This window comes from Pseudorca crassidens, chromosome 10 (genome assembly GCF_039906515.1).
Source record: "Pseudorca crassidens isolate mPseCra1 chromosome 10, mPseCra1.hap1, whole genome shotgun sequence".
In the NCBI taxonomy this organism is placed as follows: Eukaryota; Metazoa; Chordata; class Mammalia; order Artiodactyla; family Delphinidae; genus Pseudorca; species Pseudorca crassidens.
Genome location: NC_090305.1, coordinates 22,417,358 through 22,477,613, shown reverse-complemented (window position 1 = coordinate 22,477,613; position 60,256 = coordinate 22,417,358). Strand labels below are relative to the sequence as shown.

The following is a 60,256-nucleotide window of genomic DNA, read 5'->3' as shown; positions in this document are numbered from 1 at the left end:
TCTTAGGCTGTCTTCATTTCTTTTCATTCTTTTTTCTTTACTCTGTTTTGCAGCAGTGAATTCCACCATTCTGTCTTCCAGGTCACTTACCTGTTCTTCTGTCTCAGTTATTCTGCTATTGATTCCTTCTAGTGTAGTTTTCATTTCAGTTATTGTATTTTTCATCTCTGTTTGTTGTTCTTTAATTCTTCTATGTCTTTGTTAAACATTTCTTGCATCTTCTCGATCTTTGCCTCCATTCTTTTTCCGAGGTCCTGGATCATCTTCACTATCATTATTCTGAATTCTTTTTCTGGAAGGTTGCCTATCTCCACTTCATTTAGTTGTTTTTCTGGGGTTTTATCTTGTTCCTTCATCTGGTACATAGCCCTCTGCCTTTTCATCTTGTCTATCTTTCTGTGAATGTGGTTTTTGTTCCACAGGCTTCAGGATTGTAGTTCTTCTTGTTTCTGCTGTCTGCCCTCTGGTGGATGAATCTGTCTAAGAGGCTTGTGCAGGTTTCCTGATGGGAGGGAGTGGTGGTGGGTAGAGCTGGGTGTTGCTCTGGTGGGCAGAGCTCAGTAAATCTTTAGTCCCCTTGACTGCTGATGGATGGGGCTGGGTTCCCTCCCTGTTGGTTGTTGGGCCTGAGGCAACCCAACACTGGAGCCTACCTGGGCTCTTTGGTAGGGCTAATGGCAGACTCTGGGAGGGCTCATGCCAAGGAATACTTGCCAGAACTTCTGCTGCCAGTGTTCTTGTCCCCACAGTGAGCCACAGCCATCCCCCGCCTCTGCAGGAGACCCTCCAACACTAGCAGGTAGGTCGGGTTCAGTCTCTTATGGGGTCATTGCTCCTTCCCCCAGGTCCTGATGCACACATCACTTTGTGTGTGCCCTGCAGGAGTGGAGTCTCTGTTTCCCCCAGTCCTGTCAAAGTCCTGCAATCAAATCCTGCTAGCCTTCAAAGTCTGTTTCTCTAGGAATTCCTCCTCCCGTTGCCAGAACCCCAGGTTGGGAAGCCTGATGTGGGGCTCAGAATCTTCACTCCAGTGAGTGGACTTCTGTGGTATAAGTGTTCTCCAGTCTGTGAGTCACCCACCCAGCGGTTATGGGATTTGATTTTGCTGTGATTGTGCCCCTCCTACCATCTTATTGTGGCTTCTCCTTTGTCTTTGGATGTGGGATATCTGTTTTGGTGAGTTCCAGTGTCTTCCTGTTAGTGATTGTCCAGCAGCTAGTTGTGATTCTGGTATTCTCAAAGAGGGAGTGAGAGCACGTCCTTCTACTCCTCCATCTTGGTTCAGGCTCTGTATGACTTCTAATCTTCCAAATTTGTTAAGTGGGGACTTCCGTGGTGGAGCAGTGGTTAAGAATCCACCTGCCAATGCAGGGGACACGGGTTTGATCCCTGGTCTCAAAAGATCCCTTATGCCGAGAAGCTTGTAAGCCCGTGCGCCACAACTACTGAGCCTGCGCTCTAGAGCACGTGAGCCACAACTATTGAAGCTCGTATGCCTGGAGCCCATGCTCTGCAACAAGAGAAGCCACCACAATGAGAAGCCCGTGCACCACGATGAAGTGTACCCTCCGCTTGCTGCAACTAGAGGAAGCCCATGCACAGCAAGGAAAACCCAACGCAGCCAGAAGTAAAATAAATAAATTTATTAAAAAAAAATTTGTTAACATGTGTTTTATGGCCCAGAATGTGGTCTATCTTTGTGAATGTTTAATGTGAGCTTGAGAAGACTGTGTATTCTTCTGTTGTTGGCTGAAGTAGTCTATAGATATTGATTATATCCAGTTGATTGATAGTGTTTTGAGTTCAATTGTGTCCTTACTGATTTTATGCCTGCTTGCTCTGTCCAATTCTGAGAGAGGGATGTTGCAGTCTCCAACTAAAATAGTGGATTCATCTATTTCTCTTATCAATTCTATCAGTTTTTGCCTCACATCGTTTGACCCTCTGTTGTTAGGTGCATTCACATTAATGATTGTTATGTCTTTTTGGAGAATTCACTCTTTTATCAGTATGTGACGCCTTTCTTGCTATTTCTGATAACCTTCCATGTGTTGAAGTCTGCTGTGTCTGAAATTAATATAGCTACTCTTGCTTTCATTAGACTAGTGTTAGCATGGTATATTTTTCTCTATCTAGAAGCTCTGTGCCATGAGTTGGGTTCTCCCCGTCATGCTGCCAGACCAGTGTTATTCCACAAGGTAGAAGCCCAGGGCCCAGGTTCTTAGGGTGACTTCACGGTCAGAGATAGAGTGGTGGGTTGCATGTGTCTTTTGGGGAATCTGAGGGGATGAATCAGAAAATTCAGACATCTTACAACCCTCATGGGACACTCCAGCAGCACACATGTGACCATCCTGGGAACAGGCAGGACAGTTGAGTTGGGGGGGAGAAAGACACCAGCCTGGACGTGGGGTCTGGGATAATCTCCTGTTCCTTGGATAGCTGTAAGTTCAGGTTGAGACAACTCAGGGTAAGAGGCTCCAGGTTTCTGGGTTGGAGAACACCACTTCTGGTCCTGACCTGTGTGGGGGCAGAGTAACTCAGAAAAGCTGGAGTCAGACCTCCAGACAGATTGAGGGTGAGGCAGAGAGCAAGGCCTGAGAGAGAGAAAGTCGCCCAGAATATAGTGCCCATTGCTGCCGCCGGGGTCAAAGGGAACTGCTAATCAGTTACTTCGGGGATTGTCTTCCCCTCCATACCTGGAGAGACTGGATGCCTTAGTTGTCCTGAGAGAAGGGCGGGCCCTCAGAGTCACTCTCTTGGCACAGAATCTGGAATCCCCAGAGGACTCTTCCTGTGGTTCTACTATCAGACATAATTTCTTTTCTTGGCTTCTTTTTTCTGACTTTTTTTCTATTTATCTGTCTATTAAGTATCTTATTAACATTAATCTTTGACTTAAGAAACATTCTAAGGAGGAACAGTTTCAACATTGTCTTGCTAAATTCTGACCCTGTTTTTTAGTAATTACTCACATTTCATCTCATAATTACTTCTAACCAAAAGCACTGCAACATCCTCTATCTACATCCTTAACCTATAAAATCTGTTCCCTTCAGTCCTGTAAGTGAAACATGGACTGCACCGTCATTGAATATAATAGTTAAAACCTTTGGCCACTCACCATATAGAAAAAATCTGTTTGCACGTTGTTTGTCCCTTCTATAATGAGGATCTGAATATACAACGTCAGCACTCGACTTGTACTTGCTTTCATTGATAGATACAGCTATAGGGTATAGGAATCTTCTGTTGTTTGGTCATATTTTTTTGACAAAACATTCTTATACAACTGAGCTATCAGAGCAAGTATACCCACATCTCTTGAACCCAGCAATTTAAATAAGGGACGTTCTTCTTAGGCAACTATCATCTGCTCCCATGTCTTGAGCATGCTAAACGACATGAGTCTTGATGAGACCACCTCTCGTTACAGAAGCCAAAAGCACGCTTTCCTAACCTTTAATGTTGCTGAGGCAAAGGCAGGCATCCTATTCTCTGGCAATGTGGTGCACTTATGCCAAATTTTTCTTTAGGAGTTACTTACATGAAGAACTACGGCCTGTTCTATCCACTAATTTCCTGAGACCATTCCCTCCTCAACTCTTCATTCTCATCTCTATGTCCAGGAGAACTATACCCATCAGCTGGGTCTATGAATCCACCAAGATAGCTGCTGCCAAACCCAGCTCTGGCTCGACCCCTGTGTGTGTTCATTACTTCTTCCTCCTCTGCTCCCCACCAGATCACACCCGCTCTCCACTAGCTTGTCCTCATGCGTGGTATGTTCTGTTTAGGTGCTGCCAACTCCAACCATCGTCTCAACCCCTGCGACCCCCCCAGCTGCTCCTCCCTCTCACTGCAGCGCCGACACTGACTCCCATCTCTCTTGGGGCAGAATTTGAAAGCAGGTAGGCACACATACCCCTCCCTCTTTACACTCTACAGCCCCAGTAACATTTAATAAATTTCCTTTTTCTAAAATTAGCCAAGTTTGTTTTCTTCTGCCTATACTTAAGACTACTAATTTAATATTAAGCTAAGTATCTATTTCTACCACCTCAAAACACAGCTGACATAAGACTGAACTCAGGTCCAAGTGACCTCCAAAACTCATATACACCTGAACTTCACATGGCTTCCACTCTCCCCTTCTTTTTGAAAAAATTATCAGAGCATAGCAGAAAGAAATAAACCAATTCCCACTCCAGATAGCTCAAGTCTCATAATGTATCAATGGTAAGCAGGTATGAGTTGCAAAACATTTACTGTTTCCTCAGCTGCTTAGAAGGATGACAGGAGAAATTATGTGACAGAAAAGGTGCTCTAGAAATGGATATGGATGTTGTAATCAATTCCTATTCGTGGCAGGGGCTGCAGTCCTATGATATCGTCACTCGTTCTCATACCTTTATCTCAGTGGCAGGTGAAGAACCTAATCAAAGGGCGTGAAGCCCTTACTGCCCAGCACACCAGGCTCCGGATCAAATCGCTGACCATGCTGCTATGTGTTCATCCACAAGCCAGTGAATATCATGCTCTTCCCATTTGGAAACACTGAGAGGAAGCCATTGGCTGTCTGGGAATTCAGGATGATCCTCACTGTGGGGACAAGGAGACGAATGTGTGGCATCACAAGAGACAGCAATTGAGATTTATCCCATAGGTTCTGGGGCCTTTATGACAATGGGGGTGGACTCCTCAGGGGAGCAGGTCAGAAACTGCTTGTGACCTTGTGCTCATACTATTAGCAACCATATCTGGAAAATGAAGAGAACACAGAAAATTCAAGGGCACAGGCAGTGTGATGAGACTTGAGAGGGCAAAACGGTAAGGACTGAGATCACTGCAGCTGCACAAATCTGGGGAAAGGTTTGTGGGTTTGAAATCTGAATTCTCATGATAAAGAATTTGGATACATTAGTCACATGAAGACCTTCCTCTTTAAAACGAAAGAGCTGACCCATAAGTAGTGGAGCTTCATAGGAAAGCTGCAATTAGCAAACTTCAGCCACTATCCCCTCCAGATGCTCACTTGTTTTATATTCCAGATCCCTCATCATTTTTCCTAGAATAAAAGTACCAAAGGACAGTAAGCAATTCTGACACCACATCTTCTAGGTTAAATTCTCTTACTGTTGGCTAATATAACTTTAAAAGATGACAGGGCACCATGAAAGCTCAAGCGAAACAGAGAAATCAATTCAGGAGACACCCATGTAAATATGCATGCCTACATCCGCTGAACCCACCTGCTGCTTCATTAAAGAGTACCTTTGGGCATGTTCCCTGTTTTTAAAGTAAGCCCTAAACTTCTAGTCCTGAACCACACTATTTTTCTCTACTCTCAAAGATACTCTTTTAGATTAATTCTCCCAGTATTCTTTAAATTTTTAATTGTGGTAAAAACACATAATGTTTACCATCTTTACCATTTTTAAGTGTACAGTTCATTAATATTAAGTATATTTAAATTGCTGTACAACCATTTTCCAGAACTTTTCCATTCGGTTTTTTTGGTATTTTAATTAATTAATTAATTAATTAATTATTACATCTTTATTGGAGTATAGTTGCTTTACAATGGTGTGTTAGTTTCTGCTTTATAACAGAGTGAATCAGCTATACATATTCATATATCCCCATATCTCCTCCCTCTTCCGTCTCCCTCCCACCCTCCCTATCCCACCCCTCTAGGCGGTCACAAAGCACCAAGCTGATCTCCCTGTGCTATGCGACTGCTTCCCACTAGTTATTTTACATTTGGCAGTGTATATAGGTCCATGCCACTCTCTCACTTTAAATAAATAAATTTATTTATTTATTTTTGGCTGCGTTGGGTCTTCACTGCTGAGTGCGGGCTTTCTCTAGTTGTGGCAAACGGAGGCTACTCTTCGTTGCGGTGCACAGGCTTCTCACTGCAGTGGCTTCTCTTGTTGCGGAGCATGGACTCTAGGAGCATGGACTTCAGTAGTTGTGGCTCACAGGCTCTAGAGCGCAGGCCCAGTAGTTGTGGCGCATGGGCTTAGTTGCTCCGCGGCATGTGGGATCCTCCCGGCCCCGGGCTGGAACCCGTGTCCCCTGCATTGGCAGGGAGATTCTTAACCACTGTGCCACCAGGGAAGCCCCAGAACTTTTCCATTCTTAAAAACTCCAACTCTATACCCATTAAACGACAGCTCCTCATTTCCCCGTCCTTCCAACCACTAATCTACTTTTTGTTCCTATGGATTTGACTACTTTAAAGACCTCAAAAAGGAATCATACAGTACTTATCCCTTTGTGACTGGCTCACTTCACTTAATATAATGTCCTCAAGATTCATCCATCTTGTAGCATGTGTCAGAATTTCCTTCCTTTCTTAAGCTGAATAATGTTCCATTGTCTACACATTCCATATGCCACATTTTGTTCATCCATTCATGCACTGATGGACATTTGGGTTGCTTCTACCACCTGGCTATAGTGAATAATGCTGCTATGAACGTGAGTGTGCAAATACCTCTTCGAGATCCTGCTTTTAATTCTTTGGAAAGTGGAAATGCTGGATCATATGGTAATTATATTTTTAATTGTTTGAGGAAATGTCACACTGTTTTCCATAGCCTTCCAATTTTCTTTTACCTCACTGTTAAAGGTGAAATATCTTTTTACCAACTCTGAGACCTATTGACTATGATTCTACTTTAGTCTAGGTAACATTGTTAGACTCTCATGTGGAATCCTCTCTGGTTTGGACTTGCTTAGATTCCCTCCCCGATGTCCCTGCATGGTGTAAGTGAGGTGCACAAGAGCAAGGAACTCTGAGAAGCCACCGCCACAATCAAAATCTAAGGAAACATTATAGAGAAAGTAAGAAGTTTTTCTAGGCTCAAACCCCTTCCTTTACCATGGAATCCTTTGAGTCCTTTCTCTAAAGAAAGAAGTTTATCTGAAAATTCTTCTGTCTGCTTTTTGATTGGAGGACTGGTAGACTTTTCAATCCAGAACTTCTTCCGGGGATATCTAGAGAAAATGAAGTCACAGTTAGAACTCCTGAGAGAGAGGCATGATTTCCCATCGTCAGCACGTGCATGTGCACAAACACCAACAATAGACCAAAGGGGCGGAGAGTAAAAGCTTCATTTCCAAGTGCTCAGTTTCAACATCAGACTCAAAGAGTAGATATATAGAGTTCTGAAGAATGGGCCATGATCCAAGGATTCTCTACCCACCAATATGTCATTTATAGACAATGTTAAAAAAAGAAAGAAAGCCATTTTCTGCCTTTGAAAGTCTTTGAAACAGGCTACTAATACTACAACCTCTAAAGAAATTACCTGAGGTTATAAACTAGATAAATAAAATTAAAATGAAGCCTTTTTTGTTTGTTTTTTTTAGCCGCACTGTGCAGCATGTGTGATCTCAGTTCCCTCACCTGGGATCAAACCCGGGCCCCCTGCTATGGAAGTGTGGAGTCTTAACCACTGGACCACCAGGGAAGCCCCAAAATTAAGCTTTAAATATATATTTTTAAAAAGCTTTAAATTTAAAATTAAGGTATAGCTGGGCAGACATATATAAGCTAAATACAATATGAAAGAAATATGAGGTCTTGATATTATCAAACAGGATTAAATTCAAGGCAAAAAAATATTAAATAAGACAGCAGAGGATATTTTATGTTACTAAGAAGATTACAATTCACAATTAAGCTATAACTCTCTTTAAATGAAAAGAAAGCATCAAAATATAAAAAGCAAAAACTATAAGAATACAAGAAAAATCGGCAAAAATTCATTGCTAATAGGAATCTTTGAGTGATTTCTTTTAGTCCATGACATGTCAAGAAGTAAAAAAGTAAGTATCAATACAAAATACCTAAATAACAAAATTACTAAGGAAAACCTCATGGAGCTATATCAAATCCTATTCTAAGAACCCAGAGAATGTACTTTCTTTTTAAGTGTTTAGAACTGTACAAAAATCTACAACATACAATACAGAAAGCCTCAATAAAATCCAAAATGGTAGAAATGGCAACCAACTTGTGTGATCACAAGATTTAAAAACTATGAAGGCTGAAACTGCTAGAAAAAGAACCCAGCGCCACTGACAGATATCCTCTTTCTTAAATCTTATGTTAAATAGCAAATCAAATTTAAAATTTCAAAATAGCTAGAAAACAATAAAAATACAAAATACTAGAAATTTTGGCCTATGACAAAAGCAGGGCTCATAGATATACACACACAAAAATAAAAAAATATTAAAAATGGAAAAAAGGGAGAGGCAAGTAGAGGAGTCAAAAGTAGAAATACACAAAACAAACAAATACATTGACATAAAAAAATTAAATTTAAGGACATTATTTGGCAAATTATGTAACTATTTTTGAAAATATAAATGAAAATTGTGATATTCCAGGAGCTATAAATACTAAATATTCCAATTAAAAAGTGTCAGAATGAAGTTATTTAAAAAGAAAAAAAAAATTATGTTCTTATAAGAGGTACAAAAAAATAACAACCGAGAAAGGTTGAGAGTTAAAGGATAAAAAGTTAAATAGCATGCAAACACTAATCAAAAAAAAACTAGAATACCTCTACTAATATCAGACAAAATGCTTTCAGGCAAGAAGTCTTACCCATTCTGTATCACTCTCATTTCTTATATAATTACTCATCTCTAATTGTCTCTGTCTAGTCTCCCCAGCCAGAATCTGGTAACCTATCTCATTACACCCCTTTCTACCCAGTAACTGGTCCACAGTAAATGTTCAGTATATGCCAATAGTCCTGGATGTCTCTGGGATGAACAGTGTATTATCAAATACCTCCCTTTTATCTCTGTTCAAAGCTTCTGAGTATCGTGTGGGTATAATTTTTGAAAACTGTCAATGTTAAATGCCTAACACACATTCCCTCAGACCCACTGTTCAAGAACCCATTATCTCTATGACTCATATAAATGTCCCTCTTCTTATGGTCAGGCAGAGAGCAGGAAACCATCACTAGCAAGCATGGAGGACAATCTGATGATGAAATGTGCTCTACAGAATATGAGGGAAGCTGTGGCCAGGAGAAGCAGCTGGGAATCAAGTACAGAAAGAACAAGAGGAAATCGGGTTTTAGAAACAAATGTGTATTCTAAATTTTCTCTAATACTCTCCCATAATCTCCTCCCATTTCATTTCTCCCTATCCCATTACCATCCTAACATAAGTTCCATGCCAATAATTTTTCTAGAACTCCCTCCCTCATTCTATGGAACACCTTTCAACTTACCCTTTCTAGAAGAACCTCTCTTCCTCCAAACAACCCCTTTCCAGCCCTTGCCAGATTTCAATAAGTTATGGTGACAGAAAGAAAAAACAAAGGAACACCTAAGTGGTTAAAAAAAAAAAAAAAAAGCAAGCAGCACTTACTTGCTTATTATGTTGCTTGGGTCCTAGAAAGGAAGAGAAGACAGACTGTCATGGAAATAAGGTTCCCAGGATCTGACACCATTCCCTACGATGGGCTTGCTGGGGAATGGGTACACAACAGGACTGTACAGAGAATTTTCTGATGAGCCTGGACCTGTTCTGTTCTCCATTGTAGTATCAGTTTATGTGGACATATGTTTCCCCATCCTTTTCTCTATTTGAGTGCTAGATTATCCCCTCCAAGAAACCTTCCTTGATCTGTCAAGAATCCTATTGTCTACCAGGTTAAGACTGAAATCTCAGCCTGCCTTGGAAAGCCTCTACTCATTTGACCCCATCTTACCTGTCTCATCTTCCCTCTAACTTCTTCCTCACTTAAGCTGACTCCTCCAGAAAGGTAGCTCCGTTCACTCTATGTACCTTTCTACCTTCCAAACTATCTTCCTCAGCACCCACACCCACCCTTTTATTATCACACTCATTAAGTTTATTATCACATTCATTTATTTCATTCTAACCAATGCACCTCCACCAAATGGAATGTTCAACTCCTCCTTCCTGCTAATCCAAATCTTTACATTTTCTTCAAGGCTGCCATTAAGAGCTGCTTCTTCCTTGAAGACTTCCCTGACTAAACCTAGTCTTTTCCAGAATTCCTGGGGCTTCCTGTCTGACCACAAGATTTAACACGCGATTATTTCTTATAATTATAAATGTATAGATCTTACTATCTCATTGTAAGATCTGGGTCTATTACAGTCCCTTGCCCACCGCAATTTGGGACTTAAAACCTATTGCTTTGCTGATTAACTTATTAAAGAACTCAACAAATGAGAACAAAACCTTGTCTCTCCTGACTCCTTGTCCAAATCTCATGCTAATGGAGGGCTACACTGCATCCTGGAGCAAGGGGACCCAGGTACAGTTTAGTTGGTCACTCACCTGCAAAAGTTCAAGTGCTGGCTGCCGAGCCTTCTTCTCTAACTCAGAAATCAGGGTCTCAAGCTGGATGATCTCCTCAGAGCCCTTGGTGACATGGCTGTTCCTCCCTTCAGTGAGCTCTTGCTCCATCCCATCCAGCCACTTCAACAGGTACTACTCCCTTTCTCTCAGGAACTGATGGCCCTGCTCAAACACTGATGCTATGTCTTGCTTGTGGTTCTGGAATTTTGCCTGCAGTAAAGGCAGAAAGGGGAAGAGGATTTCTTCTGAGAGGCTAGGAAACACCAGAACATTTGTGAGATCTGGAAATGAGTTCAGAACAAGAATCCCTTTCATCACACCCTCCTTCTCCCCATCCTTCAATATACCCCCTCCCCCTGACACACACACACACACACTCTCCCACCCAACAGAGGTACACAGAACATTCACTTGAGACTTCTCTTACCAGCAGGGCCTGAATCTCATCTTGTCCCGTAGACTAAAAAGTTCCGAATCCTGTCCCTGTCTCCCTTCAGAATCTTCAGATGGTTTAGAATTTTACCCTATGGAAATAAACATGGGTAATATTAAGATGAAGATGAAAATGCCCTCAATAAGAAAAGAGATCTGCAAAATGATTCCAGAGTGAAATCAGATAGTGTTTGACCTTATGTAGTATAATAAGGTAACTAGGATGGAATAGTTTCTATCCTACTTAATGAAGAAGAAACAAAGTGAGTGCTATGTTAACTTAGAGCAGTTTCTCAGAAGTGAGATAAAATGAATATTAAACTTATACTGTACCGTATGTTAATTACATCTCAATAAAACTGGAAGAAATTAAGTGAGATAAAATAATGATTTATTATCATTGCAAGTACTAAGACTTATAGTGTAGTATTTATTTATACTTACTCTTTCCACCACAAATATAGACAATTTATATTAAAATTAATTGATAACATGGAAGTAAAAAAGAAAATCACACAAAAAGTGAAGGAAAGTATATGTACTAACTCCAAATCATTAAGAGAATGACTAAACTGGTTTGAAGAGTCCCATCAACCAAGGAGAAAAGGGAAATACTGAATCACATTAATTATTCAGCTGACAGGAGAAAAAATACTACTATGTCAGAAAAAATAATAGTTTCCCTGAGATTAAATTCTGAAAGAAAACTTATACAAGATATATTCTCAAATATTCTCAAAAATATTTTTACAACAATAATGTGCTAGAAACACACAATTCGAAGCTACGTATCCAGAGGGCTATCAAGAGCGCTGGTATTCTGTACTGCTGGTTGAGACTTGATTGATTGCCTCAGAAACCAAAACATCAAGGCAATGGGACAGACTTGCTATTATAAAAGATACGAAAACAAACCAGTTTATTATCCAAATGCAAAAGATAACATGTTGCCAAGAACTTTCCATGCTACAGAATTTGAACCTTCACCTACACCTGTTACAATGGCTATTATTTAAAAAACAAAAGATAAGTATTGGTGAAGATGTGATGAAAAGGAAACCCTGGTACACTACTGATGGGAATGGAAACTGGCACAGTCATGGAAAACCCAATGGATGTTTCTCAAAAAAATTAAAAATAGAACTACTATATGATCCAGCAATCCCACTTCTAGATATTTATCTGAAGGAATTGAAATCAGGATCTCGAAGAGATATCTACCCTCCCATGTTCATTGCAGCATTATCCTCAATAGCCAAGATATGGAAACAACCTAATATCCAATGGATGAATGGATAAAGACAATGTGGTATATACATACAATAGAATATTACTTGGCCTTAAAAAAGAAGGAAATCCTGCATTTGCAACAACACAGGTGGACCTGGAGGACATTATGCAAAGTGAAATAAGCCAGACACAGAAATTCTACAAATACAGTAGAATCTCACTTATATGAGAAATCTAAAAATAGTCAAACTCATAGAAGCAGACCATAGAATGGTGGTTGCCAACAGCTGGAGGTGAAGGAAAAGGGTAATAGTTTGGTCAAAGGGTAATGGTTTCAGTTATGCAAGATAAATAAGTTCTGAAGATCTACTCTACAGCATAGTGCTTATAGATAACAATACTGTGTTATATAATTAAAATTTGCTAACAGGATAGATCTTATGCTAAGTGTTCTTATCTCACACACACACACACACATACACACAATAACATAATAATAATAATAAAGCGGGTGGGAGGAAACTTTGGGAGGTGATGGATATGTCTATGGCCAGCTACTGAGCTCGTGCGCCCCTAACTAGAGAGCCTGCGTGCCGCAAAACTACTGAGCCCACGCACTCTGGAACCCACGCACCACAACTACAGAGCCCACGGGCCCTGGAGCCCGCGCATCACAACTAGAGAGAGAAAACCTGCACGCCACAACTAGAGAGAAGCTCGCGCACCACAGTGAAAGAGCCCACATGCCTCAACAAAGATCCCACGTGCCGCAACGAAGACCCAACGCAGCCAAAAATAAATAAATTAAATAAATACATAATAAATCTTTAAAAAATTGGACTGCAATTTTAAATATCAGTATATTACATATAATAAAGAGTAAATGGTTATTTAACAAAACTTGTGTTTTAGTGTGTGTGTATGCGTGTGTGTATGTGTATGCATGTATATTAGACTGGATTGTGAATTAATTTCTTACTGTGATGTTTCAAAAAAATGTTTGAAAACCCTTAGTTTAAACCATGATGATGAGCTTTTCCAGGCAGAGTGTGAATAACAGACCTATGATTGAACATAGTGGTTTCTAATAATCTAACTCTCATACTCTCAAATGAGTTTTAAAATATAGCCCTAAATTTTTGTAATTCTTATTCTCTACTGTTGAATCATTTAAAGCAATTTATTTTTATTTTTTTAATATTTTATTTATTTATTTATTGGCTGCATTGGGTCTTAGTTGCCACATGCAGGATCTTTTGTTGTGGTGTGCAGGCTTCTCTCTAGTTGTGGCGCCCGGGCTCCAGAGTGCATGGGTTCATTAGTTGGCGCACTGGGTCTTAGTTGTGGTACATGGGATCTTTCGTTGCAGCATGTGGGCTTCTCTCTAGTTGTGGCACGTGGGCTTAGCTGCCCCACGGCATGCGGGATCTTAGTTCCCTGACCAGGGATAGAACCCATGTGACCCGCATTGTAAGGTGGATTCTTTACCATTGGAAAGTCCCTATGGTCCATTTTTTTAAAATGCCGTTATAACCCACAAAATTGATGCCATGATACAAGGTATTGCAGTCTACACTTTGAAAAACATTGATTTAAACCACAACAACTTTATCACTAACCCTGACCTCTACCCAGAAATGCAAACTCTAGGGAGCTACAGAAGTCTACTGTATCACCACTTGAATATACCACTTGCACCTCAAATTCACACCTCCAAATGCATTATCTTCCTCATTGTTCCTACTCCTCAGTAAAAGGTACCAACAACCACTCTATGACCCAAGCCAGAAGCTAGGTGTGATTTTAGACAGCTCATTCTCTTTCACTACTACCTCTGATATCTGGTCACTGAATTAAATAACACAATGTCTGAAATAAAAATTTCACTGCATGGCCTTAACAACAGAATGCAGATAATAGAAGAAAGAGCCAGTGTCCTTGAAGATAGTGCAATAAAAATTATCAAGTCTTAATAAAAGAGAAAAAAAAAGATTTTTTTTAAAAAAGGAGAAATTCAGTGACCTATGAAATATTAAAAGGTCTAACATTCATGTCATTAGAGTCCCAGAGAAGGGAGAGAAATTGGTAAAGGAAAAAAATGTTTAGAGAAAAAATGGCTGAAAACTTTTCAAATATGGCAAAAGACATAGATTTATAGATTCAAGAAGCCCAGTAAATGCCAAACAGAATGACTTTAAGGAAAACCGCCCCAGATACATCATAATCTAACTTCTGCAAACCAAAGATGAAGAAAAAATCTTGAAAGCAATCAGAAGAAAATAACATATCACAATGAGGGGAAGAACGATTCAAATCGTTCAGATTTGAATCCGAACAGATTTCTCATTAGAAACCATAGAGGCCAACAGACAGTGGGGCAAACATCTGTAAAGTCCTGGAGGAAAAAAACCTGTCAGCCCAGTGAAATGTGCTTCAGAAATGAAAGCAAAATATAAATATTTTTAGATGAAGGTAAACTGAGAGAATGTGTCACCAGCAAACCTGCCCTAAAAGAATTGTTAATGGAAGTTCTTCAGGCTGATGTGAAATTCCAAAGGGACATTTGGAACTTCAGCAATAGCAACAGAACAGAAGAAAGAGCAACAGAAATGGTAAATATTTGGATAAATACAGTTGTCTTTTTTATACCTCACAAATTCTTCAAAATATGTAGGACTGTTGGAAGCAAAAACTGTAACATTGTTAGTGAGATAATGTATGTAGATGTAATACATATGACAACTATAGGGAAAGCAACCTATATGGTTGTAAGCCTTCTACATTTTATTTGAAGTTGCAAACTTTTAACTCAAAGTAGATTTTTAACTCTAAGTTATGTACATTGTAACCCAGAGACCACTACCAAAAAGGTAATATGAAGAGATATAGCCAAAAGCCAATAGGTAAGTTGATGTGGAATATTAAAAATATTAGAATAAAAGAAGAGAAGGCAGGAAAAGTGAAATAGAAGATGGTGGACCCAAGTTCAACAATGTTAATAATTACATTAAATGTGAATAGTCTAAACACACCCATTAAAAGAGATTGTCAAATTGGTTTAAAAAAAGACCAAACTATATTTTATCTCCAAAAAACCCAAACTAAATATCAATATAATAATATACTAAAAGTAAAAGCAAAGTATACTAAAAGTAAAAGAATTGAAAAAGATGTACCATGCAAACACTAACCAAAATAAAGCTGAAGTAGCTATATTAATATTAGATAAAGTAGACTTCAGAACATGGTATGTTACAAGGGATAGATAGGGCTATTACTTAATGATAAAGGGGTCAATTCTCCAAGAAAACATGCTAATCACAAATGTGTGTGCAACAACAGAGCTGCAAAACACATGAAGCAAAGACTGATGGAACTGATGTGAGAAATAGACAAACCCAAAATTGTGTCAGAGACTTCAACACTCCTTTCTCCAAAACTGAGAAAAATTAGACAGAAAATCAGTAAGGATAAAGAAAACCTGAACAACATATCAACTAGCTGGACCTAATGGCAATGACAAAACACACTGCCCAACAAAAACAGAATATACATTCTTTTCAAGTGCATATGAAATATTCATATAAAGGAACATATTCTGGGCTGTAAAACAAACCTTAACAATTTAAAAGAATTGAAATTATACAAATTATACAAAATATGTTCTTTAACCATAATGGAATTAAACTAGGAATAGAGAACAGAAAAATATTTATAAAATCTCCAAACATTTCGGGATTAAACAATGCACTTTTACATAAGCCATGGTCAATAGTATTGTATCAATGTCAATTTCTTTGTCTCCTAAGATGTTATCACTGGCAGATGATGGGGAAAAGGGTACACAGAGGTCCTCTGAGCTATTTTCATAACTTTTTGTAAATCTTAAACTATTTAAAAATAAAAACTATTTAAAACTTTAAAAAAGAGAAATAAATAAAAATGAGTGAAGAAAGCCTATGTGATTTATGGGACACCATCCAGAGAAACAAAATCTGAATCACTGGTGTTCCAGAAGGAGAAGAAAGGGAGACAGGGACTGAAACACTATTTAAAAGAAATAATGGCTAAAATTTTCCCAAACCTGCGAGAAATTTGAATATTAAAGTTCGTGAAACTATTAGATCACTCCATTACTTCAGTCTAAAATGATCTTCTCTTAGACGCATTATAATAAAACTGCCAAGAATATAAGATAAAGATAGAATCTAAAATAAGCAAGAAAGAAGATTGTAAACTACAAAGGCACCCCTATTAGGCTATCAGTGGATTTCTTAGCAGAAATCCTACAGGCCAGGAAAGAGTGGGATGATATATTCAAAGTGCTGAAAGAAAAAAATTGCCAACCAAGAATTCTCTATCTGACACAGCTGTCCTTTATTAAGGAGAAATAAAGACTTTAACAGACAAACAAAAATTGAGGGAGTTCATCACCACTAGATCTGCCTTACAAGAAATGCTAAAAGGAGTTCTTCAAGTTGAAATGAAAAGATGCTAATTAGTAATATGAAAACATACATATATATACAACACACAGGTAAAGGTAAGTATACAGTCAAATTCAGAAAACTCTATTACTGTAATATGATGGTGTGTTAACCACTTAACTATAGTGTAAAGGTTAAAGGACAAGAGTACTAAAAATAACTATAGCTACTATAATTTTTAATGAATATACAATATAAAAAGAGGTAAATTTTGGCATTAGAAGTATAAATGGGTGAGAAGTAAAAGTGCAGAGTTTTTGCATGCTAGTGAAATTAAGTTTTTGCATGCTGATACATCTAATAAGAGGTTTTATGTAAGCCTCATGGTAACTAAAAAGCAAAAAAAACTTACAGTAGATTCACAAAAGACAAAGAGAAGAAAATCAGAGCATACCACCACAGAAAATCACCAATTCACAAAGGAAGGCAGCAAGACAGGAAACAAAGAGAACTACAAAACAGCCAGACAGAAATCAATAAGATGGTATTAGTTAGTAAGTCTTTACATACCAATGATTACTCTAAATGTAAATGTATTGAATTCTTCAGTCAAAAGTCACAGAGTGGCTAGAAAAAAAGATCCAACTATAAGCTGCCTACAAGATACTCACTTTCAGCTTTAAGGACACTCATAGGCTTAAAGTGAAGGGATGGAGAAAGATATTCCATGCAAGTGGAAAACAGGAGAGCAAAGGTAGCTTTACTTATATCAGATAATATAGACTTTAAGCTAAAAACAGTAACAATAGACAAAGAAGGTCATTATATAATAATGAAGGGATCAACTCATCAAGAAGATATAACAATTATAAATATATATGCACCAGGGACTTCCCTCGTGACCCAGTGTGTAAGACTCCACGCTCCCAATGCAGGGGGCCCGGGTTCGATCCCTCGTCGGGGAACTAGATCTCACGTGCATGCCGCAACTAAGAGTCCACATGCCGCAACTAAGAAGTCCACATGCCCCAACTATGAGTCCACATGCTGCAACTAAAAAAGATCCTGCATACCGCAACTAAGACCCAGCACAGCCAAAATAAATAAATAAAAATATATTAAAAAATATATATATATATATATGCACCCAACACCAGAGCACCTAAATATATTAAGCAAACACTAACAGATCTGAAGGGAGAAATAGACAGCAAAACAATAACAGCAGGGAACTTCAATACTCCACTTCAAGCAATGGACAGATCATCCAGAGAGAAAATCAACAAGAAAACGTTCGGCTTGAACCATACTTTAGTCTAAATGGAACTAACAGACATCCAACAGCAGCAGAATACACGTTTTTGTCACCATGCTGTATAATACAACTCTAGAACTTATTTGTCTTGTAACTGGAAGTTTGTACCTTTTGACCACCTTCACCCATCTTGCCCACCCCCACCCCCACCTCTGGAAACCACCAATCTGTTCTTCATATCTATGAGTTTGGGTTTTTTTAGATTTCTCAAACAATTAAAAATAGCACTACCATACGATCCAGCAATCCCATTTTTGGGTATATATTCAAAGGAAATAAAAACAGGATATCAGAGAGATACCTGCACTCCCGTGTTCATTGCAGCATTATTCACAGTAGCCAAGATATGGAAACAACTTACAAGTTCATCTATGAATGAATGGATAAAGAAGATATGATAGATCTATATAATGGAATATTATTCAGCCATGAGAAAGAAGGAAATTCTGCCATTTGTGACAACCTGGATGGACCTTGAGGCATAGCGCTAAGTAAACATAAATCAGACAGAGAAAGAGAAATACTATATGATATCACTTACGTGGAATCTAAAAGAAAAACAACTCACAGAAATAGAGAGTAGAATTGTGGTTACCAGGGGCTAGGAGAATGGGGGAATTGGGAAGATATTGGTCAAAGAGTACGAGCTTCCAGTTATTAGGTGAACAATTTCTGCGAACCTAATGCATTGCATTGTTTTTATAGTTAACAGTACTGTATTGTATAATTGAAAACTGCTAAGAGAGTAGATCTTAAATGTTCTCACCACAAAAAATAAATGGTAATTATGTGATGCGATGGAGGTGTTAGCTAACACAGTGGTGGTAATCATATCGTAGTATATGTGTTTCAAATCAACATGATGTACATTTTAAACTTACACAACATTATGTATCAATTATATCTCAATAGAGTTTGGGGGAAAAAAAAGAAATGCCAAAGATTCTACAAACAGGAGCAGAACTAATAAATGAGTTTAACAAAGCCAAACGATACAAGGTCAATATTTTAAAAATTGTTTGTTAATACACATAAATAAATAAACTACTGAAGATTGAAATTTAAAACAGTATCATTTACAACAATACCATAAAATGTGAAGTACTTAGGTATAAATCTTACAAAATATCTGTAAGATATCTATGCTGTAAGCTAAAAAAAAAAATGGAAGAAATCAAAGATCTAAATAAATGGTGAAATATATTAACGGCTTGAAGGACTCAGTATTCTTTAGATGTTATGTTAAACCATGGAAAGGCCAAGGAGGCACCACTGTAGAGCTGTTCTTAGGGCATCAGTTGGCCTTAACACAGCGATGAAGCTCCTTCCAACACCACCATCACCCCCATTATCTCCCATAAAAGGGAGATAATAATAATAACCCCCACATCCCAGAGGACTGCAGAAAGGATTCAGTGAGATCAGGTAAATAAATGAAACTCACTCTGCAAAGCAAAATGCGCTATAGAATGTTGGTTATTATTTCCACACCAAGAAATGGGAGCTAATATTTCACTTTTAGCTGCCATCCTGAGCCTCACAGGGACCCCTGCTTTGAGCCTCTTGTTTCTGTCTCCTTTGCAGTGCATCCAGCATCACAGCACCTGGCCCACCCTTCCGTGGCCTCTCCAGCCCAGCCCCGGACTCACTTGGGCCACCTGCCGCCTAATCGCAGACAAGGCCTCAGTCACTGGGCTCTGCTGGAGCCTCTGCGACAACTGCCGGGCCCTTCTGGGCAACCCCAGCCCTGCCTGTGCCTCCGGGACCCCTGCCCCTCAGACCCGCGTCTTGGACCCTCAGGAAAGGCCTCCACCAGGCAGCGCAAGGACTGTAGCCGTTGCTCAGGGACCCGCACCCAGGTTGGCAGGGAAAAGGAAGGCCCAGTGGCACCAGGGGGATTCACCAGCTACGAAAGCTTTTAAAATAATTTGTGCCGCGTTGTTATCCTCAACAAGCCTGTGCGTCAGGGCACAAAGGCGCTGGTAGGCCCATTTTACAAATCAGAGCAAGGAAGGCAACACAGCAGAGACCAACTGGCCAAGATGGCTGCCCTCACTTAGCCCAAGTCCCTGTGGCCCCGGGGGCGAGCCCTACGGTTGCTTGGCAACGCGGGGCACCCATGCTCCCAGGCTGGCGCCTAGTTTCCCGGACCTACAGGTGGAGGTTTTACCCTTTGTACTGGGGGGTTCACCCATCCAGAGTCAGGTGCTTCTGCCATTTTCAGTATTCATTTGCTTTTGCCCTTTTGAAACTCCCAAGTGCTCCACCCCATCCCACACCCTAGCCTTTTGGAGAGGTCGTGGACCATTGGAGTTCCACCGATCTGGACAGCCATATCCACTGGTATCCCAGAATTCGTCTATATTTTCCCTAGAGGGATGTGTAAGGCCTTACCAACTCTTTGTGTGATGCCAGACACCCATTATTTTTTACCTCAGACTAGGCATGTATGTTGGCAAAGTGCAATGTCACATATAACTAAACAATCAGTGGGAACAAATCTGAATCCCCAAAACGAATAGGAGCACAAAAGATGAAAAAGATCATAGTAGTTGTGAAAAAACATTTTTGCATGGAATTTACATCTTAACTGCTTCTAGGCCGGACAGGTTATTAGGTCTATGAGGCCAGCATTACCCTGACACCAAAGCCAGATAAAGACTTGACTACTCAGATTCCTCTGCATTTTCTTGGCCTAGAGAAGTGGCCCACTCCTTCCTGTTATGGGCTGTCCTCCCCAGTGGTGGGTTGAATGGTGGCCCCCCAAAAGATATGTGTACTCTTGAATCCCCAGAACCTGTGAAGGTTAACTTATTTGGAAAAAGGGTCTTTGCAGTTGTAACTAAGTATCTTGAGATGAGACCATCCTGGACTACCAGGGTGGACCCTAAATTCAATCCAAATGTCCTTATAAGAGACACACAGAGAAAAGGAAGAGGCAATTGTGAAGACAGAGGCAGAACTTAAAGTAATACAGTCACAATTCAAGGAATGCCTAGAGTCAATAGAAGCTGGAATAGACAAGGAACAGAATCTCTCCTAGAGCCTCTGGGGAGAGTGACCTCTGCCGGTACATTGATTTTGTTCTGATTTTGGCCTTCAGAACTATGAGAGAAGACATTTGTTGTTTTAAGCTACCTAGTTTGGTTACCGCAGCCCTCAGAAACTAATACATGCCCCCTTACTAAAAGATGACACAGTGACCTCTGCCTTGCGACATAATATGTACTCCTCTCAGGACCAAGGGCTAACTTCTCCTCCTGACCATTAGATCAATAACTATGGCTGTCAAAAATACTGAGTTGGAGAATTGTGGACCTGTTAAGGGAGGAAAGATATTTATCCTCAAAGAGCTGAAGGATCTGGCCAGGGTGTACCAACAAGAGTCAAACGAGTTCGACAGCAGTTTCATAGTCACATTTACTCACACCCCAGGGAAAGAGAACACTGCACACCACGCAGAGCCACATACGGAGGGTGCATTTGGGAACGGTGACCAACCAGTGGTTGTGGGAGGCAGACTATGTAGTAGCAAGAGGGTGAGGTGCCCCCTGGTTTTTGTGGGAGAATGTGATTGGCTTGTTTGAAAAATTCTGCAGGTTGGCAAGGAACTGAAACACACTGTTCAGGGATAAGCAGGAACTATGCCCAGACTCTTTTGATAAGAAAGTCTGTTTGACTAGAGGACTTTATTTGCAGGAGCAGAGTTGGGAGGGAAACTTGTATTGGGGCCTTAGTATATGTAGAGACATCTGTTACCTCAGTTTATAATTTGGGTTATCTGTGAGGCAAGATATTCCCAGAATTCTTTACCCCAAAGGGGGCAACTCTTAGGCAATGGCCCAAGAGTTTGTAAAAAAGTACAGATGTGGCCACTTGCTGGCCAGGCATTCAGTGCTAAGATGACTGCCAGAAGTGTGGCCAGTTTTTCTGACCTCTGGGTCCTCTCCTTTATTAGGGACATCCTGGTTAAGGGATGAAAATCAAAAATGTTCCACTGAGCTCCTTTATGTATTATGGTGATGATACCATCTGCAAATTGTATCAACTCCCATTGCTGTTCACTTGGTTGATCCCAAGGGGCATCCCAGGTAGCCAAGAGGTCTGGGAGAGAGGACTTCCTCTAGCACCAAGGAATCTGGCAAGGGACTGGGGACAGGGGAGGCCATCCCCTCCTGCAGGTAAGTATGCCAAAGCGTCCAGGTTTGGCTCCATCCTATAGCAAGGAGGCCTGGGTAGCTATGCTGGGCTGTGGGGTGCTTTCATGATCCAAGGCATAATGGGCAGCTGGGTACAAAGGGTCACAGATACAGGGCCTGTGAAAGTGTCTGTTTCCAGAAGCATACAATAAGCAGCTAGCAGCCGCTCCTCTAATGATATATAGCACAGAACCAAGGAAGGCAACTTTTTGCTTCAGAAACCAATGAACAACTTATGGCAAACATGGGTAGTCCAGAGACTCCAGGAGGTATGAGAGGAGATTGCTAAATCCTCTACAGTGAAGGAGTCTCTGGAGAAACCAATAAGAGTGCCTCTTGTAGCCTTTGGATGGAGACAGGAAAATTCACGGTGGGTTGATTTGCAGGTAACAGCAAAAGTGAGATTAAGTAAGATTTGTAAATTAGGAATAAGTTGTCTACAGAATCCCCCCAAAAGATCAAAAGGTTGATCTTTTATTAACATTGTGGATGGCAAGAGGGTCAAAGATTTCTTAACAGTGTGTAGGGGATGGAGCAGCCCTTGAGCTGCTGAATAATTTTTAGGAATTGAACAGAGGTGGCTGGCAGGGTCTTGTACTACGTGTGGGGCCATCCCTTTTTTGTGAGCTCCTTTGTTTCTATGTCCTGAATGAGTGTGTCAAATGAATCTTCTCAGAGGATGGTGTCATCAGTGTAATATCATACCTGTTCTTCTGGAGAAGCGTAGATGCAGTTAAAGTCTTGCTTTCAAAGATTGTGTGCAAAGGCAAAGTACCCCACGGTACACCACGCAGGGGCACCAAGGGGTTGCACCTGGTAACACTTTCAACAACTAGGTTCTGTGGGAGGCCAGCTTTGTAGTATCAAGAAGCTGAGTGACCCCTGGTTCTTAGAGGAGGATGTGATTGGCTTGTTTCAATAATTCTTCAGGCTGTCAGGAACCTGACACCACTCACCACTCAGGGTTAAACAGGAACTGTGCCTGGTCCCTTTGATAAGGAGGGTTGTTTGGCTAGGGCCCTTATCCACAAGAACAGAGTGGGGACGGGAACTTGCAGTTAGGCCATTCAGGGCTCCCCCAATTTTACCCAATGTCAAGGCAGCATATAATATTAAGCTCATTATAATTTTATAATATTAATTACATAATTTTAAGCCTTATACCACATCATGCAAAACATTTTTATCAGTCACAACATTCTAAGAGCTCAATTCCCAGGAGCTGGCCAAAGGTCAGTCATGAAAACAGGCCCTTCTTGGGAATGTGCAGGGTTTGAGCAACTCAGGCCTGCTGAGTTAACCTTTCCATCACAGATACTTACTCCAATATGGATTTGCCTTTTGTGACTGGTTCACTTCTCCCAGCTTTACAACTGTACCCTTGCAGAATGCCTTGTCCATCACCATGGTATTCTATACAGCATCACATCTGACAAGTGACATGTTTTGCAGCAAAGGAAATGTGGAAATGGACTTATGCCCGTGGACTTCACTGATCTTAACACATGTCCCATCACCTAGAAGAAGCTGGCTTCATAAAATTGCACAATGACTTACTTTGAGGCTCACTTACAGCACCAACTGGAAGATGACCCCCTAGGAGGTTAGGGTGCTATCCCAAAGGAAGCAATACGTGCATTAAACCGGTGGCCAACTGTATTCATTTCCTACTGGTGCTGTAACTAATTACCACACAGCAGCCTGCAGGGGCCTTAAACTAACCCTACCCCCACTCCACACAACCACAACCACATGCCCTAGAAAACAGCCCACAGAATCACAAGCAAATGTAAGTTCCTGATATGACTTCCCTAACAGTCTCCCTTTACTCCCAGAACCATTCCCCGTGCACACCTTAGATAAGGCAGGTGCCCCAGGTCCTGCTTCTCTCTCTGTCTGCACTCTCTCTTAAACTTCCTCTGTGGCCCCTTGAGGCATGCTACGTACCTCCTCCAGCACCTGTTGTTGAGCCATGCTCACCATCTAGCACTCTGTGCTCTACTTAACAGATGTTAATTTAACAGTCATAACGATGAGTCTTATGGGACGAAAAGCAAGATGTCAGTAGAGCTGGTTTCTTCTGGAGGCTCTGAGGGGAGGATCCATTGTCCTCGCCTTTTTCAGATTCGGATGGCCAGATTCCTCGGCTTGTGGTTCCTTCCCCTGTCTTCGAAGTACATCACTCCAGTTTTTTATTTCTTCTTTTTTGTAGTCTAATGTCATTCTGCCTCCCTCTTATAAGAACACTTGCGAGCACATTTAAGGCCCACCTGGATAATCCAGGATAATCTCATCATCTCAAGATTCTTAACTTAATCACATCTACAAAATTCCATTTGTCATATAAGAAAATATTCACAGGTTCTCGGGATTAGAGTATGAGTATCTTTGAAGCCCATTATTCAACCTACCCACACTGCACCCTCTGGCACCCCAAAATTCATGTCCATCCCCAGTGCAAGATATATTCACCCCATCTCAGCCATACTGAAAGTCTCAGCCCATTAACAGCATGAACTCAAGTTCAAAATCTCATGTATATATCATCAATTCAGAAGACCCAAATCTCATCATCTAAATCATTAAACCAGGTATCAGTGATCTCTGGGTATGATTCATCCTGGGGCAAAATTCTACTCCAACCATGGACCTGTGAATCTAGAAAACAAGTTATCCTTCTCTCAAAATTCAGTGCTGGGACAGGTATATGAAACAGCTGTGTTTCCTATTCCAAAAGGGAAAAAGTGGAAGGAAGAAAGGAGTCACTGGTCTGAAGCAATGTTAAAAGCAGCAGGGAAAATTCCATTTGGTTTCAAGGCCCCCTGCCATTGGTCTCCCTGCCTTTTCAGGCCTCACAGAGCAATGGGCGTCTGTGACCATGCTCCCCAGCGTCTCTGGCACAAGATTCTTCCAGCACCTGCCAGCCCCTGGGCTTTGGACTTTATGAACTTTCTCCCTGCGGAGCAGGACAGCCCTTGGCACAGCAGCTGCCAGCTGTTCCTGGTCCAGAAGGAAGGCTGATCCTCTGGTCAAAGGGAAAGTTGTCACTCTCCAACTAGGCATCCTCATTCTGCTATGGGGTCTACTGTGGTGGGAGTATAGATAACTTTTTTGTTTTTTAATCTTCCTTGGTTTATTAATTTTCTTTGTTTAAAACTTTTTGAATAGTAAGGGACTCACATGATTCACATAATCAAAGAGTATAAATATATAACCACAAAAATAACAGGGTTTATGGGGAAAATAGGGTTTTGGGAGACAACTCAGAATCTATACTTCTTTGTAAACTTAACACTAACAAAACAATCAATAACAATCCAAATAAAAACACTAGCATTGTTTTTAAAAGACTTGTTAAATAGCTAATAGATAAAGATTATGATATGAGGTAAAGGACTTTACTGTTATTGAAAAAAAAAGGTAAAGATATGTTGAGAGGGTAAGGAAAGATGGAAGCTGGTGGTTTATGGAAACAAGGCAGGGGGTCGTCACCTGCCTTGAACAGAAGTTGCAGGATAAGCAGTTGAGACTTTGCACAAAAGTAGGTGTTGAGGATGGGTGGCTTTGGCTCATTGTTTTGTGTTTGTTTCTTTTGCACTGGCCTTGTTTGGTTGTCTTGCTATCTTCTTTCTTTTATTGAGAAGCAGCTTAACAGAGTTCCAAATACAACCTTGTGCCAGGGAGCAAAGACTGCACCAAAATCATCATTTTCTATCACTGCAAATGGGTCTCATTTCTACTTAAAGCAGAAGACACCTAGGAAAGCTCTTGTAGGGCAGCCTAATGACATTTTTCTTCCACACTTCTGAGGGGTGCATCAGCAAAAAAATTTGTTGCCATTCCTGTGTAGAATCGTACTGCAGCAGCATTTACTAGTCTCGTCCTCAATACATTCATGAAGGGACTTCCTTGGTGGTCCAGCGGTTAAGACTCCATGCTGCCAATGCAGGGGGCCTGGGTTCCATCCTGGTCAGGGAACTGGATCTCGCATGCAGCAACGAAAATCCCACATGCCGCAATGAAGATTCTGTATGCTGCAGCTAAGATCCGGCACAGCCAAATAAATAAGGAAATATTTTTTAAAAAATTCATGAGGGCTTCCCTGGTGGCGCAGTGGTTGAGAGTCCGCCTGCCGATGCAGGGGACATGGGTTCGTGTCCTGGTCTGGGAAGATTCCACATGCCACAGAGCGGCTGGGCCTGTGAGCCATGGCCGCTGAGCCTGCACGTCCAGAGCCTGTGCCCCGCAACGGGAGAGGCCACAACAGTGAGAGGCCCGTGTACCGCAAAAAAAAAAAAAAAATTCATGAAGATCGGGATAATTATTTAATAAGTACTTCAAGACAGAGAATGTGTCCATACTGAGTGGAGAGGAAGGAGGTGGGGTGAATGGCATTGTCTATAGCATCATATTCCCGCAGCTTGCTCTGCTCAATTACCTTTGCTACTTTGCATTCAGCTGCTGCTACTCAGAGCAAAACATTCACATACTGGGACAGTTGCATGCGACACAATGCAGCTTCCACATTATGCTGACACCATTTCCTCATTTATCCATTTGTCTGAAGAAGCGCTCATTGCCACAGTAGAGACAGTGAAGGCTCTTGCTCCCAATCCCGCCCACCATCTGCCTAGTTCAAGCCTCATCCCCAAACAGGGAACCACCTTCTTTAGTTTCTTGTGTACCTTCCAGTTTATGAAAATATCAAGTGATTCTTGGTTCCCTCCTCTTTTTTTTTTTAAACACAAAACTAGCCTATTATACACAATGTTTTTCACCTTGCTCTTTCCACTTGCAATATATCTTGGAGATCTTACCAAAAGTACACAGAGAACTCCTGTATTGTGATTAGTTTTTCATTGCATAGTATTCCTGTGTGTGTGTGTGTGTGTGTGTGTGTGTGTGTATAAAATTTTAGCCAGTCCAAAATTGATGGATGCATGGATTATTCCCAATCTTTTGTTAAAGACAAACTGCAATGAACAAAATAGTACAATTTTTTTGCATGTGTATAAGCATATCTGTAGGATGAATGCCAACAAATGGAATTGTGGAATTGCAGGGTTTAAGAGTATATACACCTACAATTTTGACACACATTGCCAATTGTTTTTCAAAAGGTTTGCCCTAAGTTGGATTCTACAAGCAATAAATGAAAGGGCCTGTTTCTTCACAGTCTTGCCAATCAAGTGTATGCCAAGCTTTTGGATTTTTGCTATTCTGACAGGTGCAAAATAAAATCCCTGTGTAGTTATTTGCTCCTTCTTTATTATGAGTGAGGTTGAGCATTTTTTCATGTTGAAGGCTATTTTGTTTCCCTTTCTGTGGAACTGTCCATAGGGATCCTTTATCAACATGTAACATAACAAATACTTAATTTATTTATTTTGTCCATTATTTGTCTTCCCCCAGTAGAATGTAAGCCCCCCTGAAACTTTTGTCTCTCTTGTTCTGCTGGAGCCCCAGCATCTATAAAAGTACTTAGCACAAAGTAGGTGCTCAATAAGTATTGGAGGATGAATAAATGGATAAAGAGCATATGCAATAGATGATCCTGGGATAATCAGATAACCATCAAGAAAAGAGAAACAAATCCATATCTGGCTCCAAACATAAAAATGAATTAATCCAGGTATACTAAAGGCTTAAATTTGAAACACGAGACTTTTAAGTGTTTATAAAATAATACTGGAGATTAACTATGTGATCTCGGGACAGGCAGAATTTATTAAACTAGACCCAGAGTCCACAACATAAAGAATGATAAATTCGGCTACTTTAGAATGAAGAACTTCTCTTCATCAAAAGACACCATCAAGACAAGCCAGAAACTCTGAGAAGATATGTGTAACACATACAATCAACAAAGAATTAGTCCCCAGAATATATGAAAAAACAAATATCTCCCATAAATCCACAAGATAAATTTAAAAACAGCCCAATAGAAAAATGGATGATAGACATAAGAGGCATTATACAGAAGGAGACATACAAATGGCAAAAAAAAAGAAGAAGGAAAAATGAAAAATTCTCATCCTCATTAATAATTAGGCAAATGGAAACTAAAACTAAAATGAGATAACATTTCACACACATCAGATTGGCAAAGAGTTGAAAGTCTGACAATACCAAGTGATGCTGAGGATGTGGTTCAATTGCAACTTCATCTGCCAGTGGAGGAACAGTAAGGAATACAACCCCTGGGGGATAGTCTTGCCTCACTGAGTAACACGACATATATGCACATTCTAAGACTCAGAAATTCTACTCTTGGTCACATACCCTAAAAAGTCTTGCAGGTGTGTGCCAGGATACATGTATAAGAATGTTTATAGCAGCATTACCCATAATAGCAAAAAGATGGGAGACAAACCAAATTCCAGGAACAGTAGAGTGGAGAAGAAAAAAATGTAGACTGTTCATATTTGAAATACTACACAGCAGTGAAAATGAATGAGCCAAAGCTAAATGCATCAAGATGGTGGATCTCAAAAACAAAGACGAGTCACAGAACACATACAGTGTGATTCCATGTATATAACGTCCGAAAACTGGCAAAACTAGGTAATGTACTGTTTAGGGATATCTACATGTGTAAAACAATTACAAAGAAAAGCTAATGACTATCACAGAAAAGCACATTGAAGCTTACCTCTAGAGGAGAGAGGGAGTGATACATCCGTTAGGGGCACACAGTGAAAGATGATGGAAATCTGATTTCCTAGAATGAGAGATGAGTGCAAATGTCTACTTTATTATCTTCTTATTTTAAAACATATACATGCATTACATGTACTCCTTCTAACAGATGATATATTTTGATATATTTCACAGTCTTTGGGAGGAAGGAAAAGAAATGAAGCAATCAAGTACAAACAAGATTTCCAGTCATGGGAGCAGAGAAATGGAGGGAGGGGTTGGCTAAGCAAAAATCCTTGAAAAACTTATCAAGGAATTTTTTTTTAAGTGAGGGATATTATAATATGTGTGTATGCTTATGAGACTAAGTCAGTGAAAAGGTAAAAAGTGATGATACAGGACGTGGGACATCACAGAGGCATAGTCTTCGAGAAAACAGAAGGGATGGGATCTGGCCTTGTTAGTGAAGGTGCCAACGAGGCTCACTGGACAGGAGGGAAGTCAAGGTGGTTCTGCCACAGTAGAACTTGCTGGAAATATGATGTCTAGAGTTTCCTGGAAATCTGCCCTCTGGAACTTCCCAGAAATCCACCCTCTTAGGTGCAGGAGAAAGCTGTTCACACCAGGGTGAACAATATAAGATCTCCCGAGGGGTTGCTGCTGGCGCTGTTTGTTGATGACCACCATGCATGGCAGAAGCTGGATGGTAGGGAGATTTCCTGTGCTTCAGGAGCTGGTGCTGGAAAAGCCGGGCGCTAGCTTTAGGAGCCTGGCAAGGAGCATACCAGAACCAGGAAGCAAAAATCGTTTTCCCTGTAATGACTCTCTAGTGCCCTCTAGTGACAAAGATCAGTGCCTGCTGGCAAAGGAAAAATATTTAAATGGCTCAGGTGCATTTCGGAGCTGAGAAACAATAAATACATAACCAATCCCATGGGGAAAGAGTAATCAGGATGACAATATCTGAACCTTCCATCAAACTTCCCATCACTCAAAGTGGGGTGGAGATCATATATTTCTTCGTGTGATGCAATAGGTACACAGCAGCACTTATGGAATATTTCTTGCCTTAAAAAATGGGACTCGAGGGACTTCACTGGTGGTCCAGTGGTTAAGAATCTGCCTGCCAATGCAGGAAACTCGGGTTCGATCCCTGGTTGGGGAACTAAGATCCCACATGCTACACGGCAACTAAGCCTGGGTGCCGCTACTACTGAGCCCAGGCCCGTGAGCCACAACTAGAGAGAAGACCGCGCGCCGCAACGAAAGATCCCACGTGCCGCAACTAAGACGGAACGCAGCCAAATAAATAAATAAATAAATATGGCACCCAAATCTGATAAAGCCTCTAGATCTAACTACCAGTTACAAGAAATACAGGGGATAGAGAAACAAGTTAATTGACACTATGAGGAAACCAGGCAAATCCAAAATGTAGAACATTTTACAGGATAAATGAACAGTTTTCTCCAACATATTAATAGTATAAAACTAAAGGGAGGGTGGATTGCTATAGATAAGAAAAGGATTAAAAGACATAATAATAAAATGCAATGTATTGTCAAAGTATAATTTTCAAAAACTTAAAAACAGTGGTCTTAGACAAATATAAAGAGCATTTATCAAGGAAGTATTAACAAGGGGACCAGTAAAAAAGAACTATTTCAAAGAGATTTAAAAAAACTTAATATACATGGGCACTGGACATACATCTTTTATATCTCTACTGACTAATATTCATGTACATTGTTATTGACCAAGAATCATTTGTATCTATATTATTTTTCTATAAATTCACATCTACCCTTAAAGAATATGCTAAATACCCTAAAATAATAAGTCAAAGTAAAACCTCCCTAGAGAATGAGATAATTCTTTCATGGGCCTGTTGGAAAATGCTCCAGTGTTACACAGAAAGGACACACAGTCATCATTTTGTCTATGCCCAAGTTTGGAATTTTCTTTTTCTTAATAGTATGGACTTTGTTTGCATCTGGATTCATACAACTCAAATGCAAAAAGACATCTTTAAGAAAATCAGGGAATTTGAATATGGTCTGGGTACTAAATGATATTATGAAAATATTGAATAATTAAATGAATAATTTTGCTTGGTGCAGTAATGGCTTTTTGGTTATGTAAGCAAAGTCCCTATCTGTTAGAAAAGCATGTGGAAGTATTTACAAGTAAAGTAAAACATGTCTGTGATTTGCTTTAAAATACCCCAGTTAAAAAAGAAAGTGGGAGGAGGGAATAGATGAAACAAAACAACATGTTAATAACTGTTGAGGCCAAGTGGTTCACGATATTTTCTCTACTTTTGTGTAGGTTTGAAAAATTCCATAATAATTTTAAAAAATGTAATGATAGTATTCTGCTTCACACTCTGGGGTAACTGCACCTTCACCACATAAGGTTTAGAATTCTTAGTTTTAAAGTTAAAAGTTGAATTTCTCATTGTTTACTATACAGCATAATTTCACTAACTTTTGAACAAAAAGACGTTTATATAAACATCCCTAAAGTTGGAATATAAAGTATTTTAAAGAACAACTCAAGTCGTATAAGAGATTGGCTCAGCCTATGCCTTCTTTCTGTTTAAAACTCGGCAGTCAATGCTGTTAGCATTCAAAATGCCTTTCTTTTTCCTTTTGAAAGGGACCGTGAAGCCTGTTATTTTTTTAGCCCATAGCCAGTTCTTAGCACAAAAGCAGTCGGTTCTTAGGAGCATACATTTATTTCTGTTAAACCTTTGCTAGAAAACAGACATATAGGCTTAAAACCAGTTTAGCTCATGTAACTTTTAGCTTTTCCTTTAGAGATAGTCATTTATTCTGGCCCTGATAACAAGGTATCCTTCATATGAAAGATGCAAACAAATTCTTTGCCTCTTTACCAGTGGGAGCTTCATATTTTTAAGTATTTTTGTTCAGAGGCCTCTTTCCAAGCACTCTAACATTCTTCAGACCTTGAGATTTCTGAAAGCCATATTTTAACTCAATAAATATGGTAAATAGTAGGAACATACCTACTAAATTTTCTTGCTTGATTTAGGATTCTCATTTCAAATGCAAGTAATTATATCCTTTGGGCTAGTCAATACTTATAGACAGTTTCAAAGGTTTTACATGTATTATCTCATTTAAGCCTCACAATGATTCTATGAAGTTGATATAATTATTATCTCTATTTTTCAGAGAAAGAACCTGTGGCACATAGAGGCTGAGCAACTCCGCAGAATCACAAAGAAAGTGGCAGAGAGGAGGATCCCAGCCCATGCAGAGCCAAGCAGAGACTTGACTTGAAAGCTAAACTAACCAGCCCCATATAATGCTCTGGTCTCCAGCTGGTATGAACACTGGGCTGGAGGGCTGGAGGAAGGAATTTTGGCTCTGCCCTCAGAAACTTGGGGCAGTGAGTCTGAGCACCCAGTAGCTATAGGGGCGGATACCACTGTGTGCGACTACAAAACTGCCTTTGACTGTACAAAGCAAGCCTTGGAGTCACCATTGCCCTTATTTGGGCTTGAGAAGCCGCATCAACCAAGGTGTAGTGTGGTGGGAGAGGGGAGTGCATAACTGACACTGCAGCCAAGCAGGGCCATAGGGCTTTAGAAAGCTTCTAGAAATGCCCAAGCAGAGCCCATTCATTCAATATACATTTATTGAATGACAGTCATGTGCAGGGGAGACAGGTGATGTCTCCACCCTCATGGGGCTTACATTGCTCAGGGGTGGGTGGCGAGTGGGGAGTATAAACACATTGACAAAGAAGTGAACAAGATGCTTTGGAATGATGGAAAATGTATGACAAAAGTGAAACAGACTGGATGGTGGAGGAAGGCCTTTCTGAGATGTCAGGGAGGCAGAGACATGACTGACAAGAAGCGGGCAGCCATGCCAGGGGCTAGGGCAGGGAGTTTCAAGACCAGAGGGGTTGAAGTACAGGGACTTAGGGAGAAGTGGCAAGAGGGAAGTCAGAGTGATAATCAGGGCGGTTATGTCAGCCCCGCAGGCCCTGCAGAGGCCTTCCTGTCTCTCTAAGTGGGCTGGGAAGTTATCAGAGAATTTCAAGCAGGGGAAAGTACCTCTGTGGCTGGAGGATGCACGAATGGCCTGTGGGTGGGGCAAGTACCTCCTAGAGACAAGGAGAGGACAAATTAGTAGCACGAAATCATTTAAGGAGCATTTAAAACATTTCCTCCAAAACACCAACTAAAAGAGTAGGTAGCTGGAGGGCCTATGTGCTGAACGCGGTGACTCTCCCGCTGGCCCAGGGAGACTGGGCGATTTTCATGCGGCGGTGCCTGGGACACGACTACACAGGAGTCGAGCGAGCGGCCAGGGATGCTTGGCGTCGTCAGCTTCCCGGGCCCCGGGTGGCGTGGACGCTCGGAAGCCTCAAGGAAATCTCCCCACCGAGGATCCTGGGAACCCGAGTGTCCGTCCACTTTTCGGGCTGTGTGGTTTCTGAATCCAACGCCGAAGAGGGAAACAGCCCAGGCCCCTAAACTCTTGGGATCTCTGTCGAATGGGGACAAAAATGCCTGACTGGTTTAAAGATATTTTATGTAAAGCGCCTCATCGTAAGCGCCTCGGAAATTGTAGTTAATTTCTGCAAATAGCCCCCTGAGACTATCTGCTTGGTAAGATTCTGCCTGGTCCAGGAAGCAAATTTAGGCCACGTTGCGGGCAGAGTCATATTTAATGTTGAGCACCTGGCAAACTCGCTTCGCCGCCTAGTGCCCTCCGACCCTCGTCCAGACCGGGGCGGGAATTGGGAGAGGAGGGATTCTGGGGTCCCAGAGTCCTACGGAGATGTCTCATTAGGCCTCAAATTTCGACTCCCTTCCACCCCGTAGAGCGGGAGCGCGCACCACGCACCAAACTCCGGCTGCGGCAGCCGCTAAGCCTCAGCTCCGCAGGATTTCAGTTTCCCTTTCTCAGCCCCTGCTGCCCCACCCACCGCTGCGGCCCAGGGATTTGCCCAGTGATCAGTGACGAAGAGGGAACTAAGGCTCCCATTGGGAGGCGGCGTTCGGCAGGGGCCAATCCGGGCGCTGGTCCGGGGGAAATCTCGGTGGAGGGCTCCAAAGAACCCGGAGATTACCGGGCGGGGACGCGCCGTCGCGCTGGGTGCTGGCGGAGGAGAGCGACCCGGAACTGACCGCCGCGGGAAAGAAGCGACACCAGCCCGGGATTCGCGGCTCGGAGCTGGGGACCGGTGAGTAGGGGGCGCCCGGTGAGAAATGCAGCAAAGCAGCAGTCACACACGCGCCCTGGGGTCCGGGCAACCGAACGCGGCCGCACGAGCGGAACGAGGCCGGGCCGCCGGGCCGGCTTGGGAGAAGGGTGAAGTTCGCGGCGTCCTCCCTCCCGGCCTAATCCTCCTGCTTGCTTGGGCCACCATTCGCTCCCTCCTCTTGGGTCTTCCTCGCTTTCCCATGTCCAGCTCAGGCACCCATCCATTCTTGTCTCCAGAGCCAGAAGTAAGCGGGGCCCAGATGACGGTCTCGTCGATTGGAGCCGCGTAGAGTGCCAGTCAGGCTCCAGGACCAGAGCCATGGTGTTTTGTTGTTGTTTTTTGTTTTTTAATTGGTCAGAATAAACCGGTTTAGCCACGTATACTTGGAGCTGTGCATTCACTTCCTCCTCCAGCCCATTAGCACATCAGCATTTTCCCTGCTGCTTTTCACCCTGTATGGCCTTAGAAAAGTGTGTAAATTTGCCTTTGTGGAGCTTATGAGAGGCAAACACTCAAATTCCCAGTACATTCCAGATTTTGACACCACGCCGCTTTGTGTGCACTTCCAGAGAATGATATTCGTTCGTGCATGCAACAAATATCAGTGTCAGGGACCGTGCCTGGGCTAAAAATCAATCCCTAGAGTTACTCACCCCCCAAGCTTAAAAGAATCAGCTTTTTTAAAAAATAGACTTTATTTTGTATAGTCCTCAAACTGCAATTCCGTATTTTTGAAAAAAGACTTTTTTTAGAACAGTTTTAGATTTATAGAAAAATCGTGAAGCTAGTGCAGAGTTCCATGTACCCCAAACCTTGTCCCCATTCATTTATTAACACCTTACATTAATATGGAACATTTGTTAACAATTAATGAACTTGTATCGATACATTATTATTGGCCTGCATCCATAATGTATTCAGATTTCCTTAGTTTTTACCTAAGTACTTTTTCTGTTTCATTATCCCACCCAGGTTACCATATTCCAGTTAGCTCTCATTATGCTCCCCGTGGCTGTGGCAGTTTGTCAGACTTTGTTTTTTGTTTTGTTCTGTTTTGTTTTTTTTGTAGTACGCGGGCCTCTCACTGCTGTGGCCTCTCCCGTTGTGGAGCACAGGCTCCGGACGCGCAGGCCCAGCGACCATGGCTCACGGGCCCAGCCGCTCCGCGGCATGTGGGATCTTCCTGGACCGGGGCACAAACCCGTGTCGCCTGCATCAGCAGGCGGACTCTCAACCACTGCGCCACCAGGGAAGCCCCTCAGACTTTGTTTTTGATGATCTTGAGAGTTTTGAGGAATACCCCCCCATGTGTATTATAGGATGCCCCTCTATTGGAATTTGTCTGTTGTTTTTCTCCTGAATCTGGGCTTATGGGTTATTGGGAGGAAAACCACAGAGGTAGATTGCCGTTTTCATCACTTCACATCAAGGGGACATGCTTTATAACTTGATGCTGATCTTGATTACCTGGCTGAGAAGTCAGGCTTCTCCACTGTAAAGTTACTCTTCCTCCCCTCCCCGCCCCGAGCCCCACCCCCACCCCCTTCCATACTGTACTCTTTGGAAAGTAGTCAAACTGTGTGCAGCCCTGACCTAAGGAATGGGATTATCTCCTGCCTCCTTAAGGGCAACTCCATACATATATTATCTGGAATTCTTCTGTGTGGGAGATTTGTCTCTTTTGCCTTATTTAATCAGTTATTCAATCATTTATTTGTATCAGTATGGACTCATGGATATTTATTTTATACTTAGGGTTATAATTCAGTACTACTTTGTTTTGTTACAACTTTAGCCATTGCGAGTTCTTTTAAAGTTGGCTCCTGTGCTCTTTTCTAGCATGTCTTTTTATAGAGTTTTTTGCTGTTGAAAACACTTTCACTTACGTGACCTCAATTAAAATTCAAAACAGCCTGGCGAACTTGACAAGACGTTATTCTTACCTTGTAAAGCAGTAAGGAAACTGAGGCCCAGGGGCAGTAGGTGACTTCTTAGATGTCACTTCCCCCAAAGGGAGTGATAGGCTGGGCTCAGACTGGGGTGACCACTGCAGAAGACACTGCGAGCTGCAGAGGAGAGCCCGTAGTTGGAATTGAGGCTTCTTGGGGTGACTTCAGACTTATACCCCCCAGGATCAGAATAGGAAACGACATGGAGAATGGGAAGAAATTGGTTTTGGAAAACAAAGGTTTAATTTAGCTGGCATCCAGGATGAATTAAAACTTGCCAACTTGGTAAAATGCAGTGACCTTTCCCCCCAAACTATATGTGCAGAGGGAGGAGATCTGGGTAATGTTTGTGGCCAAGAATGTCTAATCTGAGGGGAGCCCCTGGAGCCTCCTGCTGAAGCGAGATTGCAAAGTGGGAAGGGGAGTGTGGTGAGGGGGAGAATGAAGAAGATATGGGGCTCTGGAATCATGGGATAACATTTAGCCTCACAAACATTTACAGACTTTGTGCCCGATACTGGAGATACGAAAAGATAGGTTTGACGTGACCCTTGGGTTCACATCCTGGTTGGAAGAAAGATGGGTAAAAATATCAATTAGGAAGTGGTATGATAGTGCTATAATAGAAATGTAGTATCTGCAGGAGCTTCCCGAGGGAGGGAATTCATTCAGCTCAGAGGTGGGATGGGCACAGGAAGGACCTCACAGATAAGGGGGCATATCTGATTCAGGTTTCAAGGTTGAGCTGGGACTGAGAAGCTCATGTACAAGAGCAAGGGGTGGGGAGAGGGGGCGGTGAAGAAGGGGCTGTCTTTCCAGTTCAGTGTCTCTAGCGTTAGGATTCAAGGCTGGATGGGTAAGTGGGGGGCAGATTATAGGGGGCCTGTGTGCCCTGCTGTGCAGCTTGGACCTCAGGAGCTTCGAAGCAGGAGGGTGACGGGATGAGTTCCATGTGTTAGAGGACCCCAGCAGCACTTTGTACGAGATATGCTACATTTCACCACATCTAAGATGTCATCAATTATTTTATTTCCACACAGAAAAAATATCTTGCCAGTTAAATCATGGCATGCCATTTATCACATTGCAGAGATGCAAACATGTAATGACATGGGTGTCTCAAATTTGATTAAAGTAGTAACTTCCTAGCTGGTGGTTTAGGGCCCTCCTTCCCCTGGGGAATGAATGGTTAGACTGTCTCCATCTCACTAACCCATAGATTTTGAGTTCACTGACTCCATTTATGATCTTGAAGAAACTAAATTTGATAAACTGGTTTTTTCCTGCCGGATAACCGATTGTCAAAACAAACAAACAAAACAATAAAACTGGGATACCTGATCCAAAGATACCATCTATGTCTATTCTGCTTTGGTGGCTCTTGGTCACAGCAGTGACTTTATGTTGCGCAGTAAATATTCTGGTATGCTTGCCAAACCTTTATTTCAGTTTGTCCTGTGAATTGCCTGGATGTTACCTCCTACCCCTATTACTTCACGGTGATATTGAGACCCAGAAAGGTCAAGAATCTAGCCCTGGGCTGCACAGCAGAGTAGCTGAGGCTGGGTGGTAATCTGGGTTTTCATCCTAACCCAGGACTCTTCACTTTAGGCGTTGGTTAGAATGACAGCTGGGGTGGAAGAAGATCTGCCTGCTCCTCACTCACAGTGGAGCAGGTTGGAGATCTGTTATGTCCTGGCAGGTTGTATTCTACCTGTGGGGCCCAGAGAGAACAGAATTGCCACTTAGTATCTACCTTTGACAATGCTTTGTCTAGATGAAGAGGCTGATTTTTCTGCATGAGCTCTTTGTGTATTTCAGCCCAGTAACCATCAATAACTTCCTCTGCTGTATCTGGCAGGAATTTGGGGTGGGGATGGGGGAGGGCAGATGATAGACAAGTCCAAGCTGGCTGGGCAGAAAGGGCATTTATTGCCCCCAGTGACAGAAAAGTTCAAGGTTAGGCTAGCTTCAGGCACAGCTCGATACCGGTTTCACCGGATGCCATCAGGACCTGATTTCTTTCACTTCATCCCTGGGTTGGCTTCATTCTCAAACAGGCTAACCCTCTGGCTAGCTGCTCTAGCAGCTCCAAACTGTTGGACCTCACTTCTTGCAAGTTCTAGAGAAAAAGTTCTCAAGAATCTTTTTTCCCCCGTGACTCAACTAGGTCTCCTTGTGACTGGCTGCAATTGAGTCATGTTCTCAACCCTGAAGCAAGCACTGTGGCCAGGGGGGCTTACGACTCTTTCTCTTGTTCCACCTTTGAGCTGGGAGGAGAGCTCTGCCCCAAGCACGTGATCCCCAGAAAGGAACTGGGTAAAGTTAGCAGAGGAAGGAAGAATGGAAGCTGGTGGACCCCTTCCTGCAAAAGATAAACATTTACAGCACTTACTAGTTGGATCAAGGGACAATCTGATCTGCTGCTTTAGGGCTGATTCCCTGGCCTGTTACTGGGCCTTTCTTCATGCTGTTTCTTTTTATTATTTGTTTAAAGCATTAAACATACATACACATAATGGGATTCTATTTCCCGTTCACCAGATTGGCAATTTTTTTTTTTTTAGAGTGTGAATAATCTATTGCGTATTTAATTGTTTTTTTTTAAATTGAGGTATAATCGACATATAACATTACATTAGTTTCAGGTGTACAACATAATGATTTGATATTTGTATATATTGCAAAATGATCACAATAGTCCTGTTAACATCTGTCACCATGTATAGTTACAAAGTTTTTTCTTCTTGTGTTAAGAGCTTTTAAGATCTACTCTCCTAGCTACTTTCAAATATGCAATTCAGTATTATTACCTATAGTCACCTTGGCAGAAATATAAAAGATGAAAATATCAGGTATTGGTGAGGCTGGAGCAGCATGGGCGCTCGGAGCCTGCTAGTGGGGACACGCGATGGTACAACCGCTTTGGAAACAGTTTGGCCTGATCTAGGTAAGTTGGGGATGCATCCTGCTTGCCTGGGTGTACGAGGGCACGTGAGCAGAAATGTTCACAGAGCAGTGTTTGTAATTGTCCCAAACTGGAAACAACTCAGGGGCCATAAGAAGTAGACTACATCAGGGAGTTCCCTGGCAGTCCAGTGGTGAGGACTCAGCACTTCCACTGCCGAGGGCCGGAGTTCGATCCCTGGTTGGGGAACTAAGATCCTGCAAGCCGCATGGCGTGGCCGAAAAACAAAATTGGCTACATTAGAAGTAAAATTATACAGTCATAAAGCAATGAAAATGAACAAAATCGGCTCATAATCGTGTGAGTGAACCTCACAGACTTGACGTAGATAGTCTCCCCCCCGCCTGCCCCTCCCCCCCCATGCAGTATGATTCCATTCATTTGAAATGCTCAAAACCAGGATAAATAAACTGTTTTGTTCATGGATGCATACCCAGTGTAAAATGAAAGAAGAGGGAAGGAGCGATTATCACCATTATAATCACAACCATTTCCCGGGACACAGCTTTTTCTTCTCTCCTGGTTTCTGTACGTTCCTGGAGCCAAACCTTGGATACCATGACTGGGGGTGTGCTGGTGATTGCAGCCCACTGTTCTGCAGGGAATCTGAAGAAATCACTTCTGTCTAGTGCTTTCTCATCTTGCTGGAGGGCAAGGACAAGTGGCTGAGATTTCTTGCACTCGTTCAGCAGATACTTAGGAAGCATTTTGTGGGCATCAGACGCTCTGTGCCTGTGCTTTATTCACTTCCTCAGCCAGTTTTTCATGTTTCCTCTGTCAGGCATTGTGCTAGATTCTGGGGATAAGGCGGACACAGTCTCTGTCCAATGCAGCGGGAAAAGCTGGTGTTAAATAAGTAATTATAATAATAAGTAGGGACTCGACGATTGCATAGAAGTATCCAGTGCAGTGTGGAGTGCTGGGGGGCTGTATAAGGGAGAGAGCATGTGGCCTCAGTGTGACAGGTCAGGAAAGAGGAGGTGGCTTTCAGCTGAGACTTCAAGCTGGAAAAGGAGTCTACTAAGAAGGAAAGGAATGGTGTTCTATTCAGAGGGAAGACCATTTTCAAAGGGTTCAGGCAGGAAAGAGCATGGCACTTTTGGAGGCTTAGAGAGGGGTTTGGTTTGTCTGTGGGGTCGAGTTTGAAGTGGGCAATGGCAGGAAATGAGCCTGGAGACAAGGCCTGGGCCTAGATTATCAGCGGCCTCACAGAGCGTGGGAAGGAGTTTTCACTTTATCCCTGGAGCCTGGGAACTAACCAGGGTGGTTACATGAGCGAACCTGTGTTTTAACACGTGGCAGGGTATGTTTGAGGGACGAAAGGAAGGCTGCGGTGCCTGGAACACTAGGCAATGAAGAGAGGAGGTTTAAGTAAATCGGGAAAGCCTTGAGGATTGTATAATCCCCACAGTTAGCTCTGATTGCAACTTCCAAAGGATCACTCAGTTATGTAACTAGATGTAAGCTCTGGGAGGGCAGGAACTTTCCCATTTTTGTTCTCTGTTGTATCCTCAGTGCCTGGCGCTTAGTAAATACCTATTACCTGTTGAATGAATTTTGACACCCTCCTACTTAAAAGCCTCAGCAGCACTTCAAAGCCTTGTCCCATCCAACTCCCAGTGGCTGCTGCTTCCATGCCCCACCCTGGGCCCTGTGGGGATTTCCACTGTTCAGAGCATGTCATCTTGGCCTGGCCCTGGGGGTGTGCATGGCCTGCACTGTGCCTCAGAGCACCAGTGATGCTTGACCTGTGGGGGAAAAGTAACCCACGTGTGACCTCAGCAATGCACCGCCCACCAAACTGGCATCCCCTGAGATTGCCTGGTGCCCAGCCCACAGCCAGGCCTGTAAAGATATTGGGAGTCCAGGTGTCGGCAACAGGGGCATGGCCACTCCTTCTAGTGTCCAGATCCAGATCACTTGCTTTTTGCCCTGAATTTTGTCCTTTCCTGCTTTGTTTGAGGTGTCTCACAGAAGTTTACTTCTAAGAGAATTTGGTTATTTCAGATTAAGAAATGAGGCTTAATCTGGAGCCCCAAGAGCCCTTAAATGCCTTCCCACAGGGCACAGAGCCCTACGCTAAGCACTTTAGGATCACAAGGAAGAAGGGGCTCTTGTTTGGAGCCCCATGCGTGGACTTGAGAAGCAGCCTGGAGACCAGGGTGCAAATCCAGCCCCCTTCATTCACCTTCCTGGGCCTTGGAGTCCACATCTGGGATTCGGTGTCTTCTAGGGTCCCTTGCTGTGGCATGTAGGAGCCCAAGGCAGCAGGAAGGAGGGACGAAGGTGTGGGGCATCAAAAGCCATGGGAAGTTGAGGGAAGGTTTAGAACCTGCTAGAGTAGAAGTTGGCAACTGTTAAGAAACAGGGGTCTCGAGTTAGATCCTCTCCCTCTGGGATGGGTGAGGAGTGTAAGTACCTACTGTGGGCATTCGCGGCGATGCTTCCCTCAGCTAGTTTTTTTTTTTTTTTTTTAACCTGAATCAAACTGTTTATTAAAATTACACATAATACATCATAATCAAGTAGGGTTTATTCCTAAATAAAGATGACTTATAAGAAAATATTTTAACACAATTCATCACATTAATGAATTAAAGAAAAACACGTGACTATATAAAGAAGAAAAAATCATGTATCAAGTTATATATATATATATATATATATACACGTATGTATAATATATATATAGAATTCTCTAAATAGTAGGAATAGAAGTTTCTTTTCATAACTTGATAAAGTCTATCTACCAGAATTCTAACCATGAAAAGAGAAACCTCAGCTAGTTTTTACAACTCACAGTGGTTCTTGCAGCCAACACTTGTGCATGGCATCTACATCCTGAAATGTGTGCCGGAAATTACGTGGTGTCACCTCAGCCAGTCTGTGGACATATGCAGAGTAGGTATTTAGGAGATGCGGAGGGCTGTAGGGGACAGGTGGTTGGTGGGGCAAGGGGGACTCAAAAAGGTCTGGAGTGTCTCCAGTTCTGCCTGGTTCTGTGGAATTGAAACCAGCTTCTGGTTTATTGAAAGGACAGAAGACCTGTCCACCCCAGAGCGGGGGTGAGTGGCTTCTGGTAGAAGGTAATCCATGAAACGACTTGCTCAGGTTTCAGAATTCTCATTTGGGTAAAGGACGTAGGGTGGACCATGTCGTTGTGAAGACTTTCTGGCTCTGGCTTTCTATGGTTTCTGTCCACCCGAGAGCCAGGAATGGAGAGGAGTATGGTAGTTTTACCCCTTATTGTGAAAACCTGTCGAGATCATCAGAATGTGCTAAAGGCACAAATGATAGAAAAGCAGAATCACAGGGGAGCGGGGTAAGTTGGGGAGGGGTTTTGGAGAGAGTCAGTCTTGCGTCGGCTCGAAAGGGTTGGCTGTGCGGTGTGAGCCCAGGTCCGCCCGCGTCTCATACAGGAGCCCTGCTGCCTGTCGAATCTAAGGCAAGGGTGCTTTCGCTCAGCGTCAGCAGTAATACATGCCCCTTTACTTTTGTCAGCACTCTCCAGTTCACAAAGCCCTTCCATTGAGATGACCTCATGCGAGCTTCCTGACAAAGGAGCTGGTATTAGGCCCTGTTTTACAGTTTGCCTGGGCAGAGAAGAGAGTGTAATGGATTGGGCTGAGGCATCGGCACCAGACACTGCTTCCTAGCCACGTGCTCTTGGGCAAGTTGCTTCCCTCCCTGAGCCTCAGTTTCCTCAGAAAAGTATCCTGAGCATTAAATAACATAAGATGTGTAAATGGCCGGTAAGGTGGGTCCTACAGAAATGCTGTCACCAAGAAGTTGTTAGTCGCTGGGCTATTGGGTTAGAGCCCTGACTTGAACCTGGTTTCAACCCACAGATTTACACCTCGAGTCTTATACGTAGTCAGCAATGCCAGAGTAAGCCATCTTCAATATTTGTTATATATTCAGGATGGAGCCTATATAACCAAGCAATGGGATTGAACATAGAACTGTACTGTGTTTCATTTGTTAGTTTCAGCAGACTCTCAAACAAATGCATATGCAATTAACATTGCCTTCCTTCCTCTGAATCCGTTCATTTGTTCAGCACCTATGTATTGAGCTTCTACAAGTGTTGGGCACGATCATCTCTCTATTAGAGATTTTCTGACTTTTTATTTTGTTTTGTTGAACCATTTAAAAGTAAGTTGTAGTCATACAGTCCTAAATACTGCAGCATGTGTTGCCTGAAAATATGTACATACATACATAACTTCAATAAATGCTATTAAAAAATCAATAATAATTTCTTAATATGATGCAATACCTAGTCTTTTGTCTAATTTCCTCTAATTGTCCCCAAACTGTTTTTAATAGCTTTTTTTAAAAAACCAGGATCCAATCAAAGTATTTGCGTTTGATTGTTATTTCTCTTTAGTGTTTTTAACTCAAGAACAATCCTGTTTTATTTTTTATGACTGACTTTTTAAAAGTCCAGGCCAGTTGTCTTGTGGAATGTCTCCTATTCTGGATTTATCTGTCTCCTGATGATGGGCTTTAACTCATTCTTCTAACCCTCATATTTTCTATAAACTGGAAGGTAGGTTGAAAGAGGTGATTGGATTCATTCACATCAAACTTTTTTTTATTTTTTATTTTTGGCTGCGTTGGGTCTTCGTTGCTACACATGGGCTTTCTCTAGTTGCGGTGAGCAGGGGCTACTGTTCGTTGCAGTGCGCGGGCTTCTCATTGTGGTGGCTTCTCGTTGCAGAGCACGGGCTCTAGGCATCAGTAGTTGTGGCACGTGGGCTCAGTAGTTGCAGTGCGCAGGCTCTGGGGTGCACAGGCTTCAGTAGTTGTGGCGCACGGGCTCAGTAGTTGTGGCGCATGGGCTTAGTTGCTCCGCGGCATGTGGGATCTTCCCGGACCAGGGATCGAACCTGTGTCCCCTGCACTGGCAGGCAGATTCTTAACCACTGCGCCACCGGGGAAGTCCCACCTCAAACATTTTTGGCACGACTACTTCAAAGGTGACATTGTGCAATTCATATGGTGCCACATTGGGAACCATATGCCAGAAACACCTGTCCCTCTATTAGCGATGCTGGATTTGGTCACTGACTAAGGCCATCACCAGATCTCTCCCTTATCAAGGTACATTAGGGAGTAACCCACTGGGCGGTACTTAGCACCATGGGACTGTCCTGTCCCCTAGTACCTCCTGGTTTTAGTATCTGATGATGATCCTTGTCTTATACAGTGGAGCTTGCAAGATGGTGTTTTTCTAGTTCTATCATCCCTCCTACACTTACTTACCAGCATTCTTCTGTAATCCCTGGACAGGCTTTTCATCTAGTACATTAGTGACCATTTTCATACAGTGTTGGGGGTTTAAAGATCTGTGGAAGTCCAGCATGGAGCCTGGGTTAAGAACTCCTGCTCCAAGTGATGAGGGCGCCTGATTGCATCAGGTTTTGTGTGGATGGGGAGCTGTAGCTGAGCTCTTCCTAGTCCTTTTATTCATCTGGTCATTTGCAACAGAATTAAATTCCCAGCCCCAAAGATAAACACATGCCATCCCCCTACAACAATAAAAGAAACAAATAACCTTAGCCTTTGAACTTCCAAGCCCCTCAGCAAAGCGAGTTGATGAAGGGCTCCAGCACCCATAGGAATCACCAGCACCAGGACCCTTTCCTGTGTTACACCTCCAAGTGGCTGGGTCAGGCTCACTTCCGCAACAGACAAACCAGGGAGTTGACCAGGCAATTCCTAGGATTTTTACTACCCTTATTAACATTCTAAAAACTTTATTACCTTCATTTACCCGTTAAATTCCTTGATTCTTTCATTTGAGCTTTGTAGGTACAGGTCTTTTCCACACTCTTAAAGTCACACATCTCTAAATCCATTGGAGCTTCCAGTTGGAGTTCATTGTCAGCAGAAAGATAATCCCTTACATTTGAACAGTACTTTCACTTTATAAAGCACTTTTTATATATTGCTGCATTAGATCCTCAAGAAGTAGACTTTGTATTCCTGTGTCGTTTTCTCTTTGGGGCTTTATTTCTAGCTCATTCATGTCACTACAGTGAAAGACCTTGAAGGCCACTGAACTCTGCTGTAATGGACTTTCACGTACATAGCCAGTAATCGGATTGATTTGCCTGCGGTTCCAAGGGCTTCATTCCAGCCTCGCAGTTACCTGCGTGCCCTGTCTGCTGACTGTCTTCCCAGCGACTGCTTATTGCCTCCCGTGGGTCCTTCTGTGGGTCTGCGGCAGAGCAGGTTCCCCAGTTTGCCCCACGAGTCTCTCGTTTGCTTTAACTCTGGAGCTCGTGTGTCATTATGGCGGTTCATCCTCACTTTAAATTTCCACTCTTGCTCTACTTGTGCTTTGAACACTCACTGGATTTGGGGACCGTGGGTTCTGGGTTCTCTCCTAGATTCCCCCTCTATACCGCACTTATGCTTAGTATCTTCAACATAATTCTTTTACTCAACCCACTTAGAAACCCTTGAAGGTAAGTATCACTCTCCCCATTTTACGGATGGATAAACTGAGGCTCAGAGTACTTAAATGAGTTCTATCTTGTCACACAGTGTCAGGGGCAGGAGGAAGCTGTTGGGTTAAGTGTGCTAAGGCTCCTAACCTCAGACAGGAAGTGGGCCAGGGCTGCAGAGGTAAACAGGACAAAAGTCCTCTCTGTGCTCAGCTTCTGTGCTCCCTCTTACGGCCAAGCCCTCATCAGCACATCACGGTCGCAAGCCACCTGAGGCTTCCTCCCACGTTGGTCTCAGTCGCCCTTGTTAGCAGTAGAGCAGCCAGGCCAGCTGCACAGGGGGGCACAGCTGAGAACGAGTCCGGTGTGGTCAGGCCGTGCTCTGCCGGCAGGCTGAGTCTGGGTAGAGACCTGCTTTCTGGGGGAAGTGAACCAAGCCAAAACTTCAGCACAGCCCAAGGAAACATCTATAAAGGAGAACACCAGAACTCAGACTCTTGACGCTTCTTGAGTCTTGGTAAAGAACTTTAGTGTGCTTAGTCCTTGGCACCTGAGATCTACAGGGAAGACAAAGGAGTCTCTTGACTCTGTCAGGGCCCCCCATGAACAGTTGTGCAGCCCATGCACTGCAGAAGTGAGGCAGCACTGTGCACATAATAGACATTGTAGATTTGTATGTTATGACAGTTTTTCAGCAGGTAGTTATCTGGTGCCTTGTTCTATCATAATTGGTATATTAGAGCAATTTCCCAACAGATGGAAGGAAAGGGTCTTGAGGTAGGAGTGCTTTCCCAACAGCGTGGCATGGGCTGGTGGCAGCTCTGCTCTCCCTTCTACCAAGCTACCCTCTCTGGGCCTCAGTTTCCTCATCTGTAAAATGAGGGCGTTGGACTTGAGGATCGGTAAGGTCCTTCCGCTCTGATTCTGTGTGAGCCTCGTAGGAGCTGCTAAGTATCTATTGATTGACTGATCGATCGCTGGGGCTGGCAGCTTTGTGCAAGGCTGCCATTTCTGCCCCTCTGCTGTGCCTGCTCTTGACTCCATGTCTGGTCTCCAAGGAGGAGAAGTCCCCACCAGTGAACAGGGACCCCTCTGAGCTCAGAACACCATGGCTGCGTTGGCACCACTGCGGAGCCTGGAAGAGGAGGTGACCTGCTCCATCTGCCTCGATTACCTGCGGGACCCGGTGACCATTGACTGTGGCCACGTCTTCTGCCGCAGCTGTACCACCGACGTCCGCCCCGCATCAGGGGGCCGCCCTGTCTGCCCCCTGTGTAAGAAGCCTTTTAAGAAGGAGAATATCAGGCCAGTGTGGCAGCTGGCCAGCCTGGTGGAGAACATCGAGCGGCTGAAGGTGGACAAGGGCCGGCAGCCAGGGGAAGCGGCCCGGGAGCAGCAGGACACGAGGCTGTGCGAGCGGCACCAGGAGAAGCTGCACTACTACTGCGAGGACGATGGCAAGCTGCTGTGTGTCATGTGCCGGGAGTCCCGGGAGCACAGGCCCCACTCAGCCGTCCTCGTGGAGAAGGCAGCCCAGCCCCACAGGGTAAGCCCTCCTCACCCCCGCAGGGAGGGATGCTCTGCTTGGCACCCACCCGGAGGCGAGGCCTGGCGCAGACCCCTCAGAAGGCTTCTCGCTGGCCGAGGACTCAGCCCGAGTCCACCCTCCTGCCTCAGCCCAGAGCATCCCCACTGCTTGTCTTTCTACAGGAAAAAATCCTGAACCACCTGAGTATCCTAAGGAGAGACAGAGACAAAATTCAGGGCTTTCAGGCCAAGGGAGAAGCTGATATCCTGGCTGTGCTGGTAAGTGAGGCTGTTGAGGGAAAGCTCTGAGGCAGGCAGCTGGCTCCCTGGGAGAGGGAGCCCCGACTGGACTGACGGCCGGGAAGCCTGGGCTTTAGCCCAGGCCCTGCCGGTCTGAGCTCTATGGCTCTGGCCTGCTTCCTCGTCTCACAAGTGACTGGGTTGCCTGGATGTCAGCTAAGGTCCTTCTCGTTCTGTGACTCACCGCAGCTGCAGGGTGTGTCTGCTCAGCAGAGCCAGAGTGTAGGGAACTGAGGAAGGCCTGGCTTCGTTCTTCCTTTCAAAGAGAGGGAGAAAGACGTGGTTCCTGAGAGTGAGGGGAGCAGGGGGCTTGGAAGGAGGGAGCTGGCTCCAGGACGAGAAGTGAGAGGGGTGGGCTCGGCAAGGCCCGACCAGCTCTGAAGACGCTGTGTCTAGCGAGTCCTGCGCCTGTGGTTGCCAGTAGTTTGGAAACAGGCAGCGCGTTGTGTGCTTGATGAGAGATGGGATCAGAGGGAAAAAACTGATAAGAGGTTCCAGTTTTCTGGGGGAACGTCTGTTCGGGAAGTGGGCATTGGAGGGTGGAGGGATGCTGGGGCCAGTCCCGGTGGTGAGCAGTTAGGCCCTGGGAGAGGGACAGAGTGAAGCAGGAGACGGCCCAATCCAAGGAGTGCCTCCAGGTGCTCAGCATGCGAGGATGCTGACCAGATCCCAGCCTGGACTTGGCAGGGAGACTTGGGGGCAAGAAAGGACATGGTCCCTGAGCATAGACGTTCCACAGTTTCACTGAGGGAAGAGGATATAGTCCTACATGGCAGGGATGGGATACACGCAGATATTTTACACATAATGGGGAGGATGCTGAAGAGAGGATTGGTCAGGCTTGGATAAAATTAATCAAGGAAAACTTCCTGGAAGAGGCAGCACACGGCAATTGGTGTCCAGGAGGGGAAAATGTGTTTGCTCATAATGTTCCTCAAAGGGCCCCAGAACATACTGGTTTACCTAGAACAGATAATGGCAGGCAGTCGGGGTTCCAATCCTATGGTGTCTGAGGGAACTGACCTGACTTACCGTGTCTTCTTTGAGGAAAGGAGGTTGCCACAGGAGAGCTCTAAAGCCCCTTCCAGCCCAAACACTGTAGAATTCATGAATGGGGTCAGCGAGGGGCACGAGAGGCAAAGAGCCAGCCTGTGCACCCCTACACCAGATCCTGGAGGGATCTTCTACCCCGGGGCGGAGGTGTCACCCCCTTCTCCCCCTTCCCACCCCTGCAGAAGAAGCTCCAGGACCAGAGGCAGTGCATCGTGGCTGAGTTTGAGCAGGGCCACCAGTTCCTGAGGGAGCGGGAACAGCGCCTGCTGGACCAGCTGGCGAAGCTGGAGCAGGAGCTCACAGAGGGCAGGGAGAAGTACAAGACCAGGGGCGTCGGGGAGCTTGCCCGGCTGGCGCTGGTCATCTCCGAGCTGGAGGGCAAGGCACAGCAGCCGGCTGCAGAGCTCATGCAGGTGAGAGACCTCCCTGGGGCAGGGAGCCGGGAGACCAGGACAGCAGGTCTTGGCCCTGCCACTCACTTACAGGACCTTTGGAGAGTCACTTCTTCTCGGGGCCTCAGTTTTCTGATCTAAAGCATGGAGATGATAATCTTTATCCCCACCACTTACTGCAATGATTGCATGAGCATAAAATAACTGGCATGTTGTCACTTCAAAATAAATTTTCTACATGAAAGAGTTTAAAATTTTGAAAAGTGTTGTAGAAATGGAAGAGAAGGTTATTAGTATTTTTGTTACTGTCCTCCATGCTTATCACTACCGTCACGAGCCTGTCTTCTAACAAGTCATTGGCAGACACTGGTCCAGGAGAAGCTGTTTATGGTTCTGGAGATGAAGAAGCCTGTGGGATCAGGGGTCACTGAGGGAGGGCTGAGCGTGGGTTCTGTCAAGAACCCAGAGGGTCTGGAGGAGATGGGTAGCTGGGGAAGGGAGACTTCTCGAAGGCAGAGGTTTTCTCTGGGACTGTGGAATCAGCCTCAGAGAATAAGGTGGAAAGCAGGCAGGGGGCCTCTGGAACACCTCCCGGAAGAGGCAGCTTTGGCCCCGAGAAAGGGAGGGTCATGGATTGGAGAAAAGGCTGCCACGTTGAAATGACACCACAGCTCCTTCCACCCCAAGCCTCTCAGAGGAGTCACACTGCCTTAAGCAGGGCTCAGCGGCCTTTGGAGGGAGCATGCTCGATCTTTCTGCCCTTGCAGGCCAGGAGAAGGCCTGTGTGATGAGCTCCTCCACTTGCATGGTGGGGCTGCTGGCCGGCAGCGGAACCACCCAGGACCTTCTCTAGGGAAGTGCTGTCCCTGGCCAGTGGCAGGGCGAGTCAGAGATGGGATGCTGGGGAGAGATGGCGAGTCCGCCGGGTACACGGGCCGGCACAGGTAGCCTCTGCCTGCCTCTCTATCATTGAGGATTCCGACTCATGCCTCGGGACTGGCGGGGACTTAGAACTCTTCCGGTCGAGCCCCTGCTGATGAAGTCCCTGACGACCAGAGAGAGGAAGAGTTTGTCCCAGGCCGTGGGGCAGGTCAGGAATCACGTCAGAGCTCCAGCTCGGGTGTCCTGACTCACAGGCCTCTGGCCTCTTGCTCTTCTTTTCTCTCACTTTGTCCAGAATGTCTCTCTGGTTCCTTCCTTTCCTCCAGAAGTCATTCAGTTCCCTAGAATTTCTCTCTCAGACTCTGACTGGGTCACTTGCTGCCTCTCCACCCCCTCCCCCCTCTCCAGGAGCACGCATCCTTCCTTTCCCCACAGCCGCTGCCACCACGTGGATGTGTACTTGCTGTGGAACAGAGCGGGGACATAGCTGGGGTACTGGGGGGGCTGAGATCCAGCCGTGTCTGCCTGGAGGGGAGCCTCTCCACGGTCTGCCCAGAAGAGCTTTGTGGGCCAGCAGAGGCCCAGCCTTCAGTGCCTCTGAGACCACTCAAATTGAAGACATCCCTGGGGCCAGGTGGGAGGAGGGAAAGGAGAGAAGGTGGGTGTCTGCTGAAAGTCAGTAAAGGAAATGTTGGTGCTGGTGGGTTTTGTCTGTGTGTTTTGTTTGGGTTTGCTTTTGCTGCAAGGGAACTGGACTGCTCACTCCTGAACTGTCATTAGTATTTTACCAGAGATTAGTTGATTGTCAATGGAGAGTAAAGATGAGGCCCTACTAAGATAGGGGCCCTGATCTAAAAGTCTGGTAGAGAAATACACGTGAGAGAGAGAAGCGACAGGACGAGAGATAAAAACAGGGAATTCCCTGGTGGTCCAGTGGTTGGGACTTGGCGCTCTCACTGCCTAGGGCCCGGGTTCGATCCCTGGTTGGGGACCTAAAAATCCCACAAGACACGTGGTGCGGGAAAAAAAAAAAAAAGAAACAGAGGCCTTTTGACAAAGGTGATAGAAAAGGGAAGATCTCTGGACTGGGACTATCAGGAAGACAATAAAGGGAACTAGGGGATAGGAGAGCCCCTCTGGAGGGAATTATGAAGCCCCCCTGGTTCAGCCCTGGGCAGGCCTTGCAGGGTCTGGTGGCAGGTCGTACCTCTGCCTGTTCCACTGTCGATCGCCATCCACACCCATGAAGAACCTTAGCGTTCTTAATACCCAGCATTGCTGTGATTCCTGCCCCAGCCTCTGCTCTGACTGCCTCTTTCACCACAGCCCCAGGAGTCTGGGGGGTGAGAGACCCTCCAGGAGCCTTGGGCAGGTTGCGTCCCTCTGGAAGGCCCAGTGTGTGGGGCTGCAGGTTGCCTCGGTACTCCCCAGTCTCCCATTCTGCGTCCTTTGAGAGAAGGGTTCCTGCACTGGTGCTCCGGGTCCCACCCTCTCTGGGCCACTCACAACCTTCAGCCCTTAGATGGGCCTCATTCTGTCTCTGTTCTAGCAGCTCCTGTGTCACAGAATATGCCCTCTTGGCTCCCTAACCGCACCCACCTACTGCCCATTTATTTGCCTTTTTATGTCACGTATCCCAGCAGAGCTGTGGCATACACTGTCTCAAGATTTGTCCCCCCGTTCTCTGAAGCTGGCTTGGACTTACTAGTTTTGAGGGACAGAGTAGAAGGATTTGCCAGCAACTCACAACCAGTCTCTGGTCAGTTGCTTCATGGTGGGGGCGAGGTGTAGCTCTGACCTCTTGGATGGCCTCCCCTCGAGCAAAACCCCAAGTTCTTGAGACTTGCTGAAACAGTCCGCAGCAGCCACAGTTTGGCGATTCCATTTGTTTCCCAAAAATCCCACTCTCTCAAAGAGGTCACTGCCCCCACCCTTACCCGGTCCCCCTCCACACTACTGTCGTCTTCCTATAGCACCTATCACTTAATAGCATCATATAATAGATTTGTTATGTTGATTCTTTGCTCTCTGCTTCCCGCTGCTAGGGATTTGTGTGTGTGTGTCTCTCTCTCTCTCTCTTTTTTTTTCCTGCTCTATCTCAGGCTTCTAGAGTGGTGTCTGACACATAAGAAGCACTTAAAATTTGTGGCATGAGTAAAAGGAAGGCAAAAATTACTATAGAGTATTATGGAGGATTTAGACTTATAAAAGGGAAATAACCAGTATCTCGCAAGAACCTCCTCCCCATTCTACCCCCTCCTATCACTCAGATAGCACCATCCTCCCTCCTGTGCAAGCCGTGGGCTGTCCTTGATTATCTCTCACCAGTGTGCCCAGTCTGTCTCAAACATACCTAGAATGTGCTGCTTCCCTGGCTCCACTGTACTGCCCTAGTCAGGGCATCATTATCTCTTGCCAGGTCCATAAACGGCCTCCAGACTGCCCCCTGATGTTGGCGTTGCCTCTCTTAATCCATTCTGTACAGGATGCCCAAGTGATTGATCACTTGGGATTTTGGCTAGCGACTATATCAAACAAGTTATTTCCCTCCCAGAAACAGTTCAGACATGAGGGGTCTAGAGCTGTCAGGGCAGCTGTCCATGAGGTCATCCAGAAAGCTGGTTACTTCCATCTGGTTGTTTCACTAACCTCAAGGGACGTTGTCCTCAGCTGTTTTGTCAAAGTTGGGCTCACCATCGTATCCAAAACTGAGCCAAGGAAAAAGAGGAAGTAAAATGGAATTTCTTTTTTTAAAGGATGTGACCCCAAAATTATAGTCATTGCTTCCTTTTGCATCCCATTGGCTGGAGCTTAGTCGCATGACCAAACCTGGTTACAAGGGGATCTGGGAAGTGTAGTTTTCTGTTGGGTGGCCCTCTGCCCAGCTATTACTCCACAGGTTCTATTACTAAAAGGAAGAAGGGGAGAATAGATCCTGGAGGACACTTAGCAGTCTCAGCCACTTGAAAAGCAGATCACATACATCACTCCCCTACTTGAAACACTTTGGTGGCTTTCTACTGAACATAGAACAGAATTTGAACTCCTTGCTATATACTTGTCCAGCCCTGCATGATGTGGCCCCTGCCCCCTTTGCCAAGCCCTTTCCCACCTTGCTTTCCTCCCATTCTTCACCTGGCCAGTACTGAGTTCTTCAAATCTCAGCACAGGTGTCATCCTCTCAGAGAAGCTGGCCTGTCATCCCCTTCTACCGCCCCCTCCATTTGCTCTGTCATTGTGATTATTTTGTTTGTTTTCTTTTTGTTTTATCCATTGCTGCCACTAGAATGTCATTTCCATAAGGAAGAACCGCATTTGTTTTGTTCACTGATGTGTCCCGGTCTCTAATAGTGTTGGTACATGTGAATGAAGTCTTCTTTGATTCACATTGACTCTTGTACTTTCTTCCCTTCCAGGACACCAGAGACTTCTTAAACAGGTAAAAGAGTTTCCTTTCCATGGTGCACCTCATTCCCCTGTGCCTTTGTCCCCTCCCCTGTTCCTTGACCATGATCCATCTGAATTAATGGCTGTGTGATATGAGGCCAGAGGTTCCCGCATCGCATGGTTCATCCTGATAACCTTCTCTCCTGGGAAGCAAGAACACGTCCTTGAGAACTGGTGGAGACTTGCTCTGCACCGGAGCAAGTTCTCTGTATAATCCCCACTCCGGTGTCCACTATCCTTGTCTGAGACGGGACAGGATGGTGTGAGAACACATGTTGGTAGACAAAAGGGATCTGAATGTTGAGTCTGCTGGTGGTTGTAAGTCTTGGCTCAGCCTTGGGCAGTTCACTTAGTACCTCTGAGGCCCTGTTTTTCCATTACCTGGGGGTAATCATACCTTTCCCTCCCTCTTCATAAATTGTCATGAGGATTGAGAGAAATGTAGGAAGAGCTAAGTAGCAGGTTTGTCTGTCATCTTCTCAGGTATCCACGGAAGAAGTTCTGGATTGGGAAACCCATTGCTCGTGTGGTTAAAAAAAGGACAGGAGAATTCTCAGATAGACTTCTGTCTCTGCAGCGGGGCCTGAGAGAATTCCAAGGTAGGGGTTGGGGAGGGCCTTGAGGTGGGAGTCAGGAGCTGGGGTGCCGCTTTGAGAAGAGGGTACCTGGCTCCTTCGTTTCGGATTCTCTGACCTCATTCCTCCGAGGTCTCCTGGTGGTTTTTCCCTTCTTGGGATCTCAGGGATGGAGCCTTGTCACGAAATTAATACTGTCCAAGTGAGAAACAGGTTCATAGGTTTGCTGGGCTTGAGGGTCATTGCTGTCCTTTTTTTCTCCCCAGGGAAGCTGCTGAGAGACTTAGAATATAAGACAGGTGAGTATCCAAAGAATTGTTCCTAGATTTGTCTCAAATAAAGAATACTCTCCCCACAGAATCCTTCTGCCCCCAGGTAGCCCGTCCTCTTGTACAGCAGGGAGAGTTTCCCAGCTGCACTTCTGAAGTCCCCACCTTGCATTTTCTGACTCTTCTGCTACCCTTCGTCTGCAGTAGAGCCCTCCACTGGAGCCTCTGACCCTTCCTGCCCATGTTTGGTCATTCTGTCCTCAGAGGTCCTGCCGCCAGTCCTTTTCCCTGTGACTGAGTTCCTTCTCATCTGCCCTGTCATGTGGCTCCTGTATTCGGAGCGAACTCTCTGCCCCAGGCCCCGCTGCTGTACTGCCTCTGGCCCTGCAGTCAGGCCGCGGTCACATACCCCTGAGGGGCTTGTTCACGCTGCCACAGGTGTGGAGCGCACCCCTTGGATCGTGCGGTGTGGCAGCCCTGCTGTGGGACTGGGGGGTCCCCTCCTGGTCCGCCGGCGACACCGCTACTTCTTCCTTTGTCCCCGCAGTGAGTGTCACCCTAGACCCACAGTCGGCCAGTGGGTACCTGCAGCTGTCGGAGGACTGGAAGTGCGTGACCTACAGCGGCCTGTACCAGAGAGCGTACTTGCATCCCCAGCAGTTTGACTGTGAGCCGGGGGTGCTGGGCAGTAAGGGCTTCACCTGGGGCAAGGTGTACTGGGAGGTGGAGGTGGAGAGGGAGGGCTGGTCCGAGGATGAAGAGGAGGGGGACGAGGAGGAAGAGGGGGAAGAGGAGGAGGAGGAAGAGGAGGCCGGCTACGGGGACGGATATGATGACTGGGAAACGGATGAGGACGAGGAATCGCTGGGGGATGAAGAGGAAGAAGAGGAGGCGGCGGAGGAGGAGGAAGTTCTGGAAAGCTGCATGGTGGGGGTGGCCAGAGACTCGGTGAAGAGGAAGGGCGACCTCTCCCTGCGGCCGGAGGACGGCGTGTGGGCGCTGCGCCTCTCGTCCGCGGGCATCTGGGCCAACACCAGCCCTGAGGCCGAGCTCTTCCCAGCACTGCGGCCCCGGAGAGTGGGCATCGCCCTGGATTACGAAGGGGGCACCGTGACTTTCACCAACGCGGAGTCGCAAGAACTCATCTACACCTTCACTGCCACCTTCACCCGGCGCCTGCTCCCCTTCCTGTGGCTCAAGTGGCCAGGAACACGCCTCCTGCTGAGACCCTGAGCCCCACACCCACCGATGCTTCACTGCTCTGGGATTCCTGGGCTCTGTGATGGGAGGGGCGGGGCCTGGCTGGAGCACCTGGAGCAGGCAAGGGGAGGGACCCCGTGTCGCTGCCGCTCCCTCCTTGTGGCTGTGGCCGCCTTGGGGCCTCACTCAGTGCTGTTCCACCCATCCTGCTCTCGGGCTCCTCTCCCGCCCCCTGGGGTTCCCGTGCTGACTTCTGACCCTGAAGTCCACAGGGCTTCTCCCTCCCTCCTGCCCACTGCCTTTGACCCAGCTCTGCCCTCCTTGTTGAGTAAGAGGCGAGGCAGCACCTTCTTGCCCTGTGTGGCATCCCATGCCAGCTGCTCTTGGGAGAGACCAGTTGACTATTGCACCCAAGGCCATTTTACTGCCTTCCAATCCCATGGCTTCTCCTTTGCCCAAATCCACTCTGCTGCCTACCTCCCCTGGCACTTTAAACATGCCTACTGCCACCCCAACGCAGAGTTAAACATACATGAAAATGTTGGAAATGAACTGAATGAAAATCCACTGAGGCTTCCCAGGCCGTTTAAGCCGCCTGGAGTGCGAGTGGAAAGCATCTCTTCACAAGGTCCAGAGCGGAGTCCATGCTTCTCTGAGACCAGGGCTGTGCATGTGAGGTTTCCATTGCCAGGAGGTGGGACTCCCTGAAGCCATCTGTGGTCTGAGGGGAAGGATCTAGATAGATGTGGCTTTGGGGTAACAGTTGTGATTGGTGATCAATGAATTATCTCTGGGTTGGTCCTCTCGAGGAGAGTTTTTAAAAGAATCCCAGATACCCTCCTCTTGGTCAGTTCATATGAAAGCACCAGGGCAAATATCCAGCCAAGCAAAAACTCCCCTGCCTTGGAAGCCCTGATCAGTTTTTGCAGCAGGGTATGTATGAAACTTGTGTCACTGGCTCTACTCAACATCCAGCTTCCATTTTCCTAGGAGAGGGGCTGGGGAGGGCAAGACAGGGCTGTGCTGGGAGAGGAGAGGAGGGCAGCAGGGGTCCCCAGCAAGCCATCAGGTCTTCATATCAAGAGAGGGATCAAAGCGTATCCTCATCGCCCACGGGCCCAACCCAAGTCCCAGCCTCTGTCCAGGCTCCGCTAGTGCCCACAGTTGAGCACAAGCTCCTGCTCCAGCTAGATTACCTCGCAGCCTTTGTCCTTGCCCATTCCAGGCACTCTGCCAGTCCCCCCAGCTTAGCCAGTTTTAACTCCTCCCCTGCTCTAAGAGACTGTTCCCAGCCGCTGTGGATCTTGGGCGTCTCTTAGCCACTACATTATCTGTAGTTGTACTCTTTGTATATATCACATGCTGCCTGAGTCACATGTACATCTGATTTCTGCCTCTAGTTTTGTAAGCTCCTTGAGGGCGGACACTGTATCTTATACTTCTCTTGTATTCTCCATGGCACCTAGTGCAGTGCTGGGCACAGAGTAGGTGCTCAATAAAAACTTGGTGAATGAACAGCCTGGATTCGTATATATTTTATTGTAACTCAAATATTACTGACCTTCACAGTCTATGGCTACAGAGAGGTTCCGTCGATAGCAGTAGCCCAGGGCTTTTCTACTGTGCCCCTTCTGGGTCCTTTAGAACTCTGCAACTCTGCTTGCACACATGCTGTCATTTGTAGAAGTCCCCAAAGAAGAGCTCCTCATGGGACACAGATCAGCCAACGCCAAGGTTCCACCTTGCTCTTCCCCTCCTGCAGTGGTGGCCCTGTGCTGAGATCCAGCACTTGGGGAGCATGGGGCTCCTGCAAGAAGGGTGATGTCCAGCATGGCACACCCACAGTCCTTCCCTGGAAAATAAGCAGTACCCCAAAGGAAGTATAACCTACGGAGATTCAATTCTGCCTCCTAACATTCAATCATCTCACCATTTTTTGTCTGTGTTTTTTGATTTTTTAAAAATTGCCATCTGAGGGCTTCCCTGGTGGCGCAGTGGTTGAGAGTCCACCTGCCGATGCAGGGGACACGGGTTCGTGCCCCGGTCCGGGAAGATTCCACATGCCGCGGAGCGGCTGAGCCTGTGAGCCATGGCCGCTGAGCCTGCGCGTCCGGAGCCTGTGCTCCGCAACAGGAGAGGCCACAGCAGTGAGAGGCCCGTGTACCGCAAAAAAAAAAAAAAAAAAATGCCATCTGAAAGGTAGAAGAGGGAGGATTACAGGAAGTACCTCTAAGATTATACTAATGGCAAAGAGCATATTTCCTCCCTGAGCTCTCATTTGTGGACTCATTAATGTTTTCCCTCTTAAATTTATTTTTTCTTTCTAAATACATATATGTAAAATGTGTCAGTTATTAGAAATGACATGCATAATTATAATAAAGTCTTAATTTACTTTTGAATCTTGAGAGACAATATTTATTAGCATAATCTGTTTTAAATTTTTTATTTTATTTTTTTATTTTATGTTGGAGTATAGTTGATTCACAGTGTTGTGTTAGTCTCAGGTGTACAGCAAAGTGATTCAGTTATACATATATCCATTTTTTTCAGATTCTTTTCCTGTATAGGTTATTACAGAATACTGAGTAAGGTTTCCTGTGCTCTACAGTAGGTCCTTGTTGCTTATCTATTTTGTATATAGTAGTGTATACATTAATCCCAAACTCCTAATTTATCCCTCCCCGCCTCTTTCCCCTTCGATAACCATAAGTTTGTTTTCTAAGTCTGTGAGTCTGTTTCTGTTTTGTAAATAAGTTCGTTTGTATCATTTTATTCCACAGATAAGTGATATCATATAATGTTTGTTTTTCTGCATCTGATTACTAGCATATTCTTGAAAATTTAAATTTATTTTGTTGGTTGATGTGAACTGTCCCCTAAAATTATACACTACTAACCCTTTATTTATGAAAGAATTTCATATTCTCAAAATGCCTTTTACTCTTTCTTGGAAAGAGTTTTTATACAACAGTGAGGGGTTTTTGAAACTTTTAGGTGATTATTGTATAATTAAAAGCTAATAGTTATTAAAATGGGAACATTTCCATTTGAACAAAGTATTAATGCATTCAGGTCATTGTTGCTTTGATGAGTTTTATGAGTGTCATACTTCTACAATAAGCTGTAGAAGATAAAGTGTCAGCATAGAAGACCCTTGCAAAATAATAAAAATGTGTAATAATAAAAATGTATGATGCCATCCTAGTACAGAAAGTTGCTAGCAAGATTTATTCAACAGATTTTTAAAAATTTTTATATTCATATTTTAAGTTGTTTTTTATGAGCTACATCTGCACATATGGTCAAACATCTACAGTGCTTATTACAGAGGAAAAAAGAACAGTGCCCTGCCCTATTCCTCTCCCCAGTCGCCTAGTTCATCCTTTTTAGCAGACTATTTTGGTGTTCACCTTCATTTTTTGTAAATAACATGAGTTTGGGGCATTATCCTCTAATTTTACACTGTGGAGAAGGAAGATTTAGCTCTGTTCTCCCTGTTTCCCACCACACACACACACACACACACACTCCCCACGCATTCCCATCCCTTCAGTGTAGGCCTAACATCAGGTAAGTATAGGGTTGGTCAAAAAGTTCGTTCAGTTTTAAGTAAAAATAAGACACATTTTTCATTTTCACCAAGAATTTTTTTTTTAACATCTTTATTGGGGTATAATTGCTTTACAATGGTGTGTTAGTTTCTGCTTTATAACAAAGTGAATCAGTCACACATAAACACATGTTCCCATATGTCTTCCCTCTTGCGTCTCCCTCCCTCCCACCCTCCCTATCCCACCCCGCCAAGAACTTTCTTGAACAACGTATTCATTAACTGAACGAACTTTTTGGCCAACGCAGTACTTGAATATGTTCATTACCATGTGTATGTCCAAGCTACTTACACCAGGAGGTAAACCATGATTAATTTTACTTCTCATACAGGTTTTCCTTCATATTTAAATTTTTTTTTTCTTTTTTTTTAAAAATTCATTTATTTTTGGCTGCGTTGGGTCTTGGTTGCTGCGCGGGCTTTCACTAGTTGCAGCGAGCAGTGGCTACTCTTTGGTTGCGGCTCATGTACTTCTCATTGTGGTGACTTCTCTTGTGGAGCACGGGCTCTAGGCGCGTGGGCTTCAGTAGTTGTGGCTCACAGGCTCTAGAGCACAGGCTCAGTAGTTGTGGCACACGGGCTTAGTTGCTCTGTGGCATGTGGGATCTTCCCAGACCAGGGCTCGAACCCGTGTGCCCTGCGTTGGCAGGCGGATTCTTAACCACTGGGCCACCAGGGAAGTCCCTTCCTTCATATTTTGATGTCTGAAAACAATCTTGTACACGCCTAGTCTTAATATACCTCCAATTAGTCACTATTATCGTTGTTCTACGGACTTAATGCTTCCTTCTGCTTCTCACACGTTCATCAGTGCCCCTTCTTATGGCTGCCTCTTGCATCTCCGCACCACCCCCCCACTTCCTCCTGGGTTTAACTTCCCTCTTCCTGAGAGGGAAATGTGAGGAGATCTCTCAGCAAAGGTTTGTGGTAAACTACCTTTTTTTCTCTGTGAATTTCATTTCCTCCTCATTCTGGAGCTAGAATTTAGCTGAGAACAGAAATTTAGTTTAATGGCAATTCTTTCAGAAGTTCGAGGGTCAGCAGTGCCACCGACGCGTCCTGCCTGCCGGGTCCTTGACCAGACAGGAGCTCCCAGGCTTCCACCGTGTGGCCGCGAGAAACTCCCTGCACTCCTATAATGAGCACGGCACAGTGGTGAACCGCTTTCCCTGTTGTCCGTGTCCAGGTGAATCTTCCAGACAGTCCTAGAGGCAATGATGATGTTTGAACTGAACAATTAAAGGTTCTGAAATCAGAGATCTTGAGATTAATAATGGCAGGAAAATCATCGCTTTTTAAAGTAATTCTCCTTGGAGATGGTGGAGTTGGAAGAGTTCTCGAATGAACAGATATGTGACTAATAAGTTTGATACCCAGCTCTTCCATACAATAGGTGTGGAATTTTTAAGTCAAGATTTGGAGGTGGTTGGACATTTTCTTACCATGCAGATTTGGGACACGTCCGGTCAAGAGCGATTCAGAAGCCAAAGGACGCCATTTTACAGAGGTTCTGACTGTTGCCTGCGTTGATGATTCTCAAAGCTTCCAGACCTTGAGTAACTGGAAAAAAGAATTCATATGCGGATGTGAAAGAGCCCGAAAGCTTTCCTTTTGTGATTTGGGGTAACAAGGTTGACATCAGAGAGCGGCAGCTGTCTGCAGAAGAAGCACAAGCCTGGTGCAGGGACAACGGCGACTATTCTTACTTTGCAACAAGTGCAAAAGATGCGACGAATGTCGCAGCGGCCTTTGAGGAAGCAGTTCGGAGAGT

The 60,256-nt window shown here is 44.4% G+C and overlaps 2 protein-coding genes and 1 pseudogene across 8 annotated transcripts; 2 read left to right on the top strand and 1 right to left on the bottom strand.

The window, feature by feature from the left end:
* Positions 1 to 2,454: 2,454 nt before the first annotated feature.
* Positions 2,455 to 33,569, bottom strand: LOC137231794 (tripartite motif-containing protein 26-like). 6 transcript variants are annotated; one of them, XM_067752468.1, is made up of 8 exons: positions 33,495 to 33,569; positions 32,699 to 32,748; positions 28,625 to 28,693; positions 10,797 to 10,893; positions 10,349 to 10,579; positions 9,407 to 9,429; positions 6,890 to 7,005; positions 2,455 to 4,602 (listed from the first exon to the last, which is right to left on the bottom strand). In XM_067752468.1, the coding sequence occupies exons 5-8, from the start codon at positions 10,475 to 10,477 to the stop codon at positions 4,505 to 4,507; spliced, it is 366 nt and encodes a 121-aa protein (XP_067608569.1). In that variant the 5' UTR covers positions 10,478 to 10,579; positions 10,797 to 10,893; positions 28,625 to 28,693; positions 32,699 to 32,748; positions 33,495 to 33,569; the 3' UTR covers positions 2,455 to 4,504. The 6 variants fall into 6 exon arrangements, 4 of the variants coding, with proteins under 4 accessions (XP_067608569.1, XP_067608568.1, XP_067608571.1 ...); XM_067752467.1 differs by having other exon boundaries at positions 33,329 to 33,543; XR_010946730.1 differs by lacking the exon at positions 2,455 to 4,602 and adding an exon at positions 4,659 to 6,081 and having other exon boundaries at positions 33,329 to 33,543.
* A 127-nt stretch (positions 33,570 to 33,696) lies between these two features.
* On the top strand, positions 33,697 to 56,389 carry LOC137231754 (tripartite motif-containing protein 26). 2 transcript variants are annotated; one of them, XM_067752332.1, is made up of 8 exons: positions 33,697 to 33,834; positions 46,286 to 46,773; positions 46,938 to 47,033; positions 48,290 to 48,520; positions 52,798 to 52,820; positions 53,312 to 53,427; positions 53,670 to 53,702; positions 54,220 to 56,389. In XM_067752332.1, the coding sequence occupies exons 2-8, from the start codon at positions 46,336 to 46,338 to the stop codon at positions 54,903 to 54,905; spliced, it is 1,623 nt and encodes a 540-aa protein (XP_067608433.1). In that variant the 5' UTR covers positions 33,697 to 33,834; positions 46,286 to 46,335; the 3' UTR covers positions 54,906 to 56,389. The 2 variants fall into 2 exon arrangements, with proteins under 2 accessions (XP_067608433.1, XP_067608434.1); XM_067752333.1 differs by lacking the exon at positions 46,938 to 47,033.
* A 3,137-nt stretch (positions 56,390 to 59,526) lies between these two features.
* Positions 59,527 to 60,256, top strand: part of LOC137233007 (ras-related protein Rab-9A-like) — a 1,190-nt pseudogene continuing 460 nt past the window's right edge.

Excerpts from the sequence above, each read along its gene's own strand:
- LOC137231794 (XM_067752468.1), bottom strand. The coding sequence starts at position 10,477 with ATGGAGCAAGAGCTCACTGAAGGGAGGAACAGCCATGTCACCAAGGGC. Across the intron at positions 9,430-10,348 it reads CAGCACTTGAACTTTTGCAG|GACCCAAGCAACATAATAAG; the intron begins GTGAGTGACCAA and ends CTTCCTTTCTAG. Across the intron at positions 4,603-6,889 it reads AGGACTCAAAGGATTCCATG|TGAGGATCATCCTGAATTCC; the intron begins GTAAAGGAAGGG and ends TTGTCCCCACAG.
- LOC137231754 (XM_067752332.1), top strand. The coding sequence starts at position 46,336 with ATGGCTGCGTTGGCACCACTGCGGAGCCTGGAAGAGGAGGTGACCTGC. Across the intron at positions 47,034-48,289 it reads CTGATATCCTGGCTGTGCTG|AAGAAGCTCCAGGACCAGAG; the intron begins GTAAGTGAGGCT and ends CCACCCCTGCAG. Across the intron at positions 48,521-52,797 it reads CGGCTGCAGAGCTCATGCAG|GACACCAGAGACTTCTTAAA; the intron begins GTGAGAGACCTC and ends CTTCCCTTCCAG.